Consider the following 72,089-nt stretch of genomic DNA (forward strand, 5'->3'; position numbering starts at 1 on the left):
AGAAAGGGAACGCGAGGGAGAGAAATAGAGAGAGAGAGAGAGAGAGAGAAAGACCGAGCGAGAAGGAGGCCGTCGCGGAAACTCCGGTGGAAACAATAACCGTACCGATCTCAACGGTTACTGCGCTCTCCGCTCCTTACCGGTATTGCTGCTGATGTTGTTGCAGTTGCTGTATATTTCTCCAATTTCGTCAACGGCGAACTTCGACGGAACGGCAAAACGCCGACTAGATCCTTACAATTACTATCGCCCATTCGGGAAACGTCTTTCCTCCTTTTCGCACCGCCAGCTTCTCTACCTTTCCCTCTTTCTCTCTCTCTCTCTCTTTCTTTCGCCCCCAGATTCCCCGAAAACTTCTGGAAGTTAGCGCACTTCCGCGAATTTAAGAATCCCACGTCAAGGAGAGGAGCGGAGGACGGATGGTGAGAGTGAGCGAGAGGGGACACCGAAGGGCTGAGGAGCAGAGAGGGTGGGCGGTGGAAGAAGGGCGAGAGGCGGGACGGTGTAGGATCGTGTAACGTGCTACGAAATCCCTCGTTATCGTAATTTCGTTCTCGAGTATCGAAGGAGAGAGAGAGAGAGAGAGAGAGAACCCGGGAGTCGTGACACTCCTCTGAAAGTTGACTCGTTCTCTCAAAGATCTCCAGACTGGAGATTGGATTGGGGATCGTATAAACAGTAAAGGCAACGGTCGTTGAGCAACTTCCTTTACGTCGTGGCCCGAGCCACGAACGGCTGCTCCGTGCGACCGAGGCTTTATTTCGGTAACTTCGACATCCCGCACGTCCGCCGAGAAAAATACCCCTCTAGAAGTATAAAGCCCTCCGATCTCGAGGGCGACGGGAACGACGACGACGACTCGATCGAGGCATCGACGTCGACCTGGAGATGCGATCGCCCCGCGCGTATCGCGACTTACAATGCCGCGCGAGCTATTGTTAACCTGTGTGCGAATATTCGTGTGCTTCTCTCGTTTTCCTCTCCTCCCTCCCCCTCTTCTTTTTATATTATAATATAATATATATACATTATATACTTTTATAATATATATACATTAAATATATATCGCCGTCTCTCGGGGAATAGAAAAATGTTGAGAAATCAACGAGGATATTTGATATTCGGCGCGCCGAGATATATTCTCTTCTCGATTAAGCCGCTTCCGCGCGCAACGCTAAACGCCGCGCTAAACAGGAGTCCGGATTCGGGGCGCACCGTTCGCTTTTACCGATTCTTTTCAGGGGTTGAATACGTGAGCCGAGGTTGTTAAAGTAGATGTTACTTTAATCAGCCCCATTGGAGCCTGTCGATAGCGAATTAAGTGCTGTTTCTGATTCCCGCCGCTGCAATCGCTGCATCCTCCGCCGAGGAGAAAGAGCTAATCTATTTCTAATAAGAGCGCACCAGCGGCTTAGAGGAAAGGTGCGGATACCCCCCCGCGCTTAGACGAAACGGAGAAGGGAGGAGGAAAGATTAATTGCGTCTCTCGATAAATAATTAAGCGGGTCACACGTACCGCTAAGAATTATTGTACTTGCTCTATCTCTCTCTTCTTTCGCTCTCTCTCTCTCTCTCTCTCTCTCTCCGATCGATAACTTCATTAACCAGCAGTAATTATACGCATGTTATATGATACACCGGCGTCTTCAGAACGAGGACAAGCAATATCACTTTGAGACACACAAATATAACACGTCCAACTGCGATATGTTTAATTAATCACGTAATTTTCTTGCATTACAGTAATAATAACGTCGCAGCGGAGAGCGATACTCCGGTAAACGCGAAACCGCGATAAATATTCCAACAACAGTTACCTGTTCGGATCAACCCTATCAATGTATCCTTTGTACTACGTTTTTCGTTCCGCGGTATAAAAACGTTAGAGAGGACCCGTTTATTCCGAATTATTTCGATAACGCCCGCCGCAAAAATATCCCAATATTCGGAGCGCGTTTATTCTCGAATTATGCGATCAACCAGCTGAAATGAAGGTTTGCGAATAACCGCGTCGATCGTTTCAATCTTAACTTGTCCCATAGCAACAAAGTTTCTAATTTTCGACGACCAGGTTGAGAATATGGCCCCTTTTTGGTCTCATTGCGGGAAGATCGCGCGAGGAGTTCGACGAACCTGTTCCGCTGACTCGCTGAAGCTCGTTGTCGCAATTAACTGAAAAATACGGCGAGCGCGTCGTCTCCCGCGGAAATTTTCGTGGAGATTCTTCCGCGAAGGTTGGAGAGATCGTTCCCGCGAAACTTGTAAAATTTGCGCGTCTCCCATGCTCGCGCGCCGAGAAATGCATCGCGGAGGGAATTCTCGGGCGGCCACCGAGAGACCCTCCGCACAACGCTAACAACAATTGTTTCGTTAACGCGGCTGTAATGCGGAAAGTTGCGGCAGACAACCGCGGGCGAGCAACCGGAAGAAGACGAGGAGCGGGAAGAGGAGGGTCGTGCGCGCAGCGTCACGCAATATCATCGCGAAGAGCGCGGAGGATTCGACTCGTGTTATCACCGCGCGAGAGACGCGGCGACAATAATTGGCTGCCGGAGATGAGACCGCGTAAATAATTCCCGGGCATCCCGGACGCGGCCGAGGAAATGGAAATGAGGCGTGCCTCGCTTCGTACCACTTCAACTCATTATTTCGCCCGAGAGGAGAGGGCTAATGAGGATGGTATCGGAGGTTCGCCCTCGCCTTACCTCATCCGGCTGAAAGTAACAGTGGTGGCGCAACAATACCAAACGCGGGGGTAGTTTCAACCGTTAAAACGCCACAGCGATGGCTGGGACGAAAGGCGGCGGGAGAAAATAGAAACATCTCGTATTTCCATGAGAGCGTTAAGTACATCACGCTAATAACGACTCGCGGGATGTAAATGCGAAACACCAACAAAGAGAAAGAGATGTTCTCTCTAATGATTATAATTGAAAACATCTGTGATGAGATACGCGCGTATGCGAGCATGTAGAATACACACTTCACGAACTTATAAGTAGAAAATGATATTTGAAATAATACGCGTGAAAATCTACAGCACGGCAAAGTTGCTCAATGTTTGCGTACGGGAAGAAATAGTCTTAAATCAAGAATAGATATTTCCTAATTTTTTGCTTTTTCCGTGCAGTGATACGACGTGGCGTGCGTTTGCAGAAGCAAAAGGAGAAAGAGAGTTAGGGCCGACGAAAGCCGATCAGGCCGGATTGACGCAATCGGACGAGCCCCCTTCGATTGTTTCTTATCCGGCGGAAGAGCCGATAAAGTGGAGCGGCGGCGGATTCGCTGATTGATTTCTAAATATTAGCATTCATGAGTCATTTAATTGGATACCGAATGCCACGAGCGAGCGAACGAACGAATGAACGAACGGGCGACGGGGTGCAACGAGCGAGGATTAACTAATTGCATATTTTCAAAGGCGCTTCTTCTCGTCCATCCGTTTTTAAGACGACGGAATTTTACGGAGAAATGCTTTTTACCTTGAGAGCCGTTCCCTCCCGGCTCTTCCTTTTCTTCAGCCGTACTTTCGCCCGCTTTCTTCGCATATCGCTAATACCCGCTGAAATATCGCGTCACAGATTACTTAACTTCGTATTTGTAGGTGCACCGAAAGTTCCAGTTTTTCTCCACGGTGGTTCTCGATGTTCCCCCGTAGCCCGTCCCCGGCCTTTTTCCTCGGTCGACATCGCGGATCGGAACGTTGCGCCGCGTTACGCAAATACGTCGAATACCAACTCGATGATACGCGAAAAATGTAGAAAATCGCAGTTTCAAGACCGCGTACGCGTTCGGGAAAAATGTGCGGTGTGAGGTGCCCCGTTAAAAATGTTCACATGCGCCTACCCGATTAAAGTATTATTTTCAGCTCCGATAATCATGTAACCGCGCACAGTGCAGCAGAAATATTGTGAAATAAAATATTTGAACGGGAAAAAGCACGGCGGAATTAATTCCCCGTCCGATGTTCGCGTTATGTTAAGTAAAATTCATTTTTCTTTTTTTACACAGTATCCGAAGTATGCGAAGCTTTTGCTTATGAAAGACTCCGTCGAACGTCACCTCCTCCTCGATATTCGCTAAATAAATAAAGGGAAAAAATGCATAATTCCTCCCTCGCGCGTGAGAATAGATCGCCGCGAGTTAATAACAATAAATTCCCGCGGCGTGCGACATTAATTTCCACCCCGCCGAGGATCGACCTTTATTATTTCCTCGTCGAAACGGAAACAGAACCACCGCCGCCGCCACCGTCGACTCAACTCTCGACTCGACTCCGGGTATTGAGAAAAGTAGCGAAGGACCTTCGAGGAGAAATTAAAGCTACGAGCAATCTGAAAGGGCGGAAAGAAGGCTGCTTTGGCGAGAAAACAAAAAGACCCCGGCGTGCGGAATGAAAGAGAAGCGAGAAAAAGAAAAGAAGAAGAGAGATACAGAGAAGTGGGAGGAGGAAGACGAGGAGGAAGAGGTGGAGGAAAGACGAGAGTAGCTTTTATCGAAAATTACGGTTTATAAAAATTACAGGCGGTCTCTCTCGTCGCGAACGAATGAGCGAGCGCCTCGCCCGCCGTATAATTAGTTCGAGAGCTCGCAGCTGTGCACGGGCGTAAAGTATCGCTCACATAAGGATTAGTATCGTCGCAGCGCGCTGCCATCGTAATGCATAATCCTTAGCTGACTGCAATCCGTGCCCGCTTTACGCGTCTATTCGACTGGATGTAATACCATTGCCTCGCGGTGTAGAAGCACGCGAATGCGTCCGAGAACTGCGCTGTAATTGCGCGCGCGCGCGCGATGCGGTAAAAATGTATCTCACAAAGGGAGTGGGCGGCTGAGCAAGTGGGCGATTTATTTCTCGATACTTTTTTATTCGCCGAAGCACGCTAATAGATTCCTTTCACGGCGAGGGATAGAGGAGGTCAACTGGATCAACCGTGGGATATCGTATTTGGTAATAAAGGGTGTTTTACGTTCGGAAAGGAACCCTTCTACGCCCTCCTGCGCGGACCGTAATTGCGAACGATGTGTGTAAAAGACAGCCTCGAGTGATACAGGGTGATTCTGGGAACCAGGTTGGCGGGCCGTAACCCTTTTCCGAGCGAAGATAGAAAAAAATGGGACGGAGGAGGAAGCATCTCGCGAGGGCGCGCTTATAGCGAGAGACTTCTTCTGTGCTTTCCTCCCTCCCCGCGACTATATTTTCATCAGGCGAACGCGAGCGGTCAGTTTTCCACGACGTCTTTTATCCTGCGTGTAAAGTATTCACAGTCGGGATCTCACGGTGGAAAGGCGAATGAAATATTAATGCAGAGTGAACGTACGACACGAGTTTATATTAATACTTCCGCATGTGGCATGACGAGACGAATAAATTTACATAGAAAAAAGATAGAGAAATAAAAAGATTCCCCCGTTGAAAGCAAGGAAAAAAGTGTAAACGCGTCTCACTGAGATGTGCATCAATGCATCGCTTGAAAAAAGATACAGCCATAAAAAGATGCATCTCGCTGAGCGATGTATGCAACATTTACCGCTCTGCTACTTTTTTGTCCTCCTTCGCGCGCAGAGGAGTCGCAGTGCGGCCTGATCCTAGAGAACCACCCTGTACGTACAGCAACGCGAGCGTGCTGCAACACACACACACATTGTAACGGTACTAAGCCTCATGTGAACAATACTCAGCAGGCCTTGAACGGATTGATATTTCGGCGCGTTGTTTTGCCTGAGTCTCATTACGCGAAATGGCACTCGTAGCGTTTTGCGCGCGCATTTCAACCGACGAGAACGGTCGAAAGGGAGAGAGAGAGAGGAAAGGGAGAGCGGCCACTCGGCTGAGCACTTGTATTTATGAACGGGAACGTAGTTTACTGTCTTGACTCCGAATTAACTCAATCCCGTTAACACGGCACTAGGCTGCCTAGTGTTGTTTCGCCGTCCGGAAATGGCATGAGCGTCCGGATAGTCGTGAGCGTGCGAATTCGAGAAGAGACGATAACTGCTCTCCCCGTCCGTGTCTCATAATGAAGACCGACATTACGCGATTGAAGCAATTATCTCGAAACGATAATGCGCGAGGGGAATCGGATTTCGCTCGAAAATTCAGGAATTATCCCCCCCTCCCCCCCTTCTCTCACTCGCTCTCTCTCTCTCTCTCTCTCTCTCTATCTTTATCTCTTTTTCTCTGCTGTTCCCTCCTCCGCTCTCCCCCCGGCCCTTTCTCCCGGGCGTTTTAAAAGTTGATTACAACTACAGATACTTTTAACCGACACATTTGCCCCCCTCCCCTCTCAGGTGATGTTTGCAAATACGCATAAATGAAATATGAAGACCGCGTTCGATCAATATCGCTTTTCCCGGATAATATCGCATTTTCGACTCGGTTAACCATCCCGAGGGATGGAATTCTATTTAAAACTAAACGGGAACCTAGTCTTTTGTTCGTACACGCGAGCGAGCGTGCTGCGGTCCGCTTGTAAATATACTGTTCGCTGTTGTAACAAATATATACCGCTGTTAATATGCGAATAACAGAATTAAATAGGAATGACAAAGAGTTAATTCATTATCAGCGATGGAGGAGGGAGAGGGGGGGGGGAGGGGTGCAGCGTCTTCGACCTCGCGGAGACTACGGCGAGACAACGACGTAACAACGGGATTTCATCGCGCGATTTCGACTCACGCAGAGCGAGAGGGGTTGCGAGCCAGTTATCCTGGGGCAGCAAAAAGTAACGGACAAGGATTTATTTTAAGAGTCGCCTCTCTCGCCAACGTCGACCGACGGCGTGACGAAAATACCTCGCGGCAGCATTCCGCGGCGATATCGCGGATCCTAAAACTGTTGACGCGGAATCGAAATATAGTAGAGAAAATTCTGCGTTTGTACGATCGCTAAAGGGGAATTCGGGGTTTGCCTAAATTAAATTAAAAATCAAGTACATTGCAACATTCCTCGCGGACAAATTGATTTCTGCATATGTGCACATGTGTGTGTATGTGTGTGTGTGTGTAAGTATGTGGACATGCACGGACCAATCGCCATACACAGCGTAATATATTGAATAAACTAGCGTCGCGCAACCCGATTTTATGTACAAAAGATTTCATCGTGCCACTATCTGATATCGAAAACGGAAGACGGTTCCGCATCCGCAAAGGGACTCTCCAATTACTGCCACATTTCACTGATCCTCTCAACGGATGAGTACCAATGGAAACATTCAAATTGTCCGTAAGTGGAACAGCCCTGAGTGGTTGTTTCTTGGCCTCGTGCTATAAATTGAGGAAGACAAGACAGAGAGAGAGAGAGAGAGAGAGACGCAACGGAGGAGATCTTAGAAAAGTCGGACTTGAACTCGCTCAGGAAATGAAATGTTACGATTCCGCATCAGTGCGTCTGAGGGACGCATTAGCTTCGCTACTTTGAAAATTCCGGCTCCTTTTCGCGCGCGCGAAAGAGAGAGAAAGAGAGAACGACACGTCGACGAGTTACAGTCATCGTGATTCCACGATCTCTTCGCTCCCTTCTTGACGCTGATTTTTAGCAATCGCGTCTTATCAAGCACGTCGAGATTCGTTGCGCGGCAAAAAGGAAGGAAAAACAGTCGATGAGATTTTCATGATTTCGCCCCGCGGAAATTATCACAATACACGCTCGCGATATTTATGAAACGGTGATGAGCGACGATGCCGTTCTCTCTTTCTCTCTCTCTCTCTCTCTCTCTCTTTCCCTCTCTTTCGGTGTCGTGAATTTTGTATTTTGCTAAGAATCAATTATTTAGTCCGTTATTCTCTGATTTAGAGTACATTAGTGATTCATGTTAATGCAGTGTAATTTATATTAATAGCGTATTTTGAAATATATTTCCGTCAATATTTGCGTGTAAATACGTGATATTTAAATAGCAAACAGTTAACTAGATAACGTAATTGACGTGGCGGTTTTGTTTTCGTATTACGCAGCGGCTAAATCGTAATCCCAAACATTTTCTTAGCCCGCAGGCGCCGTGCCTAGTGTATGAAACTGCGCCGGGCGGACGGAGGCATTAGCTTCGCTACTTCGAAAATTCCAACTTCCACTTGCACGAGAGAGAGAGAGAGAGAGAGAGGATGAGAAGGGATAGGACGAGGCGAGAGCTTACAATGCAACGTGTCTTCTTCGCTCACGAGAGCCCTTCCGGCGTTTTTTGTCAGTACTCGGCGAAATAAAACCGTATATAGTTTTAATGGTCGCAACAGTTTTCACAATAATTCATTGACCTGCTTTGGGGAATGAAGTCGCATTTAAACGCGAGAGGCGAAAAATAATATATCACAGCAAAAAACGTCACGTATGGGCAGATTATAAAAGGATTTCACATCGGTGGGAGGATATATGTCGCGGTACAAAGCGCCGTGAGGATTTGGAAAATTCCGCTGAAAGAGAACTCGAAATGAAAATCAAATCGCCTGTTCCGCATGATTCCGCTAATGTCTATATTATTCGCTGAAAGCGCTCGTGATTAACAGAGATTATTTATCGCGTTAAATTTACTCTAACCCTTTATTCATACATGTGGATCTATATTATAACTAAATAGCATTAAACACACAAGGGTTTACAGCCCCAAACTGTGTCTGTGTGTGTGTGTGTGTGTGTGTGTGTGTGTTTAAGTGTGTGCTCGCGCACGCTAAAGCATTATGCCGTGTAATATATTCCCTACGCGTTAAAAATACACGTAATTTTTTTCCTGCCTCCGTAAGTACGGTGCCCTGGGAAAAAAAAGAGCCGGGCACCCGGGAGATTAATCAACGTCAATTTCGCGTTAAGCGAAATTCACGATTATCGACGTCACGACCGGCCGCGACGTGGCGGTTTTCGTTAATTTCGTCGCCGTCGCCGTTGGATCGGCCAAAGGAGGAAAAAGCGCCGAAAGAAATTGGCGCGCCACAATAACCGTTTCGACCGTAGCCATTACTAGCCCATAATTGTCTCCCGGGGCTATAATAGAATGAGCGTAACGATAGCCATAACAGTTGGCATATACCGTCAATTCCGGCCAATGAGGAATGAAGCGTGAGAGATCGAGATCGAGAGAGAGAGAGAGAGAGGATATCGCACACGGCACGTGCCCCGATCCATTCCGCCAGCCAACCCTTCGTATTTGCACAGGAATAACCTGCGCAGGAAAGAATAACTCCGCTCGGTTATCATCGCGAATCGTGCGATGCTCGATGAATGAACCATCCGCGGCTCTAAGCACTCGTGCGCGCCGCGCGATTCTCGCCGGCGATCGAAGGCGCGAACCGACATCGTCCCCGAGGAGAAGGGAGGCGCCATGTACAGCACATTTTCCGAAAAGTAAATTCCTTTCTAAACGAAAGATCCATACGAAACCGCGCCACTGTGAAAAGGCGTTTTCCGCGGCTGCTTCTCACGGGGAATACATAACAGAGAGAAAGAGAGAGAGAGAGAGAGAAAGCGCCGAAACTGAGTTATTCCGTTATTGTTATATTATTAACAAAAGTTTACGTACGAGTTCTCGCTTGAAATGTTATATTACGTCGGAGTTGCTTTCATTATAATTTATGTACGTGTTCGGAAGGAAGAGAAAGGTAGAGAGAAAGAGAGAGAGAGAGAGAGAGGGGGGAGGGGAGATGCGGGTCAGACGGAATCGCGTAAATCGACGGACGAAATTAGGCGGAAAGGATAGATCCGACGGTCGGAGGCGAGAGACAAGAATGTTTCGGGCGAGGTGTTGTTTGCGATTCCTTTTCAGGCGCGTTTACGGCGGAAAGAGGGAATTCCTAACATCCGTCCATTTACCCGCGCGCGATCTCGCCCGGTATCCGGGAAAGTGCCGAGCCTCTGCCCGGTTGGCGGGCGAGGGACACGAGTGCGCGAGGCTCGAAGTAAAACGTGGAATCACGCGATCTTGTTCACCTTCCCTTTACGCCGGGCAGTAACGTGCGCCGCCATTTCCCGAGGAATCGGTAACCGCGATTGGATCCCCGTAAGATTTGATGTTTGAACATATTATCGAGAGCTGTCCGTGAAGAGAGAGAGAGAGAGAGGACGAGGGAAGGCAAGAACGGGAAAGAAGGAGACGCGGAGGAAGAGCGTACCGGCAAGTTTCTGCGCCATCGTGAGAAAATAACGAGTCTATCTCGCGTTCGCTCCGGAGTTTGCGTACGCTGCACGACGCCGCATATCCCTCGTAATCTCGCCTTATTTCTCGCTCCGAGTCCGCTCGCTCGGAGAGATCTGCAGAATTAAGATACCGAGACGACGAGGACGGGGCGACGACGCTCTTGCGCGCGCGCGCGCGCGTGATCACGATATATAATTAAATCTTCTTACAACCCGCGAGCCAGCGAGCGAAAGCGACGCGAGGCCGGCGCGACGTGCTTCTTCCGCCCGGAGACGCGCTGCAATTTTTTATAAGTCACAGCAAATACACCGGGACACGGGGGCGTCTTCGCGGAAATGGCGACTTTCCTGGGGTGGAGCGCGCAAATTACCGGGCGAGGAGGAGAAATTCCGCCGTCGAAGCGAGAATATCTCGCATCGGCGAAATTCTGAAGGAGAGCCTCCTCCTCTCGTCGGAGGAACCGCGGGTACCGGAATGCAAGTACTTAATGCGTTAGAGCGACCACTCGAACGCGATGCGATTCGTTAACAGGTTAACGGACAATGGCGGGCGTAGAGTCGGAGACCCTTTAATAAGGGATTCTTAACAAGGGCCAGTTGTATCGGCGAGCTTGGTTAACCTGATTCCAACCGGCCACTCTCCGCCGTTATGTTATGGTCCTGTATTATAGTGCAAACAATGGACTTTGATATAGGGTCGAGTCTAGGAGTGGCGGACCACGCGGAGACGGCTTATAGACTCATCTATTAGATAGTCCCTGGAACAAATTTCGGTTTTCGGTGACAGCTGAAGCCGGCGCTGCAGAATACGTCGCCGTACGGAATAACGTGTATCGTCTCTCATTATAAAGTTTAATTTCTGCTCTCCGAGTGGCTCCACCGTGATAAGATCCACCACGGTTAAGTCGATTACGTCCTCTTTCTTCCCGGCCGCCGGGAAGAACGGGAATCGCTACGAGAGTGTTTCAATCAAATCCGCACCGTGCTCTCTCATTCTCTCTCTTTCTACCGAACGCCTGCCGAATATTTCTCCTGGGAGACTTCAAGTGTCACCCCGCGGGAAGAACGAAGAATTTCTTTCCGGGTAATCTAATAATCAACTTCTCGCGGCGCACGGTGTTATCGGTGGATTGATCCTCGAGTGTTTTGTTTGGCCGTTTAACGGGATGTCGCGGGATGCCAGAATTCGTCCGAACTTTTTGGGCAAACTATTCTCGTTCCTGGCTACACAGAGTCATAAATCTCGTTGCATAATGATAACACATACATTAACGTAGCCCGTGTTGGTCGACTTTATATTGAAAATGAAAAGGAGTTTAAGAATTGTAGTTCTTTTTGTTGGTTTTCGCTTCAATCGTCTCGAGTCTGTCGACCGAGGATCATATTTGCCGCATTTTGTTTTAATACGTGCGCACACGCTAATGCATCGCTCATACGGACGTAACAGCAAGAAGCAATAAGTAAAGACTGACTATCAATTGTTTTCATTCTCCGTTCCTCGTGTGTACGCACACATGTCATGTGTCTGGTGACATCGATAACGTCGTAACCAATATAATATTACCAATGATTTTATTACCGACCTCCTGTCCGGAGTGCGGCAGCCATTCCGGCATCTTTTCAATGTCGTTGTAATTTAAAATCGGACCGAGCGATATTGGAACGCGAGCGGAACAACCCTCGGAGATCCGTCGCGTTAAATCGATTAGCGGCCCAACCGGGTTAGAGACAATGCAAAAAGGATCGTACCGTAATCGTCCAACTTTTTCGCCACCGTCTCGGCCCGCCGCCGTTGCCGCCGCCCTCGTTTTTCTCACATTACGTAAGAAGACAGAACCCGGGGCGGACTGGCCGCGGCTGCTCAAAATACGGTAAATTTGTAAGTCGTCCGAGGCAAGCGCGCCGGCAACTTATTTCAGCCGTTTCATTAGCGTTTAAAGGCAAGGACAACTTTAAGAAGGGACGACGTCGCCGCCGCTTTTTAATCGCGTTTCCCGGCGGAAAGCGCGCGCGAGATGAGCGAGCCGTGACGTCGCGGAACAACACGTCGACCCGTTAAGACGCTCCCTTCCGAATGTTCGATATGACGAAACGATAAGAGAAGGGAATTTTCCCTGAAAAAGATATATTTCCCGGTATCCGCAGTATAAAAGTTACCGGGCCAGAACCTCTCGCCCGTCAGACGGCGAGAAGGAATCGGAAGTTTCACCCCCTGAGGTAAGAAGAGAAATTCGCGGACGCGACTTTTTTAAATGGCAAATTGTTCTCGAGTTAATTTCGACTCGATTGGTCGGCCAATTCCCGCGAATAATGGTCCCCCGTTCAATTCTGTTTAGGGGAAGGCGGCCACGGCTGCGGGATCAATTCCGGAGCGTTCTGCGAACGATCAATTTTACGGTGGCACAGTTTTTAGCGAAGTTAGCCCGCGGACGGAGGAGAGAGCGAGTGGACGTACAATGGATCGCGCTGCAGCGACAATCAATTCAAGTTTAAAGTCGGCGAAGCGGCGCCTCGAAACACCGTGAATGTTACATATCGACCTCGTCCACTCGCTCCTGCAAATATCATGCCGGTACGAAAAGGCGGCCGTGCCCCCCGTACACCCCCCTATCCCTACGTACGTACGTACACACACGGACGGACGGACGGAGAGAGGGATGCTTTTTCGCCGGCGAGGTAATAGCGGCGCGTTAGTCTTCGGAGCATTCTGTTCCCGGGGAAACATGCGAGCGAGTTCACTTCCGCCATTATCCGGCTTTTTATTCGGCCGGAATTAAGAACACAGATCATGCTAGACGACCATCATGTAACTTTCGCGTTATCGTCTCCGTTCGCCGCCCTCTTCCTCCTCCTTCGCCAAGCTTCCTCCTCCCGAGCACCGCTCATGAGGAGGAGGCTGTTGCCGCTGCCTCCGCACTTTTACCTCGCATAATTTTTTAAGCAGCGCGCCGTAAGTGCAGCGCCGGCCTGCAGTTTTTATTGATACGTCAACGATAGGGGTCAACCCGCGTAAATTGTCGGCGGCGCCTTAAACTCGCGAGCGATACGTTTCTCCCCCGTAAACGACGACGGGGGAGTCTCTCAAGATACTTTACGGATCTGCATTTTGTCCTCGCCGTTGCAACGGCCAAGGCCTCATGTATAATCGAGCTTATTGTACGTCCCCGTTCTGTGCCGAAAATAACGGGGAAAGTTGGGCGCGCACGCCCGCTGAATATTTTAATCGACGCCTCTCGCGCGAGAAACGAGAGATAAACGCCGTACGAGCGGCGGACAGGGCGCGATTACTTGGGGAGCCGGCGCGCGCAAGTTTAATTGTCTAATAATATTCTCTCTCCCGCGCCGAACGGAACGGTCATCCGAACGGTCACGCGATGTGTATATTCGTCAGTGAGATACGGAGATGCGGCCGCATATGAAAATGAGTTTACGCGGCCGAATGATGTAAGTGCAGTAATTGTTCGTATAATAATTTAAATCGCGGGCCGAATGTAGATCGCGGAATAAATACATTATCGCGGACGCCGGCGCATTCGTTATTGCGTTCATGAATTAAACGCGACGAATGAATTACAATGATCGCCGGCGCGCTTCCTCTCTTGCGTTTGTCGTTCGTTCTGACAGGTTGAGCCGCGACCTCGGGAATCGCGGCATCGGGAAACGCGCATAGACGATAGGGAAGAGCGCGCAAAGCGCTGCCGCCCGGTCATGATTTCTTAAATAGCTTCGCAGTAAGTGCCTGCAATTCGCTTCATTTACATCGTCAACACGTAAACGATGCAGCAGCAGCAGCAGCAGCGGCGGCAGCGAGCGGAATTAATGCGTACCTTTTGCGACAGCGCCCTTCACCTCACCCGTTTTTCCTCTCCTCCCTCTCTCTCTCTCTCTCTATATATATATATATATATATATATATATATATATATATTTATATATATATCTTGCTCTCTGTGAGGAAGGACACTGTCCGATAAAATTATACGCGGAGGAAATAGAGTTTTCGCAAATTAATTAATGGAAAACTAGAAGCCAACGCGCGAGTGAGCGCCGGCTGCCCGGCTCCCTTTCAATTTTTATCGAAAATTCATCGAAAATGGGAGCAGTTTGATTACAGACGATTCACCGCTTTTCCCGCGCGCGTTATTACTTCAAAAAACGATTTAATTCAATATTGATATTGTATACAGAACTTTTCGTGATATTATTTCGTTTGTTTGTTCCATATCAATTAACAAGCGCCGGCTGAAAAAGATGAAAGCGCGGTCGGCGGCAGAGCCCGGAACGGCCGTCAGGACAACGGATAAATTTTCGGATGAAGTAGCCGCGCGCGTGGAAATCCCGAACCACTGCTTTTTTTTCCGTGCTCATCGCCGTTGCGAGTTTCGTGCTCGCGCCTTTGTTTTCATGGGGATGTCGGAGCGGCCGCCGAACTCCGACAGGGGTTTTGGTAATTTTAAGTCATTAGTAACATTACGTTAGGACGTTATCAATGTCAGTTATCAAGGATTTATAATTCTATGTAGCCAGAAACGAGGATGACGCGCCCAAAGAATTCTGGCGAATTTTGGCGCTCCGACGTCACCCTCGTTAAATTGACAAGTGAATAAAAAGTGGTGCGCTACGACGATTGAGTGAACGCGGAGGAAAATGAAAGTTCCCTTGTCGCTTTGCACGTTCGTCCAATTCCGCGAGTGGCAGACATTATGTTCACACCGCGTGTGAGCCGCATACCTGAAAACACGGATTACATCGCCTTTATCCGCCCTTATCCCTGCAATTGGATTAATCGCGCCGCGATGCGGCGCCCGCCTAATGAAAATGTTTCAATTCGGAGACTCGGGGATTCCGCGGAGCGGCTAAAAAATTAATTAACGCCGTTAAATTTATTATCATCGCTGAAACACTCTCCTCCACCGGTACCGCCGCTCGGTTCCGCTCGGGCTGCGGATGTAGCGAACAGCGGCGGGTATCAAAGGGAGAGAAAATGGATGCGGAAACTTTCATCGGACTCGCGTGTTAATTTTGATACGAGCCAACCGCGGACTCCGAACTCGATGCACGTAAAAATCGCCGCAGACGATAACCATCTAACTTTCATGTCGGCCTCGTACCGTCGTACGCGTCTCTCGTATTCTGTTACTTCGCTCTGTGTTCGTGCCCGCGTCGAATGGACATCATGGACATAAAAGTGACGGGGAGAAACTGCGCGGGAAGGAAGAGATGTCGACGTACATATCTTTTGATTACCCGTTACATTTTTTATACTCGCACGCGCGCGCATTCCATGCGAGCTGATTCTGAGAGAATTCACGATTAAATAACACACCCGTCTTCGGTCTGGCCCGCGGAAAGCAGTGGATCGTACAAAGCGATCGTTAAAGCCTCGAGAAATAGAAAGAGAGAGAGAGAGAGAGAGAGAGAGAGAGAAGAGAGAGATCGCGTACTTGGCGAACGTTTGAAAACAATTAAATTCCCGGCGGAGCAAAAACGCGAGTTAAAACCGTCGCGCGAGCGAGCGAGCGGGCGCATCTCTCGTTTCATATCCGACAAAAATTTTGTCTACCTCTTTCTATTCGTCTTTTACATAGATATAGGTATAACGCGCGAAGGAACGACGGTGTCTCGAAATATCTTGATCCGCCTGCGGTCTTCGAGGATTCGCGTCTGAATAACGCATTTCGTCCTCCGCAAGGACGAGCGTTCGGCAGCGGATCGCGCGGTAGGGCCATACCCTACCTCTATCAACCCATCTACCTACCTACCTGCGGGAGTGGAGGAACGGCTGAATTCGGCTAGCCGGCTAAAAATTCAAATCGTCTGAATGCTAAGCATCCGGGCGCTTATCTGCTCGCCAGACTGCGGAATTAAGATCGATATGCGGGATCGTTCCTCCGTCTGGCGGCGAGGCCCGCCGCGTTTCTTGCAGCCTCCACGGTAATGTCGGTCGAAGAGTTACAACGCCGCCTGGCGCCGTCGAGAGCAGCGGCGGCGACGGCGGCGCGCAGCGGTAGCGTCTCGGAACGTGAAGGAAATTCCTCAACGCGCCGCCCCTGCATCTTTCACGTCTCATATTTATGCAATATTTATCAGCGCGAAAATTTTCTGCCCACAACCGGGACGACATTGTATCGATCCGCCGGCACCGCGCCCGTCTCCGCCGCGAGCGCGCCGTAACTCCTTCGTCGGATTGAGCGCTGATATAAATTCTATCAAACGTTAATGATAACGGATTAGAGTTAACTATTTGGAACGATGCACAAATTCGATTATACCGGCCGAAGTTATCGCGGACATAGCGCGATGCGGTAAATGCAAAATGTAGAGTCACTATCGAATAATTACCGAGACCGAGAGCGACGTTCGGAATGAATTTAAATGATTCTGCGATTTAATACATCTGCAAATCCTCGTGGCTTTAATTATATTCCGGTTACCGTGACTATAAAAAATTACCTTTTAAAAAGAAAATGGGTAAAAAAACAGCCAAGTGCACGGGCCAATCATTTTTTAAAATATTAAAGTAAAATTGTTTTTAAGAGAAGGTTATCAAACATTATTGAGGCGTCTTTAGGACGTCTTAATTTGGTTTGGGACATCGTGATATCCCTCGAATATCCTTTTAATTTGCTCCCTTCCTCGCTTTCTCTCGCTACGAGGATTAGCTTTTTGCGCGCCTTTAATCAGCTTGGGCGCGCTCACCGATCATAGAATTGCCTTGCTCGCGCATTATGCTTGCTGTACAGAGATGCACTCTCTCCCTTTTCCTTCCCTTTATCCCCTTTCTCCCCCTACCACTCATTTCACGGGAGCATCCCAAACGCAACCGCCGCGCCGGCACTATCAGAAATTTGAGAACGTTACAGAGTTACCCATCCATGAATGGAGACCTAAATGCGAGCGATCTATTGTAATTACTAGTGCCTACGCGCCGAACTTCCGGTTAATCCACCCGCGGTAGTCATTTCGTCAAACGCTCTGGGGTAGTATCGATATCGATACGCTCATTTTACGTACATATAAAACCGTATTTGCCCGCGCGTGGCTTGTATATTCTCGATTAATGTATAATAGACTTCGCCTCTAACACGTCGCCCATACGTCGCCCCCTGCATTTTAATGCGCATAATTAAATGCAAAAAACCGATCCACCGTGGCTGACCCACAGGCGCGGCGGGAAAAACTGCGGAATTGCCTCAACAGGTCGTCATACTCTACCGGTCGGTGTGTTCGCCGGCTCGAATTCATTAAGTCGCGTTTAATCAATTACGCGTTCGACATTTTCTTCCGCTACCTTCGCTCGGAGGGGGTGCGGATAGGTAGCCTTCTCGATCGATTCGCGAACTCGTCGGGGGTAAAACGGCGAATATCCGTCCGCAGACGAGGGTGAATCGCGGGCCGGCCGGCCGGGTTGGCCATCTGCGGCAAATACGCGACGCATTTAATCGGCGAGCGCGAGCTATCCTTCCAAAAAGTTTCACCCCCGGTTGATCCTGTTACCGAGCCAGAGGATTAAGCACGATACACGGACGATTGCCTTACACCGATCACCAAGTAACTTTCGCGTTATCGTCTCATCCACTGGCCGTTTATCCTGCAGCCCGGCGTCGGCCGGGGAAGAAGCGCGCCAAGGCGGAGAAAGCTATCGAGTTGCCGGAAACTCCCGAGTGTGAAGGAAACTCTTTAATGTTTTCGCCCCGCTTCCGGCCGGTGGAGGTCGGTTGGTTACTGGCCGTCTCGATTGGCGTCCGCTCGGTCTAGCCCGGAAATTTATTTAATCGACGCGGCGGCGTCCCGAACAACCGACGAATTTCGTGAACCGCGCTGACACGTGAAAGTCGGCGACATTCCCCGACGCGACTTCGTTAATCACATATCGCAGTTTAGTCTAGTCGACGTTCCCTCGCTCCCAATTTCCTCCCTTAATATTGCGTTGCGAGCCGAGAGAGTGGAAATCTTTGTTTGTTGAAGTATTAGAAACACCGCGGGTTTGACAATCAAATATTGAGGGAACACGCGACGACTCACGTCGGAAGTGTCTCCGGCCGCTTCTCTATTTGCGAATTAACCATTCAGACTCGTTGCTCCAGTTTCCGGACATCGAGACTCGTCTTCCGCGCGCGCTCGTTGAATTTTCGAATAGTTTTCGCGAAATCGAGCGAAATTCGCGCGACATTGAACGCGCGACGGAGGAAAAAAGGGAGGGGAGGAAGTCAATGAAATTCCGATCGTCTGAGAACTCGACGCGGCTGATCCTGTTATCAGATTACGGGATTCAACCCGATACACGGGGAAATCATCTCCGCGCCGACCTTCGCCTTCGCTCCTTCTTCTCCCCACCTCCCTCTCTCTCCTTCTATCTCTCTCTCTCTCTTTCTCTCTTTTGCACGCTTTTCTGCATCTACCTTTTCACGTCCGCTTTTCCGGCTGAATTGCGAGCGGTATAGAAAAGAGGAGTAACGAATTAATGTGTGTAGGGGGGAAGCGTTACACACATATGTGTATATATAATGTGTGTGTGTTTGTGTACATGATGTGTACGGAAGCGCGTTACTTGCGCAGCGAGGAGAAAGCCGCGGAGCGCGATAACTTCAAATGCGAAAGAGATTCTATGATATCACGGCCCGTATCTCGCGGCAACGAGAAACTATGCGAAACACTCTTCTACCCGCTTTATGTAACTATGCGAAGAGCGCGGCGAAGACGCGACTCCGATTCGATCCACGAATAACATTTAACACTGGGCGACCACTGGGTTGCGTCAATATTATGCTTTTCGGTGGTCGACCGAATCTCCCTTTTTTTTTCTTGCCGCACTTCAGTCGGAATTGGGAAATCGCTCGTCGGAATTAGTTGGCGAAGGGTTGCGCTCTTCGCCGACCCTTCGCCGAGAAGACCTCTCCCGGGAAGATTAGGGAATTTTCATATCTGTGCAGCGGCGATTTTTCTTTTTTCCTTCCTTCTTTTTCCCTTTTCTTTCAGGTAGGGCTGTTTACGCGGGAGCTTGGCCCGTTATGGCCGAAGATTGAAGAGCGCGCGAAAGCGCGATGGACAGCCTGAAAAATGTAGGAATCCCTCAAGTAGCGCGCGAGCGGGATTACTCGCGTTTAAAATTCCCCAACCGGGCAGAATCGCCGCTTCGACCTTTTCAGTATTAAAGGGTCGGCCGCGTTATTTGGACAAGCGGAGGAGAGATCCGCGAAAAACAGAGGAGTAGTAAGAGCCGGCTGGATAGAAAGTCGAAAACCGCAAAAATCTATCAAGTAACCAAGCGGGATTACCCATTTGGAATTCGCCGGCGGTCGGGACGACCGTTTCTGGATCCTTTCGGTGTTAAAGGACTGGCCGCACTATTTGAACAACCGCGAAAGCTATCGCCGCTGAAAACTGAATAATATAAGAGCGGATGAGAAAGGAGATGCAAAAAAGCGCAAAAGTCTATCGGGAGTAAAGAGACAGAAATTCAACTGTTTGAAGCTCGCCGACGGTGACACACAAACGATCCTCTCAGTCTTTCCGGTGTTAAAAGCACCAGCCGTGATATTCGGATAAGCATGAGAGAGAGAGAGAGAGAGAGAGAGGTGTAACAGCGAAAAGTCGAATGACGTAAGCGCGGGGATAAGCTAGAAATGAAATAACATATGAAAATCAAGCGGAGACTTTACGCGGTAGTGAGCGGTGTTCGAAATTTCGCCAACTTTCGAAATGACCAAGCTTGCCTCCTTTCCGGCGTTAAATTACTGCCCTTATTTGGACAAGTACGAAAGATCCTCCGCGGATGCGACCGAGGGATTTAACGGCGGGATCCCGTTACCGGGACAAAGGATTAAAGCTCGATGCACGGACGATCACCAACTAACTTTCGCCTTATCCTCCCATTTCCCGTTTCTCGCCGCAAGCTCACGGCACTCGCCGAAGTAACGCGGCCGGAGTGAGTGCAGGGGCGAGAAACCTGTCAAGTGCAATAACTCGAAATGCGAGAGAAATTCTTTCGCTAAGGCCGGGCGTCCCTTGCCGCGAGTAGCTGCACGAAATGCCCTTCTCCCGTTCCTTTTTTACGCGTTTTTGACATCACGCGTAGGAAACCCATTACGGAGCCGCGAGGCTCGATAGCGCGAGATTACGGCTCTCGAATAAGGAGCAGCATCCTGAGATTTTCTCGACTATTCATCCCTGCTTGACAACTTTGAGAGAGACAGAGATAGAGGTAGATAAACAGAAAGAGAGAGAGAGAGAGAGAGAGAGAGAGAGAGAGATAGAAAGCCGAGGGCTAAAGTATAAATTAATTAAATTCGTTAACATTAAATCTCGCGTTTCCCACTCATTTGTGCGCGCGATGTATCTCGAAAATTATATTATATTCATCGGCGGCGCAATCGTCGCTATTTTCGGCGCGGTCGGTCTCCAAATCTCGAGCCGTATCGATCCTCCAGTATATAGCCCACGTGCAATAATGTAAATTGTAATTATACAAAAAATACTACATGTACGCCACAACACGGTGTAATGACGGGAAACATCATCCGCGCGGAGCATCAAGCTCGCCCGCAAATTTGATTTCAATTCAATCGGGGAGTACGCGCGCGCGCGCGATAAATTAGATTTCTAAATAAAATATATATCCCGGAGATTCCCCGGCAAGTGTCACTGGGCGGTCTCGCAGGACAATCGCTCGGGGACGATTCCTTACAGCAAGGGCCCACAATAGCGACGTCGTTCGGGCCACTCGGAATTTCGGATTTATAGCGGGCAGCATATTCCATACGGCGGCGTCCAAGAAGCGTACGCCGCAATTCCCCATAAATTCGAAAATCTCGAGAGTCGCCGCGCCGGATACTCCCAGAGGGATCGCCGGCCGATCCTATTACCGGGCCACAGGATTAAGCCCGATGTACGGAAGATCGCCCCGGACGATCGCCAACTAACTTCCGCGTTATCCTCTCCGTCCGTCGACCGTTTTTCCCGCAGCCCCCGACGTCGCGGTGGTGGTCGGTCGAAGAAGGACGGCGCGATACGCCAGCGGGTTCGAGAGGGACGCGGCGGCTGCCGCCTCCGTCCGCGCTCCTCCGAGCGGAGCGTATTTCGCCAATTTCGTTAGCGCCCGCACGAACGCGCTCCCACTTTCCTGCGCGCACACACGTATACACGAGCGTGCGAGTGAGAAACCCGCGCGTACGTAGGGAACGCACCAAAAGAGAGGCGCCCTCGCTAGAAAGAGAGAGACGGAAGATTTTGCAGCGATCATCGACTTGGAGAACGGCGCAGTCGCCCAGGAACCAACTCGAACTCACTCACCCAGTCCTCCCCCCCCCTCCCTCAACAACCTTCGCCATCTCGTTTCATCCTCATCGCGCGCTTTCCTTCCATCCCGCGCAGCCAGGTGGTCTTCCACCCTTCTCGAACGCCGCCACCATCGGCACAACCACCCACCACCGCCACAACCACTGCCATCACCTCCACCACCACCACCGCCGCTACCACCACCACCGTCACCATCGCCACCACCACCACCATCGCTGGCGCCGCCACCACCACCACAGTCCGGCAGCCGGTACCAGCAACAGCGGCAGTAGCAGCAGCACTGCCGTCGCTGCCACCTCCTCGACTCCAACGTGTCTCTTTCTCTCTCTCCTCCCCTCCCTCCCCGTATATCACTCTCTCTCTCTTTCCCTCCCACGCCGCTACAATCCCCGTCGCGTCGCTGCCGCACGTCCCTCTCGCGCGCGCCTCGGCACCTCCACCGTGCCGGTGCCGCAGTACCGACTGCTTTCCGCGGAAGGTGGAAACCCGTGTAACGCGGCCGTATATAGATTTTCAATTAGTCAGCGGGGTGGCAGCGTAGGTAGGAAATTATGTGCCGCGAGTAGTAGCCGCGAGTACTTGAACACCCGCCGCCGGTCGCGTCTCGGCGCGCGCGTAAGTCGTCAACGCCGCCGTGTTCTCTCTCTCGCGCGCGCGCGTTCGCGCCTCTCCGTCGCCGCGCGCGTTCCGCCGCGTGTGCGGCGATACAACGCTCTCTCTCTCCTGAACGCGCGTCCTGCCGCCGCGCCGCATCGCGCTGTGCCGCGTCGTGCCGCGCGTGTTCCGCCTCGAACTGCCAGCGTGGAAAGATCGATTTCCTAGCGGCGTGTACGGAGAGAGAGAGAGAGAGGGAGCGAGCGTTCGCGGCCGAGTGTTTACCGGGATCACGTTGTGGACTCGGTCCCCCCCTGTGTGAGCGATGACTCGCCAGTGACGACGGTACGCCGGAGATAGATCTCCTCGCCGAGAGCACGTCCCCACCGGGATCACCCGCGGGAGCGAGGATGCTGCGTGCGGTCTTCGCCGTCCTGCTGCCACGGTTCCTCGCACTGTCGCCGTTGCTGCTCCATTCAGGTACGCGACACCCCGCATGAGCCTCGGCGGACCACCCGGAGGCTCAATCGCGGTCGAGTGACGGCGAGGTCCGGCGGCGGGTGAAGTAGCGAAAACGCGAGAAGTGAGGGAGGGAGAGAAAGCGGGGGAGACACGTCGAGATACGTTTATGTAGATCTGAGGGTAATTTATAGGGGTATACGCGAATAGAATTGCGATAAGATTTTATTGCGAGAGCGGAATATATCCTCCGGAGGCACGTAGAGGCGTGGTTTCCGCCGCGGATCGGTGTCGATACGGCAAACAACGAATCCGCGCGAGTCCACATGAAAGCCTTTATAAGAGATATCAAAACCCATTTTTCGGCATGCGTGCGCGTTCGACGTGCCGGGCATTTCGACTGCTCGGCCCAAGTTCGATAAAAGTGTGCATGAATCGCCGCTGATTCGCCGGGTTAAAGCGGCACCGCTTGCGAAAAATCGGCGAAATCTCTCGCGTCGCGCGCGGCATGATTCAGCGATTCATCGGCGCTCTCATTATGTTATAAGCGAATTAGTAGATTAACGAGCCGCGCTAATACGGGCGACGCAAATTTCGCAATTATCTTGAAATCAGCCGATTAAATCGCCGACAAAGAGGCATCGGGTGTACGTGGTGTTGCGCGCACACACACACATCGACAGATGCATATCTTGCGCACGGCCCGTCTAACTCGCTCGCGCGCGGCAAAATGCAACGTGACATGGAGGAATAAAAACCAGAAGAATAAAAGCTAGACGAATAAAAGCTAGTACACAAAGCGCCATGCATTTATGTATATCCATGCAAAGCGCCGGGAATAACAATATCTAGTCGCGCACGAAAATAGCAGGGAGCCTCGGCCGCGATAAACAACATTCGCGGTCGAAATAATTCAATTACGTACAGAGTTATCGGCGAAAGAGCGATCTTGGGAGAGGGAAGGGGAGAGGAACCGAACTTCGGAATTCAGTCGGATACGCAATCGGCGGTTTACGTAACCGGCGGAAGCTCGAGAGCCTGTCTCCTTCGGCTCGAATAAATTGGAATAACAGCGCTGAGAAAAATCACCGAATCACCCCCCACCCCTCTCTCTCTCTCTCTCTCGCCACTCGACTTTTCCGCCCGCATTATATCGCGCGCCAGTCGAAGCCGGTGTTACGCCTCGAAATTAGTTCGCTGATTTAACTCCGCGCCGCCACGCTATCGAGCGCATTTTTAGTATCCTCGACGAAACTTTGTTTTAAGTTCGTACTTAATTAAAACATTCGCCGATCGCAAGCGCGCGCACGAGGCCGCACGGCGGCGATCTTTACCCGTGAAATAGCGTGGAGGCGGAGGGGAGGGAGGGGGAGAGAGCGAGCGTAACTACTGTTTGTGAATCGGTCGAGATAATGGAATGGTCGGCAGCTTCAAACAACCATTGTCGCGCGGAAATTGCTCCTTCACCCGACAGCCGCGCATTGATCGCTATAAGCAAAATTCCGCGAGTCCACGCCTCGAGAAATTGCGAGAGCTCCCTTCGCCGTTTCTCGCGGCTCTCCCGTGCGTCATCGTCATCCACCGTCGTCGAAATCGAATCCGCGGGTTAAAACCACTCGAACGTTTTTAACCTCGTTGCTCCGTGCGTATTTTTAACGGGAAATCACCGCGCACTTTTATCGCTCGGCAAAGCGCAATTCAAAGCCGCTCGCTCGCCCCGCGCCGCGCCGCTGAATTCGCCACACGGCGGGGGGGAGGGGGGGTAACCCGGTGTTTGTAAATCGGCCGCCGGAGGCGGAGATAATGGGACGATCGACAGCTTCAAACAGCGATTATCGTTCGGGAATTATCCCTCCGCGGGCTGGCAACTATGCCGTACGACTATCGCCATCGGGGCCGGAATGAACCCACGCGATTTAGAGCATCTTACCGCGGCCGGTCTCCGCCCGCTAAATGCGCATTGTCACGTGACGTTCGTATAAAGGTAATTAAGATTTCTGAGAACGTCACCTCGTCTACCGGCGGTTATTTATAGCCCGGCCAATTACCGTGCACCCGTGCCTTGTTTGTCTCGCCACGATATACGCGCGCCCGGGCTTTTATTTTCAAGTCCGCCGACCTGTGCTCGGCCGCCCTCCGCGCGCTCGCGTTTGCAAATTATCACTATCGCGTGTTTGCGAGAATTAACATATCGCGACGGCGCACCACCAGCCGATGATGCGTGGCCCGGTTATCGGATGACCGGGGCTATTTGTACGAATGCTTTTGTTCCATTATGTATTCCGGGGGAGAGGAGGGGGAGGGGGGGGGAATCTACATACCNCTGAGGTTTGCACGTCGGAAAAATCGGCCTGTCTAGTCGATATTTTTTCCCTACATTAAACCCTTAATTCTACAGCATAGTAGAAGCTAAGATAGGAAGATAGATTTTATATTTCAATTTTGATAATATAACTTCTACCTTTTTGACTCTGATGATGTCTTAAACTTCCGTTTTCGCTGTATTACCGTCAAAATAGATTGTTGTAGGTAGTACTAAAATTCAACTTGTACATGGAAGAAAAAGTTTGATTGTATTAACCAGAAAGGGAATAACCAGATGCCTTTTGGTTAAAAGGAAACAGAATTTCTGGTTATAACAACCACATTTCGGTCATAAGAAGCAAAAATGCTGTTTCCTTCAACCAGAACGCATCTGGTCCCCTTTCTGGTTAATGCAACCAGATTTTACTTCCGTGTGGAGTCGTACTGTTTTACTATAAATTTTTTTAATACTATACTCGTTACTGGCTGCACAGAATTAAAAATCCTTTTGCACAATTATAATACACACGTTAATTTAGGCGACAATGGTTGGCTTTGTCCAAAAAACGAGAAAAAGTTAACGAATTACAAAACGTTTTATTTGTATTCTTGCAAAAGGATTTTTAATTCTGCACAGCCAATGACGAATAAGAGTACTAAAAAATTGTGATAAAACAGGAACGATTCCAAATAGCATCCAAATTTCGACTCGGGCTGACCTTCCGTCTTCCTATTATCGATATCGGAAACGAAAACGGAGTGTGGAAGGGGGGGTGGGGGAGGAGAGGCACGACGAAGACTAATTCGGGTAATTTGATTCTGCGAAATCTAGAGGAAGTCATAAATATATATAGAACCGCATGATACAAAATCTGATGCTCCATCTCCGGAATAACAAGGCCATCAGTTATTCATCACGACCGCCTGAAGTTCTTAATTTTGGACGTTGTCATGGGGCGGAAACGGCGAATCGAATATTTATAGACACATTTAACCTTCTTAACCCACCATTCGAGTCACCGTCGTCGCGGTGGCGACGTTTCCGCCGGGACCGACTGTACGCATCGATTCTCTAACCCCGCGATCCGCGCGGCGTTGACCGAATCCTCGAAATAACACAGCCTCCGGAATATTCGCGGCAAAAAGCAAAAACAAAGGCAGGACGGAATAACGCGCATTTGCATCCTGGCCAACAAGCGTCACGAATTATTCAAAGTATTTCATACCGCGGCGAATCGCGGAAATTTCATCCGCGCGCCACGGAGAAGGAGAAAAAAAAAGACACAGGCCGCGGTCGCCGCTTCCACCACCATCGCCAACCCGCACGCGCGTTTAACCACCCGCGTGCTCCTCGTTAAATGCATAAACTCGCCTCGCATTAGCACGTGACGCGACGTCGCGCAACAAAACCGGAATGAAAAAGACGCGAGAGTACGTCGAGGGTGTCGAAGGAGAACCCGTGGACGGGGAAGGAAAGGGGGGGGNGGGGGGGAGCAGATGATCAGTCCGCGCTTTCGACGATTAGGGCTCGAATCTCGGGAGCAACATTCGGAAGCGCGTCGCGGCACTTGGCCACTGACTGACCGGTCGACGCGGACGCCCGATTTCAAAGTTAAATCGAGTTTGAACTTTGAACCGCGATCGCGGCACTGGAACCGAAACCTCAGCGAAGTGGGGCCGAGTTAACACTCGCCATCGCGGGCCCGCTCGAAACCGAAAGAACACGACTTCTCGCTTATCGTCGTCACTTCGCGGCGGCGGACTCCTCTTCCTCACTCTTCTCTCGATCCCCCTCCCGATCCCCATCGAACATGATGGGGAGGAGAACGACGACTCGATCCCTTTCGAGGACATTTTCCAATCAGAGAACTGACGACGACGACGACGACGTGGAAGAGGAGAGGACGCGGTCGTGTAAAGCAATCTGCGCGACGTCTCGCACGAAATCGCGTTCGGGATCGCTGGCGCTGCCGCGAAACTGTATTACGATGGATCGTTAACTCAAGTACCATAATTGGCTCAATTTCCAATAAAGCCCGGCGAACGGTGCGCGGAGCTCCACGGCCGTTTAAATAAAACAATAGCACGCGCGCACCGCACTGCCACTTTATTCCCCGCGCTCCTTCCGCTTCATCCACCTCCTGCTTCCGTAACTTTCTCCCTCTCACCCTTTTTCTCTCTTTCTCTTTCGTTCGACGGAGTCTCCATGCAAAACAGCGTAATCGAAGATTCTACATTTTTTTCTATCGCGCGTATCGCGTATATAATTTAATATATATAAAGCTGCCGGCGCGGGTTCTCTTAATTACGGCCGTGCGAGATTTATTAGCTTGTCACGAGAATCTCTCGTCGGTCAATTCGCGCGCGGGGATCCCACCGGTTCCCCCGGACACGCGAGAACACACTCGCGCGGCGGCGAAAATAACGGGGCGCGCTGATTTATTTTTGCAGCTTCTCCCGCTGAATTTGATACCCGTTCTCGCGTAAACCGCAATCTTAAAAGCGTCAGGGCGAAAATTCGTTTTGAAAAATTGCGAAAGGTAAACTCATTTACTCATACATTTGATTGCGCTCGATTCCTGCTTTTTGAACGGAGCGGCCGCGCGCGCAAAGCCCGATAAGATGGGAAATGCACGAAATTCCGACGTCTTCGACGGGTCTTTGTTTCCCTTTAATTCTAAATGAATTTTTCCACCCGCCCGTTCCTCCCATCCGCTCCCTCTATCCGAAGACGGCGGTCGCGTAAATCGATAGCTAGCACATCGTAGACAAGCAAAAGAGAATGAGAAAAAGAGAGAGAGAAAAAGAGAGAGAGAGAGAGAGAGAGAGAGAGAGAGAAAGAGAGAGAGAGAGAGAGAGAATGAGAAGGTGGGGAAAAGGGCAGGGTTTTGTTTAATAATTGTCTCGTAATCTCGAATCTCCGCAGTACGTGATCACGCACGTTGCAGCCTTCGTTGTTGTCAGAAGATAACAAAGAGCGCGCGGCGGGTGCGTGTATTTTTTATTCGCACAAGCGAGAGAACGAGCGAGCGTTGTTTCGCATGCGACGCGTTCTTCGGAGCCAACGTCGTTAAAATAAACAGAATCACTTGTCGAGGGTAATTCTGCTTATCACTCTACGCATGCACCGTGCAGATTTATGATATGACAGGCGTAAAAAAAAGAGAGAGAGATAGAGAGCGCGAGAGTGTGGAGAAATACGGCATCGATACGTAGCCGTTTCCGGTCCGGTCGCCGGCAATCCGGCACGGATGATATGCGCTTAACACTCGCGGCCGCGCGTTTTTCGGACGACGCGTATATTTTTCCAGTTTCGGACTTATTTTACGGCCCGGCAATTTGCCTCCAGAAGGCAGTAAATCCTTTTATCTGACCAGCCCGCTCTCCACCCCCTCCCCTCTCTCTCTCTCTCTCTCTCACCCTTCCACCCTGTGACCCCGCGTTTCCACTAATTTCATATTATTCGAGCGCGGAAAACGCGAAAAAATATTGTGATGCTCCGGATAAGGGCCGCATGTACCGTTTAACGCGCCCATTTGCCCGAATGATTAACTCTCGGATGGCCGCGTGCCCTCGCGGACATACCTCTTTCCTACTTTCTCTGATATGCAAACATACAATTTTGCGGAGCCGTTCGTCGGTGCGCGCCGCCTGTCCCAGTTCGCGCCCGTATGCCGAGCTACGAGTCGTGATTATTTAACACCGCGTGTCGGCAATGTTTAAGCGCCACGTCAAACGGATAAACGAAGCACTAACGAAAATGAGATAGATGATGTTCCTCTTTTTTCCCCTCTGTTTTTTTTTTTTCGAATCATTGCAAAAATCACGACGGTTCGCGGAAAAAATCTTGCCGCGCTGGAAGCGAGAACGCTTCGCTAACGCGATTCGCTCCTTGACAATTAAAGAACGCTGTAAGCTTCAACTACCGCGCGACCATCGCTATTGTTGTTGCGTGAGCGCTTTGTTTGTTCTCGTCACGGGCGAGAATTCGTTTGCAGCAAGGACGAGAAGCGAGGGAGCGGCGCAGCCCGTTCCTTTTAGCGAGCCATTAATTACACACGCGAGCAAATCTATCGGAAAGCATTATCATCGCGGCACGTCAAAATTATGTACTTACCAACAGCGCTCCTGCTGTTCGCGTTGCGCGCCGTGATTAATTACGGCAACTCGATCGTTTTATCACTTTTTCCGCTCGTCGAGGAAGCATTGTATCGTGTAACGTTATACGAGAAGCGTCCGGACTCGGTGTCCGTGCGATGAAACGCGTAATTAGGCCGTCCTTTTGTTCGCGTTGCTTTGCGAACACCACCGATTCGTCTTTCCTCTTTCGTCGCCGTACACGTAGTAGCCGTCGTCGTAGTGGTAGTAATTGTCGTCGACGACGACGTTCGATTTAACGTTTTAGCGCGACTTACCGCCACTCGCGAGATATCGCGCGCCGTCATGTAACGCGAGTATTCCCTCGTCCACGCTTGACTGACTCCGGCGGATTCTTTCCCTTAGCGGGCTCTTATTATACGGCAAATTCCAATATTTGTATGCTCGAGCGGGAAGAACAGCGTGCGCATAGTCGGGCATACTATGAAAGCGAGCGCGCGAACCAGCGAACGAACGGACGAGCGGGAGTAAGCAGATAAAATAATAAGCCAGCATCAACGATCGCGCGCCCTGTGTGAGATCCGACTGATACGTCGGATTTTCTCCGGCTCCTATGTACACTTGTGTATATACCAGTTATATAATATACACACACACGTATATGTGTGTGTGTGTGTGTGTGTGTGTGTGTGTCGTGAGATCACAGCGAATTCAATTTGTAAATAGCTCGCCCAGTCGTACGCACTACGGATATTAAAATAATCATGCGCTCGAATAGACCAATAACATATAATACGGGTAATAATGGAACTAATGCAGCATATGCATTTCAATTACAAATGCTCGCACGCGCGCGCGCAAACATCGCCGCGAACCGAATCGGACACGTTCGGCAATTTTAGCGAGATCGACTCGTTTAAATAATTCCCTCTCTTTCTCCGATGACCTGTTTTTTCGCGAACGAGCGCGCGAAGCACGGCCAGAGAGAGAGAGAGAGAGAGAGAGAGGTGACTATATACACACCCGAGATTCGAAATAGTTCCGAAATGACTATTTGATAAACGCGATCAATTACCGGGACAGACGCTCGGCGCTGTAGCGCGCTCGCAGCGCCACCGAAATTAATTTAAATAAACACATAAATCTGACTGGTGTACATCTCGCCGTCTGTTCGCGAGGATCACGCAACAACGCGGGATCTCCTGAAATCTGGAAGTCTCCGGAGGTGTAGTCGCGGATTAACACGCCCCCGCACTGCCACGGGAATAAATTTATAATCTCGTCGGCGATACATTCAGCGGGATTAATCCTCGCATTACGGCCTGATTTACAGCGCTAAATCACGCGCGAGTGTTCCACGGTTTTTGGATTCATTTGAACGGATCAGCGCCGCGTCGTCGACGCGGATAAATATAAATATCTCACTCACCGGCGTCTTCCTCCTCGTTCTCATCGTCGTTCCCATCCTCGTTGTCGACGTCGTCGTTACCGCCGTCGTCGCCGTCGGCTGCGGCCTTGTCTGTTCCTTGTCGTGCTCATCGCCATCCTCATCCCTCGTCTTCCGCACTGCACCTCCCCAATTGCGTTTAATTAAATCGACCGTGTCCCGCGTCCGTCACGAGCACGTGCTAGATGCGCGTCGCGCCGCGTCACGTCGTCGCTCGCGCGAAAGCGTCGCGTCTCTCGATGGGCTAAAAAGATACAAGCGGTAATGGTAAATGTTTCATTAGCGCGGACGCAGGCAAATTTGCAGAATGCAGGAATAATATCGGGGCCGGAGATCGCGACAACGCGTCGTACACACGCACGCAGGAACGAACGCATGCGTGAAAGTCCGCGGTCGGAGCAGACTGGCGCGACAATCGTCGCCCGTTTTTATACAATTTATTTCCCGCGCGTGCACGGCCGGCTTAACGCGTACGCGGCTTTGCATTTACATGCGAGAGGAAGCTCCGAGGATTTGTTCGCGTCTTAGGGACGGCGCCGGGCGGCGGAGGCCCTTTCGCGCCCTCGTCGCCCTTATGGGGCCGTGTATCTCGCGTAGGAGACCGCTAAATAAAATCGCGCCCCGCGATTTCCCGCGCCCTACGTGGGAATATGTATCACGCATTCTCAGACGGCGCGGATCTTCTCTCGCTCATGAGCACAGACAGCGAGAAGCCAAAAAAAAGAAAGAAGCAAGGAGGAAGGAAGGGGAGTGGAAGAGAGAGGGAAAGTGAGGAGAGAGAGAGAGAGAGAGAGAAAAGAACGCAGTTTGTTTCAATGTCGCGGCGTTTAAGAGATCCTCCGAATTACGGACGATCGAATATGAAGCGGTAACGAGACGAGGAGTCGTTTTTCCTCGAGCGCGCGGCCGTCGTCTCGAGATATCGAAAACGGAATTATGTCCGATGAGAAGGTTAACGTCTATATAAAACGTTATCCCGCCGTCAAAGAGGTTCGTTAGTTCCACGATTCAATAGCGGCGAAAAATAAACGAGACGCGGTGCTTAAGGTCCACATAGACGGAAATCGATTTTGGAACTCCGAGAGATTAACAATTCAATCGACTTCGCGATTGCTACCGGCTCGCAATCGTTTCCCTCCGAAGGAGCAGGGTAATTTCGAAAATTGTTTACTCTTTCGGTTTGCGCGGGGAATTAGGTATCGACGGTTACATAAGTAAGCCTAAGCTCTCGACGTTATAAACACAGGGCAAATTGGAGAAACGGAATTATATTTCTCGCAAGAGAGAGGGAGAGGGAGGGCGCGTGCGTTTTGAACGAATGCGGAAATAAATGTCTGTTATCCGGACAAAAGCTGTGAAAAATCGTACGAAAAGTTACGATGGAATCGTACAATGGCGAGTAGTCAGCGGAGGGATGTAAACAATTCGCAACAATCAGCTATTTGTAACACAAAAGATGAACAATCATCTATTCACTTCATTGTATACCATTTCGCCCGCGTGTGTATTTCCACGCAGGGAAATGCCATCGCGCATTTTCCGCCTGTTTTTTTTTTCCAGCTACATTTTATGTGAATTTAATCACTTTGTTGCCGATCAAAATATGTGACTTCAATGAAGACCATCGACGGGCAATCAACGGGACGTAGGCACAGCGTTCCTTCATCGTCCGTTGTTGAGACGTAAAGGTTCTCGGGAGCGACGCTGCGATCGGGAAAATCGACGCACGCGCTATTTCGACGTCCCGCTACATATCTCCGCGAGGCATATCTCCACGGATAATTAGCACATCGCGTATCTCGTTCCTGTCACAACATTGTGATACGTGTATCGCACTGATATTGCGGAAACGATTCGCCGCGTCACCGTCGCGATAACGAACTCCTCTACGCTATCACGTGGCGCGCGAGCTCGTCGAGAGAGAGAGAGAGAGAGAGAGGACTTAAATTCAGGGGCGCAAATATTAACTGGTAAAAGCGGAGGTCGCGCATCGCGTATTTCACCCGCGCCATTGGCCGTCCGGTAGCTTCGAAAAATAACAAGGCAACATATGGCGAGGATCAATTATCGAGTTCAAGGAGCAGCATCGGGAATGGTGCTGCGCGCGTTGCCGGTATTGAATTTATCGCAGCAGCTTATTTCCGCCGGCTGAAAGGAATATTTATACGGGCACGGGCTAATTTATCTCGCAAGGCACTTTATCGAGTATGCTCGGTCGGACGTTCGTGAGCGGTTTTTATTTTCCTTCGCCGGCTGGCAACCTCGCAGGCAGCCGCCGCCGGGGCGCGATACCTATGAAGTGACTCTCAAATGCGGCCGAACATGATCCCGACAAGATCGCGTAAAGCGTACGGGAAAGTGAAACACGATCGGACACGAAACGATCGCACACGCGACGACGACACAATCAGATAGCGCCCCGGACTGTTTATACGCCTAATGAGAGGGTATTATTTATAAAGGGTGCGTCGGGAGTAACGTGCTTTTTCTCGCGCGATCGCAGGATGGAAAGGGAGAGCGAATCGAGTTTCGGGTAAAAACATGCGTGTGCGTGCGAACGTAGATAATAAATAGGTCTGTCCGGTTGCATCTGTCCGGTTTCTGAACCGGACTGTCGGGGTTTGCAAGAGTTTCGTCCGATGTCCGGTCGACAAGTCAAACCGGACGTCATATGTCCGGTTTGTAAGTATATTTAATTAATCTTCTAATGACAAGGTTGATTCTCAACGTATCCAGGAAGCCGATCCGGCCACATGCTCTGTTTTTTTTTTTTCATTTTTCACGTAATCCACGTACAAAATGAGTAAAAGGAGTAAATGATAATATGAAAAATTCCTTTGAAGAATTCTCAGGTTATGTGGAAAATATAGCAAAAAGTAAACGAAGTCGTGGAATCGATTTAAGCCCGCCTTACCATTAAAAGGTTAAAATGAAATTTACATTGTGAAAACAAATTTATAAACAGAGTTCGAATTTCAACAACGTTTCCTCATTTAAAGCGTTTATTAGCAGTCAAACGCCGCGAGCAGCAGTGCTATTTAGCAGAACGCTCGACGATTCTCATGGCACTTCCCTAATACGCGCTTGGAATGAGAAAAACATTGCCAAGATCCGAATTCTAATAATCGGCTTTGGAAAAATAAACCGGCAGGTAAAAACGTTTTAACAAAATATTTACAGCGAATGTTAAATGTCGTATTTGTAAAACATGATTTAATTTTGCGTTCAATAATAAAGTGTATTTTATATTAAATAATAATATTAAACAATAGTGTAGTTATATTATTTTATTTATTCAATCGAACTCTCTGTTTCCAAACTGTTATATTATTATATTATTTATTTTATTTATTCAATTCACTATTATATTATTTTATTTATTCAATCGAACTCTCTGTTTCCAAACTGTTTGGGAAATAATGTTTCAAGTAATTTTTGATTAAATTTTATATTGAATCTCGTTTTACGATTATTATTTCTGTCTGGTGGTTTGGTCCAGTTAGGTTTTATCATTAAAGAGAAAATGTCCGGTAAAATTTAGACTTTTGGATTCGGTAACCCTAATAGCAAAGCCTCGTTTGTCGATTAATTTCGCGCGCTGGCGCTCCCCGCGCCCTAATGGAATTTTAATTCGGGGCTTAGTATCTCTCGAGATCGCGGCGAGTTACGCTGCGGGATAGGAAATCGCGCGGGCGAGTTCCCGAAGTGTAATGACGACCGCATGAAAAATCCACGCAAACTTCAGCCTTTATTGTGAAATAAGGACCGGTAAGTTGCCGCGCGCGAGCGGTAGTTCCCCATAATATTTCTTCGCGGGCGCGGATACGCCGGTGCTTTAACTTGAGCCATTTCTCGAGAGGGTAACGCTCCGTTGAGTAACGTTTTTTCCACACCCCGGCGAAAAATACACGACCGCGGATGGCCGAGCCGATAAATCTCCTTCCGCCGCTGACGGTCCTACGAACGTATCTTAACTTGGCCGCGATTCACATCCGTATCAATTTGCGGACGACGGGGCATAACAAATACGACGATTTCCCAGACGGAGAAAGAAAGAGAGGCACACATACACACACACACACACATAGAGAAAAGAGGAACGAGAAAGAAGCCCCAGCTATACAGGGTGGCGCGAGTTACAGCCGCGTGAATCTTAACTGAATCACTTAAAAAATCGTACCGTCTCTTCGGCCATCTCTCTTCCTCTCTCTTGTCCCATTCGCAGCAGGCCCACGACCAACCTGCCGCCATGAATTTCACGCGGAAGTAACGAAGAACAATGTTAACTACGTACGCGTGCGAGCCATAAATATTCAGCTCGTCGTGCCGCGCGAACGTTTTAACCCTCTGCCGATCACGCTACACGACGCGATTTTGACGTCCGGAATTATACGGTGAGCTGCATTGAGCACAACCGGTCGGTCCGATTAAATATTCATACGCTCGGTAATTGTTCGATCTTCGATTCGAAATTGTCTGGACGACGGAGTGGAAAAAAAAACACAGGCGCTGATTCCACACGGATGGATCGAGTCGCCGGCAAAACGATGATTCGACAACGGTGATCCCTTCGCGACTCTCGTACACAGTCAGGTCTGATTAAATGTTGCGCCGAACTTTTCCCCGATGAGTTTCGCGATGCATCTCGTATCCAATAGGAGAATTTTTTTTTGTAATAACTTAGGACACAGTAAAAAACATTTTATACTTGTGTTAAAATCGGTCCTTGTTAAAATTTTTGTGTTAAATCTTTAATACACGCGATTGTCAAATTTAACATATTTTGTTTATATTATTTCAATATATATGTATATATATATATATATATGTGTATAAATATATGTAAAAAAATATATACATACATATATTTTATGGAGTCGATATTCAGCATGTGTAAGTGTTAAAATAATACATTTTATATTTCAGTGTCAATTAACATATTATGGATGTTAAATTTGTAATTATTTTTGACATAATATTTTACTTTTCAACATATTCACTTTGAGTTAAATTAACACAAAAATTTGTGTAGGCCGTTTTAGACATGTGAAATACGTTAAATTTAACATAAAGTTTGACACTATGGGGAGATGCATTTTCCTTTTGGTTACGAGATACATTGCAAGACTTATTGTAGAAAAATATTATATAGAGAAAAAAGATTGGTTGAATTAACGTGCGCGCATATGTGTGTGTGTGTGTGTGTGTGTATGTGCAAGTCGATGATTACTTGACGTTTATTATTGTGACGTTCGACAAACAAATCGCGTCGTGATAATATGATAATATATATGATAATAACGTACATGATAACGTGTCGTTGCTTTTCTGCAAAAATCGTCCATTACGACGCGTGCTATAGATTTTAATGCGATATGAAAATGCAGGTTCCCGTTTAATGTTTCACAACGACACGTTGTTTTCGCGCAAATTTTTTCGTCTTTGCAAACAACGCACAAAGCAATATAAACGTTGACGAACGGATACGGCTTTCCTTAGAAAAGTTTCGAACGATTGTCAAACGGCGCTCCATTACTATTAACGGATAATCAAATTGATTAATTCGTTACAGAAACAGGATATTTTAATTATACAATCTGATTACTAATTCATTTTCGATTTCGTCATTCTTAAATTGGAGTGTGTCTTAAATAATAAAAGCCAGAAAACGAGGTGACGCATTAATAATGCATATTTCTCATGCTGAGCACGAGATCGAATTAGTAAGGAAAAGTGAACGAATAATAGGACCGAATTCACGCGGACGCGAGTTATTTTTATTCATGTATATTTTAACGCGATTCGACACGATACGAGAGAAAATTCAGCCGAGATTTTCCGAAGACGTCGCGGCGAAAAATCGTCGATATTGTATTTCTCGAAATTTAACGCGCTATACACCCTCTAAAGATTCGATGTGTCTGCGATACGGTTTGTTCGCGGAGTATAATACGGTCGCATTCTATTCCACCAACCCGACACCATCATTTCACTCGCGATAAACGAGAAACGGCGGGAAATAAAACGCCTTTTCAGATCCCTTTATCTCGTTAATCTTGTCGCGCTTTACGCGTTCAAGATACAAAGCATAACAGAAAGAGTGGGAGAGAGAGAGAGAGAGAGAGAGAGAGAGAGAGAGAGGGGNAAGCGAGGAGAGGTGCTTATTGCACATTGAACCTTCCTTAGCTGCACGAACGTACCGTTCAAACTCAGCAATGTCACGACCGATAAATAAGACTCGCAATCTTTTCCGCCAGGCAAGACACAATGGAGCAAAAAGTCGTATGGCGTATCAGGTGCGAGACAAGATTGCAACAGGGAAACTTACACCTGGTGCGCTTGGGAAATTCGACTCGGTTTACCCTTCCCTCCGCGGTCAGACGGATATTTTGCCGATATTTTCCGGATTTTCTCGCGCGACGCCACCGACGCCGATAAGCACACGTTCGAGACGAAACAAACGTCGCGCATGACGTATGTATCCAGATGATCTGCGTCTACGCGCGACCTCTCAGCCGTCAATAGGAAAATCTAAACCGAAGGGAATGGCAATACCTTTTCCGGCAATTTTCACAATGATAGAAAATAGATTTTTATGTGATTATTCAATATATAATTCGGATATATCCTTAATATAATTTGATGGCAATTTAATTTGCCCGGGGGAGAAATGTCTCCAAAATTCGCCAGAACATCGACATGATTCCCGTCAACGTCACGATTTACCACTTGTTTTCGCTTATATTTCTCGGAGATAAAGGGATGCAAAAGAGTCTCAGGCGGCAGCAACTTTTAATTTTCAAGTTGGACTATTACGTTAGGAAGCTTCGCAAAACTCGTCGTAGCGGGCAGCTACACCGAACTAAACTAAAATAAGTTAAAGCAAAACGTGATCTAAACTAAACCGAACCAGGCTGAAATCACATTAAAAACATGCTTATTTCCAACAGGTCTGTAACCGATTTCGTTAAGTCGGAAAGTATCGTCGAGCTATTCCGTGGCAGTTGAAATGTCAACACGTTAAATATCGTGATCACCGGTGGCCTGTGATACGACCACGTTTCATTAAATTACGTGTAAGATGGAATTAATTGCATCTAAAAAATTGCTTGTACGGCCGATAGAAAGCAAATGAAAAACGGGGCGAGAGATAAATATAAATGATAAATGTAGTGGCGGGAGGAAAAAGATATATCTCTATTATATATTTCAAAGAGTATTATTATGACACGTATATTTCAAAATTAAATTTCTTTACCGTATATCTTCAATAATTCTATCATCAGTTTAGCTTTTGTATATCCAATGGAAATCAGCGCGGCGGTAATTGCAGATATTAATACGAGCAATGTCAATAACACTGTGTGTGTGTGCGTGATGCTGCTACTGACTGTTATAAATATTAAATAATTCTGTTTACTAACACAGAAATTTTTAACAAGTAAACATGCGTACCTTCGTGAGCCCAGTTAACTCCCTGACAAGCGGCGACCGACTGTTGGCCTCTAGCGATCATGCGCGCGCGCACGACGATAACGCAAAAACATGTATACACAGTTCGATTTACAAGTTTGTGTATACAAACGTTCTATGTTTCGTATAATATATCTCGATCGTTGTGCAAATATTACGTTAATAATACACAGGGTATCTGAAAATTTTTTAAATATCCGTGGTGTGCAGAGAGAACGGGTGAAACTGAATAGGAAAGTCATGTATTATTTTGTAAAATTCGCAATAATTAACGAGAAATTAATTTGTATAAGTTAATGAGCATGCGGAAAATGGTAGACTGGTCTCTGTATAAAGAAAAATAGTATACTTTTGAAAATCTCCTAACAACGATGGGTGCATAGAAAAATTTAATCTTAGATTAAGAATAGTTGTTCTCATATATAAAAAAGAATATTAAAATCTTCTTACAAAATTTTTAATCTTGACTTGAACAAATTGGAATTGATGCAAATATTACTTTTGAACTCAATTCAAGACTAAAAATCTTCTATAAGAATATCTATCTTGATTTAAGATTAATTTTTTTTTCTGCATGGCCTACCGCTTCTCATGCGTTTATTAGTTCATACAAATTAATTAATTCTCCATCAACTATTGCGAATTTTGCAAAATGGTACATGACTTTTCTATTCAGTTTCACCTGTTCTACGAGCACATCACGGATAACAAGAAAGGTTTCAGACACTCTATATGTAATGGCATTAACTCAAGAGCGGCATCTCTAATTCGACCACGTTGAGATACATTGACTCACCGTCGATTTTCCCAGTCTTTCCGGCAACTCGACACAGATTGACGATCGTCTCGTCTTCATTCCTCGCTACTGATTTTTTTATCGGAAATCTTGGGGCAAGCGTTCCCCGTATCATACGGCGTCGGGGTAACCGGAATCTCGCCGTTACGAACGAACATACGCGGCGTTATTAACGGAATCACGAACTCGCGCGGTGGTACGATCGCGCAGTGGATTGATTCCGCTTCGCGCGATCGCGATAATTCGCCTCGCTCGTTTAACCTACTCTTTCTCTTCTCCCTCTCTCTCTCTCTCTCTCTCTCTCTCTCTCTTATTCTCTTTCCCGTTCTCTCGCACATCGAGCGCATTACGGGGCCCTAACAAACTCCATCGTACGACACGTGAGAGAAAAAATTAATTACCCCTAATAACACGGAGCATTTCGGTTCGGGCGATTTCACCGGCGTAGCCGCGGAGGGCGATAATATTGCGTGACCCCTGATGCTTATCGAATCAATGACAATGCGTGCGTGCGTGCCTGCCTCACTGCCTGTCTGCGTGCACGCGCAACGCGCGCGCGAACAGCTCCGATAAGGGCGCAATATAAACGGCAATCTCATCCTGGCCGGCCACTCATTAGCGGACTTAATTTAAGACACCGCCGGCGGAATTTTAAACACAATAAACATTGACACGATTAGCGTAATCACCGCGTTTCAGCTCGCGCGGCCAGAAGGAAAGACTAATTAATGACGCGGCCGGTGCGTTGTTTATGAAGCGGCACCGCCGGCGCGTTTCGCGTATCGTTCCGCAGCCGAAAGTGCTGGGCGTGATTAGAGGACACCCTTCCGTGCTGCGAAAAGAATTTTGATAAACGTATGTTGTATATCGCGCGCGTCCCGTGCCGCGTTCATTACATCGCTGGCGCGCTCGGCCACAATTACGGACGCGGAACGCTCGGATATGTGTAATGCGGTTAAAACGGCGCGCGTGTGCCACGGATTGTGCGCGGGATAATCCGGGGACTTCCCGGCCGGCTTGCTGAACTCGGCGGTCGGCTCGTCTCCGGCCGAAAATCCGAAAAAGCCGAGATGTACCGCCGAGTTTTCGCGATCTGCGACGCAAGGCTCCTCGATAGACTTTTGATTGTCATGACGTGAAGGGCAATCGATGATGACACTTCGTAATTTTTTTCGACTACGTTTGTGAAGCAAACGTACTATATTAGTCATTAAATGAAATTATGCGAATAGAAATGTATTTGTCGGTGACCTGAGTCGAAAGCTAATAGCTAGCTAATAGCTAGCTAATACAGACTAGATTAAATTTTCTAGCTTGTCATTAGTTTGTTGCTGACTGATTATTTACTAAAATGTGGAATCGATTTTGTAATCTAGCCGAAAAATGAGCGTTACATTACAGGCAAGTAGCGATGTTAGACAAAAATTTACTATCTCATGGCTAGACATCCACGAAGTTCAATTTCTACTAGGATGCATCCTGCAATAATATACATGTTTGTCATATTAATCTAGCAAAAATGTACGAAAAGCTACACTCAAATTTTCATATCACATGACATGTTATTTTGAATAAAATTTGGTAATTTTTTTTGTATTTCTATTTCATTAATCTGTGGTAAATACGAATACTATATGAACCACTCATGAAGAATACAAACTTTATAAATCAATCAATTTCACGTACAGCTGCCTATCGAGATTATATCTCGGTGTTTTATAATATCTCGAAACTATATCTCTCATAATCTATTCCATACCTCTCAGATTCTATTCTGCGAATGGAAAACTCACCTACCGCGAAATTAATATCGGCAACGGTGAAGATGCGTCCATCTTCAATCGGAAATGCTTCGAGTCGAAGAGATTCCCGCGGTTGAATTCTGCTTATTTATATTTATGTCTGAAAGATCGCACGTATTCTAGGTCACGTTGTGTACATCATAACATCGTGCACTTGTGTGATGGCGTTCGCGCGCTTAAAGCTTCGTACACGTCTTAAAGGAGGAAACACGAGCGCAGAAAAATGCATTGTTGAGAAAATTTCAACATCTCAAAGCCCGTTGCAATTTTAAGGCGACGCACGTGAGCTCGCCTTGCGGTTCTTCGGTTATCAATTATTCCTCCGAGTCGATATCGAAGTCAGGAGCTTTTCAGCTCTTCGACATGCAATCGCGGATCTGGCGAGAACTCCCGGCGATATTAGATCAATCCCTTCTGGCTACACTTGCTACGTATTTTCTTAGAAATGCATAAACTATGCTCTCCTCCTTTTAAGTACGCAAAATGTTGGAAAAATAGACCGACAAACTTTGAAGAAATACAGAGAACGTCAAAAGAGATATTTTTCGTCATAACGTTCTTTTCAGTGATGTTTTGACGCTACATGACGCTGCAAGAACAGTGAACATTTAAATCGTATCTTTATTCCGAGCAAAGAAAGCTAATAAAAATTACAAAAGTGATCCACTTTTTTACGATGAACATTTTCGCTAGGAAACGCTAAATCGAGATTTAGTACGTGATACAACGTGATAGTGCGTTGAAAACAAGACATCGTCGCGAAAACTGTTATAAAAAAAAAAAGATATTTCGTTGTCCTCTATATCTCCGCAAAGTTTGTCGATCTAACTTTTTAACATTGCCCGTAGAAAGAAACGTGCGCGAGAAATTGCAGGGAACGTTGAACGACGACAGTCAGTTGCGTATATTTCTAACTCCGAACTAGAATAATCAACGCGTCACCTCACAATTTCGAAGGTGCAGGAACGAATTTTCGACAGTTGAACATACGACATCTGTTTCTCTCCCTCTAAACTGCCAAATGACACGAATGGTTCCAGTCCGATGGATATAACAGGAGTTATTTTATATATATATATATAGAAGAAAGAAGGTACTATTATATAATTTGTAGATATTATAATCCCTTCTAATATTTCTCTCTCTCTCTCTCCATCATCTCTCCATCATTAAATAACAAATCTCAATTTAAAATATCGATTGTTGATAAAATTGTTGTAAAAAATGTCAATGAGAGCCATAATATCTTTCACTAATTCATCTTTTTCTCTCTCTCCCTCCCTCTCTCTCTCTCTATATATATAAGCATATACGCGCCTGAAACATATGAATCATAGACGTGTGATTCAAAAAGCGTTCGTTACAATGAATCACACGTGACTCACTGGCAAGATAACTTGCAGTACGCGCCTCATTATCATTAAACTAATTACCTAACCGTGACGTCTGTCGCGTGTGTAGCTGAGGATCGAAATTGCAACTCGGAGTACGCGATTAGAGCGAGAAACTCATGACGGTTCTTCTCCGAGTGTCGCGCGTATTCGACGAAGTTTCGCCCTCCCCCGTGCCGTGCCTCGTGTAGCTGTAACTACAGCCGCGTTGTGTAGGAGGCTAAATTCCGCAGGGCCCATTTTCCGCAGCGACTCGCAGCGTCTAACACCGCGATCCGGAATCTTTTGCAGGCATCGTCGCCCTACGCATGACGTCCCTGCAGATACCGGAGCACGTCGTGCTGAATGAGACGGTGCGCATGCAGTGCAACTTCAACCTGGACAAAGAGCTATTGTACTCGGTGAAGTGGTACAAGGACGGCCACGAATTTTATCGCTATGTGCCGAGAGACGCGCCCACGGTGCTGACATTCCCGGTGCCCGGTGCGAACGTGAACGTGAGTTGCCAGGACTTGCCGGGGGTAAGCTCGGAACGACGCGGAAATATCGTGACCTTTCGCCGCCGTGACAGCGAGGGGAATCGGTTATCCTTCCTTCCGCAAGGCGGACGGCGCACACCAAATTCGAGCGTTTATCTTAATTATCTGACAAATTACCCTCACCCTCGGAGGCCCCATTTCTCTTAGTTTCTTTCAGAAAAACGATTTTCTAAAAAAAGACAATAAGAGAGGATGAAGGAGAGAAAATGATACAGAGATTAGTTGTTGGAATATTAACGTTATCGGAGAACGGATGAAGAAAATATCTCTTGTTTGAGATTGCAACGTTCCGCCTCGTAAATCTTTAGGAATTAACAACGAGTGGAGTCGCGCGATACTCGAAAGGCGAGAGGTTGAAGACGCGCGCTCTCCTCTCACGGCAAAGAGGTTTCGGTTCGAATCTGATAGAAATCGGAGAATTGGTACGCCACCGAGCACCGCGCAGACTCTACTTCGCGCTCGATCGGGCAGCGGCTTGTAATCACGAATTTGCATTCAGACGCACGATTCCACCGAGAGTTCGGTCGTCCTGAACAACGTGAATCTCACGAGCTCGGGGAGATATCGATGCGAGGTATCGGCCGAGGCTCCCGCCTTTCAGACCGTCTCTGATCACGCGGACATGATTGTGGTCGGTGAGTATTATTCCGAAAAATAAAAGAGAGCGAACGTAACTCGTTACGGCTATCGCCTGTCGCATCGTAAAGTTACGCCGGAAATAGCCTTTTTATATAAATTTATTTATTTATTTATTTATTTATTTATTTATGCATGTCTATTTGAATATCGTAATAGAGCGTTTAGATGAGCGTTACCGATAAGCGCGGAAATCGAAATTCAGACGAGAGGAAAAGAGGATGCAATACGAAGTGTAAATAAACAGGGAGAGCATTCACTTTTTCTAACGCGGACGGTCAGTGCACGGCGACGGTTATTTCAGTAAAATTCGCGCGAGGAGGTAAAACCGGATAAATGAATACGTGCAGTAAATGCGCGCGGTAAGATAAGGGGGATCTAATCCGAGAGAACGACAATAGCACTAGAAAGGGTCATGGCAACGTTTCAGTTCTACCTAACGAAGGACCGCAGATAACCGGTGGCCGTTCCAAGTATCAGGTGGGCGATGTCGTTCGCATGGACTGCACGTCGGCACCTTCTAAACCAGCTGCGCTGTTGTCCTGGTTCATCAACGACGAGCCGGTAAGTGAGACACTTAAACCGTCGGCGAAATAATTGCAACCTTTGTTTCACGCTTCGCTAAACTTTTCGCCGGCGCGGTAGCGCGATGAAATGTGTAGTATTTTGTCGAGACGCGAGAGAAAAAGAGAGAAAGACAGAGGGGGGGGGGAGGGGGAGGCGAAAGAGAAAGCGCAACCGGAGTGTTGCGGTATATGCAATTTGCTAAATAAATCAGAGCTTCGTTCCGCTCTGTTTTCATTATAAAGACGCAAGCGCGTCGGCGTGTGTGTCCATCCGCGTTAATTTCGAAAAATACGTCAGCGTAATGCTCTAATTTAAAATTTGTTTTGCTAAAATATATAACCCGATGATATACGAGTATATTCCCGAGCGCACCAATTATAGGTGAAAGGTCGGTCGTCTCGTATCAATATCGGGTGTCGATTTTAAATCGGCTTGACGTTTATGTATTTTCCATTTATTCCCATTTGTATAGAGTTAATGTTCACGACGGAGTTTTCCCTTCGTTCCTTCTCTCTTTCTCTCTCTCTCTCTCTCTTTCTCCTTCGAAAAATTCGTTACCGCGTTACATCCCGGCGAAATTTTCCGCAGCGGCGCAAAGTTTAACCGAATTACAGATTAACTTTAGAATAATTTTATCTCTTCTCACAGCGTCGCTGATGAATGTTATTATCGTTATCGCGCAATAATTAGAATCTTGCTCCGGTGCTTATAACGCAATCTCGCGTAATTGGCTTGGCGAAAAATTTGCATTGGGGATCGGGCAGCGGCGCGATCCGTCGTCCTTAATTATTTTCAAATCGCGTTCTACGAGGAATCGCGCGCATCCGCTCTTTTCGTCTCTCTCTCTCTCTCTCTGTGTCTCGCGCGCGCGCGCTCGCCAAATTGGAATCGTCGATGCGTAATCCGTGTCGCGCACGGATCTGCATCCCGAATAAAATCTACCTAATTGCTCGCACCCCTTTCACCTATTCACCACCCACCTACCCAGCCATTCATCCGCCCACTCAACCATTCATCCATTCTAGCTCTCTCGCCGTTCCTCTCCGCCCCTCATTATCGCCACGCGGATTGTCCCGGTTCCGTTAACAACGCTTTTTACGAGGCTCGCCGTCGCCGACGCTTTCAGGCCGACACGGACTACCTGATAGGACCCAACGTTATCGCAGTCGACGAGAACTGTTTGGAGACCGCGGTGCTCGGTCTGGAGTTCCGCGTTGCGAACAAGCACTTCAGGCGGGGCGACATGAAACTAAAGTGCTTGGCCACAATAGCCACGGTCTATCTGCAGAGCAACGAGGAGAGCGTGGAGGGCGACGAGAGCGTTCTGAAGACGCCCGTGATGGAGAGCCGCGAGACCCGGGCGCAGAGTCACACTCGCGAGGACCTGGCGAACGGTAAGCTACGATCAGCTCCCCCCCACGTTACTTTCTTGCCCCGAGTCCGCCTGAGTGCTCGTCTCTACTTGCCTGCATACCTGCCCTACCGCCCCTAATCGATGAACCCTCCGATGCGGAATTGAACTTTTACCTCGTTCCCGACCGAGTTACGCGTGATGCGAGTTCGAACGGTCGAGGCGCACTCGCAGCTCGACGCTCGTTATTGATAAGTTAACGGAATTCTCTTCCCGGTCCGCACGTAAGTCTCTCCCAAGTGTATCGGCTGGTTAATTCTCGCAGGCGAGTCGAGAGCGCCACGTTCAGGTGGAAAGTTATCTTCTTCTCTCTCCCCGCTGCGGTAACTCCATATATCTTGCCAAGTTTTCATAACACGATCGCGCGCGCGCGATTTAGATTCTCCTCTACTGGCGCAGCCTCCGCGACGTACGTATCGGGGAATACGCGGCCCCGTAATCGCGGCGTATCACCGATTTCAAGCGGGGCCGCGGTCGATGAAAAATTCACTTAGGTCAGCCGCGCTCGCGCACACACCGAGTTATGAATTCCGATTATAATACTTCGCGCTCGCTAGATTAATCCGCTGTCGGATTTGATACACCGAAGGGCGGGAGCAATCGCGCCGCGAGAGCGCCGAGATTATAAAATATTACGATATGTGTTTCGTTTATTCCTTTTTCCTCCCGCGCGCGCGACCCACAATTTTTTGCGAGCTTACACCGACCGGAAGTTATCGGCGGGTAATTTCGCCGCGTGTATTAGCCTGTGCATACGTGGCGCGCGTGTGTGCGCGACCGTATTAAAGTAATTTTCGCTTCGCACCGGGAATACATTTCGCCGATCTAAACCGATTGTAAATACACATATTTTCAGTATGTTTTTCGACGGCGAATATTCAAACACGAATCGCCGTTCGCGCGAATATTCGCGTTTGTTTCGGGCGCGGTATTCCGAAAATCGCCGTTACTCGTCGCGTTATGACCGGCGAAAATTCGCGCCCCGCGCGCTTCGGAAAGCTCTCGGCCGCCGGCGAGTAATGAGGAATGTTGCCTACCCCGTGCTCTCCTCTGCTCTCCCGAGTATGAGGATTAAAGCCCCCTAAGTATTAAAACGAATCCCCGTGAGCGTACATTCGGCATTAATCACAACGGGAACTAATTACTCGATGCTTTAATCCGCGATAGTGCTATCGCCCCGGGTCCCGCAATAAAAACTGATTAATTACAGCCACACTGTATTCAAATCCCGGCTAAATTACGGCAAGAACGAGGCTCGAGGCAGCGAAATGAATACGTGGGATATAGTTCGGCGTCCGAATTAGCCGTTTAAAGGGATGCACATCGCAAATTCGCTACAATCCTCTGCGAGTCTCTTTAGCCTATCCGGCTCGGGTGGCTATAATGGCGCGAGCGCGCCGTCGACCGGCTTTCTGTATCCTGCAACTACGAAACTCGCAAACATGCCCGATGTGCATGCATAATGTATACGTTGCCGAAGAAAATGAAAAGGAGTAAAATTTTCCCCGATGTTCGATATTCTTGGAATATTAAGCGAGCGAGCGGGATTTAATTTTTCAGTATCGACGGAGAAAGTACGCGGGCCGCGAGTTTCATCTGAATCCGGACACTTGAGTTTCGGCGAACGAAGGCGAACTCGCGTATCAAAGTGCCCGACGGGAAAGAGGAAGGAACTAAGTGTATCCGTTATGAATGTTTCAGGATCCGCAGAAGCCGCAGTCCAACGGACGACCCGCCTCGTCGTCGTCGCCGCCGTCGTCCTGATCACAACGATCGCGCGATAATAACGACGAGCGAACCTTAGGTTTTTTTCACATTGCTTCCCAATTATAACTAAACGTTAGGATCGGTTTCACCCTATATCTATTACTAAACACCTAATCCGCGTAACCGTAAATAACACCATACCGATACGACATATAATAAGTGTACGTCCATTTACGCGTCGTCGGCGTACGGTCGAACACGTGCGCTCCAGGCACTAAATGTATCCTCGTGCACGCGCGGAGCAGACGATCGACCGATCGACGGCCGATCGGTCGAAATCGACGGATCGCGCACAATCACGCAGGAAAGCCGACCCGACTTCCCGCGCGTCGTTCGTTTAGATCGTCCAAACCTTCCCTAGCGAGGAACGTCGTGGAAGACGGCCGGTGCCGTCTTTTGTAAACGCTTTCGAGATACGTCGATGTTATTCTTACTACGATTTTTACAAAAAGGTTTTCTATTCGACATATCATTTACTTATCCTGCGGTCGCACCCCCGTGGCCACCGGATGACGATCTCTTCGCGGGTGGACGATGATCTCTCTCTCTCTCCCGTAAACGTGCTTTCATCCGCATCGCTGTATCACGTCCACCCCCTGTATCCATTTTCCCGCCTCCCCCGCTCCGCGTTTCCCCCTTTTTTTCGTACAAAGCGGAGTTTCAACGTTAGTCGAAAGCGGTGTCGCGAGCGATTTCTTTATATATATATATATATAGACAATGAACGAGTTGTGCGAGCAATGGCGAGTAATTGGGACAAGTCCAGAGAGTTTCGTGAGAATCTTTTTCGCGAAATTATGAATTTCTAATCCCCGACACTCGGAGGATTTGACGGTAATCGATTCGTTCTGATTCACTTCGGTTTGTCTATTTCTTGCGGGAGGTATTAATAGCGTTTGATCCTCTTCGTTTCTGCTTTTATCGTCTTTTTGGATGTTGCGTTTGCCCGTGTTATCCTGCGGGTATTTCTTCCTGTCTTTAATTTCTAGCGTATCGCAGTCGGTAAAGATAACTTTGTGTCGAATGCCGCTAAGGAAGCAGCATGCATTGCTTACTTTTGTCGTCATACAGAAAGAGAGATCAATATAATATTTAATATGAGATATAATGATATTCTCTTTGAAGATTCAGCGACATGTCTATTCAGGAGACGAAGAATGTCTGAGAAAAGTATTTGCATGCCGATTCTTCGTCGAACGTTATTATTATGCCTCCCTGTATATTCGGAATCACCGATAGCTTCCAGTACCGACTTCTGGCATATCAAGTGGTTATCGAGTGAAAAATCGAAAATTACCTTTTTATCAGCTAATTCAATACAACCCGTAGGGGAAAATGTGGTATTATGGCTCATCCCTTAATATTCTCACTATTAGGCAATTATTCTAGCGATTACTTATGGAATCATTTCTTTAAGAACCAGCCGTTATGCAGTGACGCTAATATGCCAATACGCAATAGTCGGCGTTTATTATAACACATTTTTATTTTCGAGCATTTCGAAACGTTTTCAACATTATATTTTAGCATTTAATTACTTTATTCTTTATACTTGAGCGTATTATCATTCTAATGTGTATACACTTGAGTGTTTTGTTTGTTATTTAATATCTCACTCTACTATACATTTCGAGTTATGTAAAGTTAAACAATAGTATAACAATTTGCTAATTTGACCCTCCACTAAAATAGACTTAATACAACCTGTTTTCCGAGGTTTTCATGTAGAAGTACACGGAAAAAAATTCTGGTTGCATTAACCAGAGAGGGAAAACGACTACCTGTGTTCTGAAGGAAACAGAATTTTTAATTCTTATGACCCAAATGTGGTTCTTATAACCAGAAATTCTGTTTCCTTCAACAAAAATACATCTGGTTGTTTTTATTTTTGGTTAATACAACCAAACTTTTTTTCGTAATAAATATTTCATAACTTTGAGCCTAGAATCGATTAAACAACACTTTGACGAACGTAATTGCCGAATTTAAAATATTGATTATTGTACAAAATTTAAATGGGGGAGAGGGGAGGCACAATACCACATTCTCCTTCATTATTTATTCATCCCTTGATCTTACGTGTAAACACTTTTACAGTCGTCGAATCGCCAGATTTCCGTTTCAAGTCACGACGCGCGAACGTTTAAACGCGCGATGCGCTCGGAAATGCTGAAATCGGAACAGGAAGGCGTCGATGGGACGCCGTATGTACGCGACATCGCGCGACACAACAACCGGCTCGCTACTCGTGCGTCTTTTATACAACGACCCTTTCGTTGTGACAAAATGATCGCGCGGTAGGTCACAGGTTGGTTCGCGCATTGCAACGCGGTTGAGTTGTCCCACTCGATACCATCATGAAACGCTTAATCGGGTCGCTGTCGTCCCTCTTCTGACTAATTGTAAGGCATATAGCGTAATCTCATATCGGATATATGTCACGCGTGTGGAATTACTATCGTATTTTCGATCAATATCGAAATCGTCGCGCGCGCCTACGAGCCTACGAGGAACACGGACTACCACTTAGGCTCGTCCACGGCGCATCACCGTAATTAACAATAACGCACGTAATTCCGTGCCACATCGGGCAACATCGATAACCGCCGCTTCAATCGGTGTTTTTCCTCAGACGCAGTCACAAGGGAACTACATCAGATATTAGCGCAGTAGCGCGCGTCGAACAACGCGATATCGATACTCTAACGAATTCGCGTTGGGTGTAACAGATGGACCGCGATTCGCAGGCTCAATTTCAACGGTGAATTCCTGAGACTTATCCCAAGTGTCTCTTCTTCGACGAAAATATTGAGGAATCTATGCGGTTTCCCAGTTATGATGTAATAAATTTAGAGAGAGACTTTGCGCAAATTGGGTTTCAAAGGGACAAGCGATTAGCAAAATTGCGTTTTTCGGTTAATTTTACATAAATTTTATTTTTACAGAGTAAACAATTTTGCGTAAGTAACGGTCCACTGAAATTTTTATGTTACTTTACCAAAATAATGAATATTAAAAAAATAATGTATTAATAAAGTGAATATGTTAATTTAACAGATATTTGTGTACTTTTCAATATATTTCCATGTTAAAGTAACAATTTCAACAAGGATTTCAGTGGACCGTTATTTACGCAAAAATGTTTACGATGCATAGAATTCTAATTTTTATTTTAATTATTAGTTACAAAAATACGTAATACTGAACACTGTAAAGTTTCAGTTATTCGCGATATTTTCATTGAGGGGGGATCTTTCGATTGTCTATAGAATCTGTACGTTAAAATTGGAGTTACGAATCGCGAGACATTCTAAATGTAAAATTTGTAGAATTAAATTATCGTCGTGAATCAAGGAACTTTGAAAGAGAAGTCCAGAGCTCTTTAAAACAATAATACTACTTTCTGTTATACAGTATACAAAGCGTCCTGTAAATAAGACCTTAGATAGATTCTTGGACGAATTTGGGCTCGGTGTTTCTTTACGGAGAGAGGAACATCGTTGAAATTTTATCTAACGGCCGATGAGTCACCCTGTATAGCCGATAACGTGCTCCTCGCTAACTTTATTGGATAATAACTCGGGATAGAGTTTTACCCGCTTAGTGCATTGCGGCATAAGGCTATCCGTCGAGCACTATTAAGGTCATTTTATCCGTCGCCACATCGATTCGAGATAGTTTTATCGTACCTCTTCCGCCTAACAAGCTAAGCCCTAATCGCGAAAAAAAGAGATCTGCACGTGCATGAAAGTATGTGAAAGTAGCACAAAGACCGGAAAATCACCATCGGCAATTCGCGCGTTATCAAACATAGGCGCGATCGATACGCAATTACACGCCGATGTATTTCGGCGCCGTAGCATATTTTGAACTAAAAACTGAGCGCCGTTGTGACCGTATCCCATATTCGAATGGTGCGCTATGACGCATGTGTTATGTGTGTGTGTGTGTGTTATTGCCTTACATGAAAAAGGATAAAAAAGCGTAACAAAAAAATTGTTATTGTGTGATTGAAACTCGTATTACACGGATCGAAGCTCGTAGGACGCGATAGTATCTCGATGCAAAAATTGCGCGACGTGAAAGGAACAATAGAAAGAATGGCGTACGCACTTTTTCTATTTCGCGATATTAGCGTGCCACTGCTCGATACAATATCCCGAGCCTCTCTCGGACGTGACGAAAGGCGCGACGTGTGCTCTCGGCGTGGCGTTTTACCGGCGTGGAAAACACACGGCCGTGAACACCGGGCGGAATTTTCGTTCGTGGCGATGCGACAAATGGTGTACTTCCCTTGTGAGGTAGGAAGGATCCGTCGTTCGCTCGCTTGCTCGCTCGCTCGCAGGAAAATCGACACATATCTGAAAGGATGATTTTTTGGCGCTCGATGACGCGCAGGTTACCCTGGAAAGAGCGGAGCTCTAAAAATACGTCCGAAATCGAGCGACCTCGATGCGAGAGAAGCGCGAGCAACCCGGCATCCTGCTTCTCCGTGTGCGCACGTTTAAACGGGCAGATTTTCCAACGAACCTCTCTGCCTCTCTCTCTCTCTTTTTCTCTCTGTTTCTGTCTCGCCGGAGATAAATCCGACGGAACTTATTTGTCAGTTGAATAACAGAAGCGAGAGAGATAAGAGATTGTTGATGGCCCGTCGATAAAGATACTTTTATAACTTCCCCGTCGTAAAGTATAAAGCAGAGATATGTTCCACCGTAGGTATAAGGAGAAGGGGAAAGAACATTGGTTTCTCTAAAGTATATCTTCCTCTTTTTAGTGAATTTGTTTTTCATGGATTTTCGCACGAGTTCCCGAACGATGTAAGACGAGCGTAAAAACGTAATCTCCGTTTCCGGTCTGAGGACATCGCGGGAAACTTTCCGTTGTAATCTCATTTCGCGAAATATATATTTCGCAGTGGGGAAAGAGAGGGGTAAAAGTCAGAACCCTGCGAGCTCTTTCCGGGGTTGTGAAACGCGGGTCCACGGCGCACCGGCGTTTATTATGTTTCTCGGAGCAAGCATGTAAGCACACAGGCATCTCGGTACGCTCAAGAATAGATCCTTCCGATATATTTTTCGTATGTAGACGCTCAGACGAAGTATTTTGCATGACGATTCCGAGCGTTAGTAAGACACGAATTCGAGGGTCGCGCAACAACGTTGACGCGTCGCGTCGTATCCGTTAACGTGTTATAAACGAGATGGGGATTCATACGAAGTATTACGATAAGGCCCTTAATTAGCGACGCGCGGCTGTCCGAAAATCTCGAGCCGAGTGCCGTCGAGTGGACATTCTTCCCCCGGGATCGAGTTTCGAAATTTCGGATATGAGCACGTACCTGTGTCACGAGCTGAACTTTCGAAATATTCACTCTCGACCTGATCCGCGAGGTACTCGATATCAAGTTAAGTAGTTCTGAAGCAAACGGACAGCCTTGAGATCATTTCCCGAATCAGTCTCATATTCGAGGCTACGCCAAACGAATCGTGCATACTTTTAAATATTGTAATGGCACTGCAAACAGTAACGTCTTAGGTAGCATGTATTAGCTTCATATTAAACTTAATATTAATTTATTTCATATTAAATATATTATATACATTTAAAGAACGCATATGAAACTAATTATTACCTAGAGTAATATCAATGTTATAATTTCCTATTCAACAATGTAAAAGTAATATAACGCGTGTGTTATATAACAATTACATCGTTGAGTGAGAAATTATAACATTGATGTTATGTTACTGTTAATTTTACTGGAACATATACATCAACAATGAATTGCCAACTAAATGAGGAAGAGGGGGGGGGGGAGGGAAGCGAAAGAGGTTAGACGAGCTTACTGTTTGCCTCCTAGGTCCGTTTGCCTCAGAGTTACTCGATTCGCACACATCTATCATTAATATGTGTCATATTACAAATAAGTGTTTACATACCTGTAAATATGTATATAATTTTCATCGTTATTAAAATTATTCACTATTATAATGCCCGGTAGGGGAAGTTGTTGTCTCACCTCTTTGTGAATCCGCTCATACCTTGCGACTATTATGAAAACGTGCATTCTTCTCTCGGGACTTTCCGTGCCACTCTCCCGTTATTTCCTGTACGATAACGCGCGCACTTTCCGAAATCTTTCGCGAAACTATCACCGCTCCGTAAGAACCTGCACGTACGCGTCCAGAACCGTTATACAACTGACTCGTATCGAAACGATTGAGAATCTCGAAGTAACCGCGCAACTTCACTCGGTACTTTCGAGTTGACCCAGAATCCAGTATTAACTTTACAAAATACTATTTTTCACATTCGGATGATAAAACTGCAAAATCGTCAATCTTTGATAACATTTCGCCAATATAATAGGTAATTATCTTTTTATCATCTTTTAATGAAAATAATAAGAGGAACGTTAAACATTTTAAATATAATCACGTGACACTCTTTCGATTCGGCTTGCTCGCAGAGCGGTCCACGTTATCCCGAGAGTGACCATCAGAGCCATCTTGCGTTTAAACTTTGTTCGAATATTGGCAAATGGTGTGATATTTGCTTGGTGATCACTATTATTTACCGTAGCGTTTAGAAAGTTGTTCCGAGAGCAAAAAATTTTTGGATAAAAATCAAGCGAAAAACGTAAGTAATTCGAATATGTCACATCTCAGATAATTTAATTGCATCCACCGTAGTCTTTTAAAACGCCACCGATAACCTAAAAAGTTCATGTCAGGTCATCTTTCATTCTATTCTTTGTTAGTTAACCGTTGCTCACTCGATGATTTTCCACACTAAGCAAGAATCTTATTCATGTCATTATGTCAAAATGTTTCATTTTTTGCAATCTTTTCATCAGATGGAGCCCATGTCTTTGGGATCACCGATAGGCAGTCCTATACAAATCCCTGGTAGTCCAGGAAGCTCCTCGGCGTATTTGCCAAGTTTCCTCTTGGGTGATACTAATACCGTAAGAATATATAATTTTGCGTTCAAATTTTTAGATGTACAGTGCATATTTTGCTAATTCCTGTTTGTGACATTACAGCCTACGAAGATCATGACACCTCAGGATAATCCTCGACACTTGAATATCACCAGTGCTAGTCTAATATCGCCGATTTCATATGGAACTCCAGATTACCGGTCCAATCGTCAGAAGGCAGTATTTGGAAACACTACATCTCCCAGTACACCACAGATGAATACAAAGAATCATACTGGAGGACCCCCAACTCGTGGACTGTTCGATGTTCTCGAAACTTCTCAACTGTCTTCTTCGTATACATCAACTATGAATTCCAACGTCACGTCCACGCAAGCCAATCAATCAAAGCTCATGATGAACACTATATGCAGTCCTATACTTTTCCCAGACAGTCCAGTAACTTCAAACACAAGTGAATCCCAGGGTCTGCTGCAGTGGGTGACTGTCTTTGGTTTTCTGCCAACCGATATTAACGCTGTGCTGTCTCACATCTCCAGCAGAGTTCGGATAGTGGATAAACACCCACCTCCACAACCACAGAGTAATTGGGTGCATCTGAAGTGCGCGTCGGAGCAAGAAGCACAAAGAGCTCTCACGTGCAACGGCAGCATCGTTTCGGGCTCGATCATGATTGGTGTGATACCGTGCACGGACGAAGGTGTTGTTATGAGCTCGGACAAAGAGAATCGCGCTAAGCTGAACGGCAGCATAAGGTCGTTCTCGTCGGTTGCGAAGGGTAGTCAGTCTCCGAATTTCAACGTGTCGCCCGGCAGACGACGAAAGCTGAGGTCTTTGGCAGCGGGTTACAATCAACATTTTAGCCCGCAAACAGCGCAATCGCCAGAGAACGTGCCACAAAAGTCGGCCGGTTTAGTATCGAAAGCAATGGAATATATGTTCGGCTGGTAATCTGATTATACCGAATCTTACATCTTTCGCAAAACTTAAAAAATTGTATAAGAAAAGAAAATACGAAAAATGATCAATGTGATTTTTAACTAGAGTAAGCATACAATTTTTCTGCCGCCCTGTGTGTCAACAAGGAGATAAATGTCTTAAATACTTCAAGTATTTGATGTACAATATGAATACGGAATGTCTTTAGAGTTAATCCTTTCGAAATATATTATTATCACATGTTGTAACACAGTTTATATATTTTCATGATTGTATGGGACAAAGTCAAAGACATCTCGACTGAATATATCTTCTATTCTACATTATACATATATATATATATATTATTACTAGCATACTTTATGTTAATCGTGTAAAAACTTGAAGATATTTTATAAACTTTTCCTACTTTGCTACCGTTGAACCTCGCAAAAATGGATGAGAAATATTGCAATAATAACTTGGACTTTTCTTAGAGTAATAACGATAACGTGTCCATTGTAACCATAACATTGCGGTTACATTATTATTGTAATAATTAGTGTATTAGTAATAGTTATATCCTCTAAAGTCATGATATAAGATGAAAATTTAAACAATTCTACGAACACCTATTTATGCAAAATTACTTTTCAGAGTTGATCTCAGATTCTCTCTCTACTGCTCTCGCATGCGAAACACTGATAATACAATCACATGTTCGCTTTATCTTATAAAGAAGTTCAACATAATGCCAGCTCCAATCACCAATTATCGGAAAATTATTTCGTATTCTCAATTGTAGCACTACCTAAATCAGTCATCTTAGGATATTTTACTTTCTTCTTATCTAATTCATCTTGAGCCCACAGTATCATCTTCAGTAGATTATTGAGTCGAGGGCTGGTTGATTCTCTGTGCTCCATTTTCAATATAGCAGCATTCAACTCACTTGCTATCTGCAATTACACGGTAAGTAAAAGTTAAAGAGAAAGAAATAAGAGAAATTGGAGAAATTGACATTAAAAAAGTAACATTGAACGTTCACTCACTTTTTGTCTATGTGTAGGATGTAAAAGATCGCTAAACGGACTTTTGTGTGGTTCATCAAAAGCCAATAGTGCCAAAGTACGTTCTAGCTCACACAATATATTATCATCCGACTCTCCAGCTTCGCTCAGCTTATCCTGAGCGAACTGAAGAGCCTCTTCAATTCTACCTGTACGAATCAATTCAATCAGATGCAGTTGTTGCAGGTGGAAATAAAGATATCTGTCGTTATCCAACAGTTCAGGATGCAACTGATTCACCAAATCTGTAGCTTCCTGAATACGACCATTTTGTATAGCATCTCTGATGCGAATTCTATCGTCCAGAGAACTCAATTCTACAGTAGGACCCACTCCAGATTCTTGTTGGAATTTCTCAGCAGCTTCCTTGAATCCTTCTGTATGATGTAACGTCCACTCATTATACTTGAGCGATATGATTCTTAAGACTTAGATTAAGCGATAGAAGTTAGGGTTTACCTGTCACAAGATAATTCATGATTAAATTATTCATTGATACTCGTTGCATATGAAATCCCTCTTCCAGTCTCGCCACCCACTCATCCTTGGATATGCTGTCTTGTTTCTCAGGGAAGCTCATTGTTCTCTGAGAATTTGTGTTGTCCTGCGCCGTAATTTTGATTATTAACAGTATCCCGACCAGATATTAATTTTCCAAACAGCTTCGGCACGTGATGGTTAGCCCGAAACCACCCGAAACACGGACGTCTGATCAAAACAAAAAAAAAAACCAATAACTTAACACCAAAAACGATCCTCAATAATCGTGAATTGCCGAATCCGTATGCTGAAAAGTGTAGACAGAATACACTCGGAGTAAAAGTACCTTTACGACTGGAAAATATTCTAAACAACGCGACCTGTGTTTACCATCCAAATCAAGGTAAGATTACAAATATTCAACACATACATATGTACATTCAACGACATATATACTTACATACCTGAAGTTAGACACTTTGGGGTCGACGCGCCTAACGAGATATTCAACAAAATCCACAAATGTCTTTTAACTGGTCCGTTCAATGTTGTACAATTTTTTATTAACTTTTGACGTTTTTTGTGCCGTGCAGCTGTTAACTGTCAGATGCGCATCATGACATGCGAATATGTCAATCAGTACAACTCACTTGAAAGCACTTAATTCAGTCAGATCGATAAAGAAAGGTTAGGAAATTTCTCAGTCGGTACATACTTCCCCCTCGGTATTCACTTTTCAGAAGGTATTTGAAATTCAACGGATACTCGAGATTACACCCAGGCAGAACAAATTATTAAAAGATGTCTTAAAGACATTCAAAAGATATTTTATTATTTTTAGATATTTCCCAAAACGTCTTTAAACAGTCTTTTAGAAATTCGTTTTGTCTGGAGGTATCTGAATATCTTCAGAAAGCACGCGATCAACAACATAACGGATTAATTGTGGTATGACTTGGTTATTACCACGAACAATAACTTCTTGCGAACGAATAAAAATAATGTGTGCTAATTGCATTAATTTCCTAAAATAAGTGTGATCATTATATACGTTGCATAAAGATAACAAGAATTTCTGTGTCTTTGAATGCTATTTAGTACATCATATAAATAAGACGTTAGATATATACGAAAGGAATTTTGTTACCGTCTGCATAAAAAACATAAAAAGCAACATAGCTCATTATACGAAGCAATGCATATACAAAGAGAGATTTTTGTTTATTCTTTTGTTATGGTCTGCACAAAAAATACAAAAAGCAACATTGCTCATTATACAAACCACTCATGCATATACAGAGAGAAATTTTTGCTTTATTCTTTTATCGTCCGCACAAAAAATATAAAAAAGTAGCATAGCTCATTATACGAACCAATCATGCGTATACAGAAGGAAGTTTTTACTTATTCTTTCTTTCTCTCTTTCTGTTCTACTTTATTACGCGAAATGCTAAATCAGCTAACGAGATTGTGCACATTCCAGAAGTTGGGGCAGGATATGAAGGCTTTTTCCATCCGGGAAATGCAAGACGTCGTTGCGAGTGCTGCATGCGAATGCGCAGGAATTTGCATTCCGGCGAGGCCAATAAAAATACATTTGCATCGAAATAACGTCGCAGACGTCCACACGCGTGTTGCAGAGCGCCGCGACGAGAAGCCACGTTTCGCCGTTTTCATGAATGAAACTGCTCCTGTTTCATATCAACAGGCGTCCTTTACTACGCAGTGGGAACATCGATCCGTTCCTTCGGGACGCCCCCTTCCACGAACTCATTACATTTCACGTTGTACAGGATTGTAACAAGACCCTGGCGACTCAATGCCACGTCAGGGCCATTAAAACGCTCGATCGCGCTATTAATTCGCAAATGCATAAACTAATTTCACCCAGACGACGTAATACGCGCAACACCATTATCGATTTGTGTGTCTCCTTTAATGACTGTAACTTATACTTGCCACTTGAGCGTTCACTTGAAGAACGTATAATCTTTCATTCATAAACGTGTCCGATAAATTGCATGACACCGGTTATACGATCTTCCTTGTAACGTAATAATTAGATCTTTTTGAAAAAAAGAAGGATCAGTCAGTACTGAAACGTAAATGTAAACGCGCAAAGAACACCACTCGAACGGTGGTAGAAACGTTTGACGTTCTCCGATTATTGTTGACCTCGATCTTTGCGCACTTACATCTACGTTCTAGTTCCAACTTACCCTTTCCATTGATGGCCCGGTATTAATTCGCGACATTATTCCACATTCACTTTATGAGAAGGATGCTCTTTGTAATTTGTATTTATATTAGCCGATTTGTAGAAAATTACTTTATCCTTCAGGTATATTCAGTCCGACCTACCTACTTACAATAACGAAGAGCCTGTTTACTTTCGGTACTCGTCGAAGCCACTGGACAGCGTACACGTGTCGTCTGGCTTGACACTCGATCGAGATCAACGAGCGCTCTCTAATCTGCTTGTGGATATAATACGAGCAAACAGATCTTCCAGAAGACAGGAGACACGAGTAGCATGACGTCACTGAATTCTCGCCCTGTCACAGGACGGCCGCCCCTTCATCGTCCCCCTCTACTGGTTCGCGGGGTGCCACGGGGATTCGCCACTTCGCGGACTCGCAGACTGACGTCAATGGGAGTCGGCCTACGACGAGCTTACGCGATTTTACGAAACCCTCGCGATCTCCCTCGACCAGCCGGATCGACCGTCGCGCAGCAGAGGAGGCGAAAAGCACCAGCTTTCCCTCTTCGTAGAAAAGGCGTGGGTGTGACGTAAGCCGGAAATTTCGCCGGTATCGCGTGCTATCTGTTTTCTTTTTTCGTCGGACTTTATCATCCGGCGCCAGCCGTGCGAGCCTGACAAGAATGAAGAGCGGCGCGAGTAATAAAAAGAAAATAACAGACATTCCTCCGCGCTGGAAATACTTGACTCGCTCTTACCCGTAGCTGTACCAAGGAAATGAATATCGCCGAGGGGAAACATTCTCTCTTTCGTCAAAATTCACAGAAAAGGAATCCAAGTTGCAGAGTACCATCTGCGATCTTTTTTGATATTTTTGTAGCTTTCGACTTGTGCCAGAGAATAAAATGTAATTGCGTGTCGCGGTTTAATTAGTATTTATAATTTAATTTTGATCTTTATAAGGAGCGAGTTTACATTAAACACATGTTTCTCATTCATGACATTTTTTTGCTCTTTGAGCTTCAATTTATGAACGGTAGCGTATCGCGAACGATCTGCGGCTGGTATTTCCAGCAGGAGGAAGGGAAAACCAACCGACATGAATGCGAAAGTAACGTGCCTCGTAAATCATCGCGAGCAAGTGGCGGTAGCGATAAGATTCTCCGAGCGCATCATTTATTTACGCGGGAGCAAAAAAGGGAGAAAGTTTATTATACTGTAGGATTAAGGTCGTTACGAGAATACGTCTTGTAATGATACAGCGTTAATGAGAGAAAAAGAGAGAGAGAGAGAGAGAGAGAGAGCGAGTGAGTCGCAGAGGACACGCGTTGCATTAATATGTCGCAAATTTAATTAAAATTTAATTAAAACGTATTCGCAAATAACAAATAGTAAGTGCTTATGCGGATATATTTGCAAATGCATACTCGAGACGATTCGTACGTTATTTTCGAATACATTTGATTAACACTTTAAAACTTCATTAAAATGTCGCCGATCAATAGCTTATTACAATTCTCGTTTCCAGCACTCTTTCCTGTCGATTTCACGAGCTTTCACGAGCTTTACCTGACGGACACACCAGACCGATTGGGATCGTTTAGGCATTAAATTTCATCGCGTCCTACGAGAAATGACACGGCATTAATGAAAAGGTATGAACGTACGCGGAGTCGTTTAACTCTTTACGAAAGCGTTTCCGCACTTGTGTTTGTCGAACCTTCCCTACCAGGAGTTGGATTTCCCGTTTGGTACGTCCTTTTGTTTGATCGCAACCTGTAAAGGAAGACACAGTCGTGGTAAACACGTGTCCCTATTTCTCCGCGATTGAAACAGCCCGTCTGGACTCCTATAATTTATCGGAAGCACCGGCTGCACCTGTCCCTGTAGTTGGATACGCGCGCCAATTTGCGCAAGCGTGTTGCAGCAGCGACGACGACAACGACGACGACGACGAAAATAGGTCAATTAGGGTGCGAAGATAGGTATTGCGGAGCACCGAGAGACGCGCCGTAGTTCTTAACTGTGCGGCGAAGTAAACGACTTGGCCTGGAAGAGTAGAGCCGCCCTGATAACGGTGCGATGACTACTCGTTATAGCGCAGATACCGTATCGCCGGAACGGTTCTTTTCCGATCGTCGCTCGAGATTCCGCCGGGGGAATCGCGTGGGCATGATCGCGCCGCGCTTTAGGCAGATACGAACGAGATAACCGGCCTCGGCCATTAGTATTCATTGCGTCCGTCATTTGCGTCGATGACGATCGATAGCCCGCGATAAATTGCGGCTGTTGAATCCGGCGGGGGCGATTTTAGTTCGCGAGGGCGGACCGCCGCGGCTGATCAATTCGACGTGCAGTTCCTTCGCTCGATTTATCTCCCCCCCTCCACCCCCCTTCTGAAATTGTGCCGTTTGCTATTATATCCAACGAACGAACATCACGACAGAAATAAGATCGCCAAACGGGCGAGTTTACTTCGCCCTCCGCGCGCCGAGGTATTTGAATTACCCATAGATCGAGCCGCACTGAATAATACGACGTGTATCGTCCAGATGAATATCGCCTCGAGGTAGACATTATTTACAACATGCGCGAAAATAGCCCACCAGGCTATAGCCTCTCCACGTCGGTTTTCGTTTCGCCCGTCAAGGAGCTGCTACACGAGTGCTCATCCGTTGATGTTATCGAACGTGATATTACTTAAGTGCGACGACGTCACCCACGGGAACGTTAGACGTATTCCGAGAATCGCTTTTATCGCAAGATGTCCTTTTATAAGGCAACGATTTCCGGGCTATTGCCTCTTCTTGTACCGGGTTCTCCTTTTCTTCTTGATTTTTTGCACACATAACATAGACATTCTTATAGTTCCGTTCAAGCGTCCGATCGAAGATGATATCGTAGTCAGGGGAAGGAGGAGGTTCGAGATTGTTAAGAATAAGAATTCCAAGAGCTTTCCGCAGCACCGCGCGGAAAAGAGGGAAATAATAGCCGGGCTATTTTGCCCAACCGCGGCTTCATTTGTGTAAAAGCGATACGAGGCGTGCTCGTAATAGCGCACGGTCTGAAATATTTGTCACTCTTATTATTCTCGTATTTCTCCGTTGGTAAAAATAACTCTGAGAAAGTGCCGTTCGATCTGCTCGAAGCATAGGAAACCGCCCTGTGATGTGGAGGAGAAGGACACGAGCCCCTTGGTCTGATGACGTAGAAAAAAAATATCCCCTCCTCTCGAGCCCCTCCGCCGATCTCGCCGCGATTCTGGGCACGGAGGGAAAGCGCGCGCGCGTGGGCGTAACGTCCTCACGTGGGCGTACGGCCTGTTGCGGGGGCTGAAGTTAGGTGATTGGGGATGAATAGCGAACGAAGGCTCCGGAGGCCACGGAATCTCTTCTCCTTGTGCCCTCTGCGAAACGTATATGCGTCGTTGAGCGGCGCTGACTTCGCGAGGAAGTCGCTTCACTGGATTTTCCCCACGTAACTGATCGCTCGTATCCTGCGAGATATAAATCGTGGGGAAACTGTGGATGTAAATCACGTGAAACGCCGGAAAATTTCTAAACAGGGCTGAAGGATGTGTAGATTAAGAAATCGAGCGGTCGAACGTCCTCGTCGGACTTGGTCACGTGAAACCTTAGACTTGTCCAGCATCCGCGCGCGAATCACATTCCACACGGAGAAACCTATTTAGTGGACCTAAATGGAATTCTTGTTTAGACACGGGCGAACAAGTGTTTTGGTTGTGAGGACCAAAATTTGATTTGGTTCTCCGAACCAAACCTTTTTCATTTTTGTTTCAGGGAATGAATGAAACCTTTGATTCGGAGAACCAAATTTTTGTTCTCACAATCAAAACATCTGTTGCCGATATCCACAAACAAGAATTTTGTTCGAGTCAATTAAATCGATTTCTCAGTACAGTAAACACACTGAGAAAAAGAAATTGAAATTTTGCGAAATAAATGTTTCTCACGACATTTTCTTCGATATTTATTGATTAGAAAAAAATTTGACCGTGACGATAGAATATGCATTTTTGTGCAAATATATCTGAGTTGTCTTATTAATTGGTTCATTTGCTAGGAATAAAATTATATTTTATTTACATTTATATTTTTATTTAAATAAACCGTATATTTCACAAATAATTTTTAAGTCTTTTTCTCAGTGTACCGACCATCGATGTTATAATGTTTCCATCCAACAATATAACTATTACATAATACATTATTAACGCGTTATATCGCATTTTGTGCTGTTGAGTGGGAAATTATAACATTGATCCTATGTTACTGTTAGCTAAGTATCTACTAGGATTGATCGATTCTGCAATTTCGCCACGTTAGCACGAGCGGAGAAATTTCGGCAAGTCGGAGCGGTGACTGTTGAGGCGTTCGTATCGAGCAGGCGAACACATGAGAAGGGAAGATAGAGGCTGAGAAGTCAGTCAGGTAGTGTGTTCCGGCTGCGAAAATACACGCGCCTTTATACTCTTCAAGTATACGCTGCTATGCGCTCTTGCCATGGACTGAAACGAACGTTTGTAACGTCACCGTTTCAAATGCCAAAGAAAACTATCCGTATGACGTTTGCATAGCGGCCGCATTAAAATTAAAAACAGAGCCGAGCAACGTCGTCATAGTCGTCATAGTCGGCCGTCATATGACGCAGTGAGGTTGCTATGCCGTAAAGGTGCTTTAACTTTCTATTAATGCTTTCAGAGGTAGGGAGATAGATAGATAGATAGATAGATAGATAGATAGAGAGAGAGAGAGAAAGAGAGAGAGAGAGAGAGAGTCCGGGCATATGTTTCTGCTACGTTTCATGCAACCGAGCTGCGTTAACAATAGCGAGACAGGTTTTTTGCGCTTCATCCCTCTCGCCACTTGAATTGAATTTAACGCCGGATCGCGAAGGCGTTCGAACACGCCGATTCGATTCTCCTGTTATTTTCGCGCGTAAAATCGAGCTCTGTAAATCCGCGCGAAGGAAATTACTAACGAGAAACGCCGGAGCGAGTGGCTTCCGATGACGTTGACGCAAATAGTTGCGCCCGGTAACTACCTCGCTTACAACTCCTTTGTAACTCCTTCTCGATCCCGTTGAAGCGTAGCTCCGCGCGCCGTTCTGCGAAACAACGGACTGTGTAACGTAGATCGCCGTGTTCGATTTCAATCACGGGTCAGACGAGAGATCGTAAACGGACCTGTGGCCTTTATCGAAGAAAAGTGCCGTTCGGATTACAGAAATATCGGATTGTAAAACTGCGAGGGGGTCTTATCCGCCTCGTGCGAACATCCCGTCCTCGTGTTACCCTGTACTACAGAGAAAGCAAAAGAGAGGAAAAAACTAGCCCGTACATTCCTCACACGAGACGGTGTGCGATATCGCGTGAAATTTATTAGAAGGCCTGACACCACTCGCGAGCGGCGGGACTTAAATCTCTCCGAGATCGTTTCATCGTTCTGAGTCATTGCAGATGCCGGACGCGTCCCGTCAAGAATCCGAAACCGATGACACCCGATAACGGCTACGAGATGTAACACAAACTCCGTGCCAGCTCCGATAACGCCGGCTGACAGGCTGTCGACAGCGAAATAACAACATCGTCCCTTACCGCACACCTACCGCTCTCACGCTACTACTTTAGGAAGTCAGGATACGTCGGCAAGATGTAGTTAGGTCATCGCGTGGGCAGGCATCCCTTATACCACGACGAGAGAGACGGAGGGAGAAAGAGAGAGACCATGTGTATGTACACGCGTGTGTGTGTGCGTACGCTCGCTCGCGCCCACCATACACACAGACGCACGCACGTACTTACACAGACGTCGCAGCATCGTGTGCGAGGAAACGCAGCGCGCGCGCAGCCAACAGCGTCGTCGTAGGGTGCTCACCGAGCCAGTCGAGATGGGGAATGTTCGTTCACAAGGTGGGGGTGGTTGATCGACCGTACCCGCCGTCGCTTTTCTACTCGTCCTGCCGAGCCCCGACATTCATTCCACCCCGAGCCGGCGGATCCGCTAGGACGTGCCCGTTCTCCAGCTCGTAGCCAGCCGAGAAGGACCACCGAGGGACCGTTGAAGGGAAAACGAAGGGACGAATAGCGGCACATCGAGCGAAGGGCGAACCGGCGGTCGCTGCGACTGGAAAGGTGATGATACATTCGCGTCGTGTACATATATTTGCTCCTGCGCTTCATTTTGCCCGACGGTCCGATGAAATCGAACGTCGACACTCTCGAGTCTCTCGCGGACGGACGGACGGACTCACACCGCCCGTTATATGTACCGCCGGCCACTTTTGGCGCATTCATACAGGTAGTCGCGCGGTTTCGAATTAAACATCGTCATGTTAAGCGCGTCTCGGTACTTCGGCGATATTTCTCGTTTTCGCTCGGAGCGCTCGGCACCGCTCACGCCGTTCTCACCGGAATCGACGTGACTTATTTATGTCGTTTCCCGAGTTCTCTCGGAAACAACGGTATTCGAACGTTGATTTTTATCCAGTTGAGATTAATTGCACGACAAGAGGGCGTGGCGTTTCACACGTCGGACACGCAGTTGACTTCTCAATGAAGACGTGTTCAATGAAATGCATTTTTAATTGCGACTCGCTCAGCCGTGTTGTAGCTCGTACACAACACGCCGATAAATGACTATAGTATTTATAGACGCAACAAGTGCACGTTTTCTAGGTCTACTATATCCGGTTTGACGTATGTGCACTGCTCGCTTTAATTGTCAAAACTTTGCCTTTCATTTCGGACATAAACGGATGTCAATATCGAATATAATTCCCGAGCATTCGCAAGCACCGACCGTTTAATCGAATGCCTGTCACTTCGACGACAATGAAATTATCGCCGAATCAATTAATTTTGGCGGTGGTTTCAGAGAACGACCCGCAAATATGCACAACGGCATTTACGATTATAAAACAAACAGGCGTATAATAATATTTATATGGATGTGTTTATATATACACAGTACTGTAAAACGGAGTGTCTAAATTCGGTATTAAATCGGGGAAATATCGCGAATATTTTCGATGCTCGACGAATGAAACTTCGATAACGCAATATGATAGTAAATTGAATTTCCGCATGCTTCGTAAAAACGCTACTGCCAAGTTTGAATAGTCCGCGTTAAGATATTTACCCGTGCCGTCTGAAAATACAATTAAGTGGTCCGTGCTGCGTAACACGAACCATTCGTTACGAGGAATTGCGAGGAACACAATAACCGAGTGTATGTCGCAGTACTGTAAATACGCGGTAGCGCAAATATATCTCGTTCTGTGCACAATTTTGAACCCTGACATTTCGGGGCGGCACAGCTCGCGCTCTCGTTACCCTCTGCAGCCCCGTTTCCAGCATCACCGTTCGAGTTCACATAATTACTCTTGCGAATTTTCAAGCGGCCCCCGTAATTCGTTAACAAGTAACCAATTGAGAACGATTTAGGCGTAAACTCGATGATCCGTCATGCGAAAACTTGTCGCTTGGAGAGAAGATGATGCTTCCACAATATATGTCCGCTAGTTTCTCCAATGAAAAAGAAAATTAAATATCGCAGCACGAAACAACTTTAACGGAGAAAATTTCACGTAGCGCTGAAACTCGTCGGCTAAACTTTCCAAAAACCCCTTACGAATTATCTCACTTATCTCGGAACACCCTCCGTCCGCCACGGCATATTTTTACTTACAACTCTGCGCTACATTACGTACGAAAATTACGTACGAATGTCACATTACGCGCTGCGTGATCAATGGCCGATAAAACTCTCTTTTCCAAGTTATAACGTTGTGACGTAGCAACTGTGAACTCTTATGTCTACGTCATGTAGTTGTGTAGCGTCATAGTCAGAGAAAGTAAACCACACATCGATTATAATGCCGTGACGTCGTCAGCTGCGGTAGCGTCATAGTTAGAGAAATTGTATTGTCGATTATACAACCTTCTTTCTCGCGCCGACAACCTCTATCTCTCTCTCTCTCTCTCTCTCTCTTTTTCTTTTTTTCTTTCTCTCTTTCTTTCGACGTAACATTTTATGCAACCGCAAAACAACATGAGTCCTCATTGAACGATTTACCCTCGTCAATCTTTCACACAGCGTGGAAATAGACTCATGACATTTCACATCATGTGACATTTAAGCTCTTCTTCCTCTCTCTCTCCCTCTCTCTCTCTCCCAGTGAGTGACCCGTTAGCTTCAATTGTTACGTGAAACAAGCACGAAATTTGTGCGCGCGCACGAAAAGAATATCTCTCACGAGCCTTTGATCCTTAAAACCGGCGTCGAATCCGGGCACGCATCGGGAATGAAAATACCGCAATTTTGTCGCAGATGACGCACAACTGGGCGTGGTTGTTGTTGCTGTTCTCGTTGCTCTCGATAGGCATGTCCTTGCCTACGAGTCTGATGGAGGACGTGAAGAAAGCGGATCAAGCCATGAAGCCGAAATGTAAGACCCCGCGGATAATTGCATTCTTCCCTCATGCCACGTTAAAAAGCTCTCTGATTATTCTTTCCTCATATACAACGCTTGTCTTCAACGCATCGCATTGTGTTATATCTTCATAGCGAAACGAGCGCAGGAGATGCTGATGTTCGGCAATCAACAGAACCGGCAGGCCAACGCCGTTGGCGAGTCCTTCACGTCGAACGCGGAGAAACGTGAGTATATTACCGCAGATAAAGCTAGCCTGCGACTAATGTATTACACAAAGACCACTCCGGAACGCACATTTGTATGCATATGCGCAGGGACCCTCGCTTCCTCGGGGCTGGGAGGCTTAAAAGCGGCTCTCGCCGAGGACGATAAACCATCTCAGTCCAAACAGCCCAGCAATTCCATGTACGAGCACGAGACTTACTCGCCATACGACAGGAATTATGAGTAAGCTCGGTTCTCACAACGTGACGATACGATTTTTCGAGTAGCATTATGACCTCGATGCAACCGGAGATCAATTTCTTCGCACTACAATAATTTATATATAATGCCGGACTGCTCGGATTCACCTCATTTTAATTATATTAAATGTTAACTGTAACGCCCGATTCCTTATGATCCTTAAAAGACAACGAAAGTGGGAGTTTCCGACATACTTCAGAAATCTATCCTATCAAATAGTAAATTAAATAGTTGACGGGCCAGAGTCTTAAGGTGGTATTCACAGTCGGATTTTATACTTAAGATCATCTTAAGTATCTTCAGACTTCGTTCCTTTTCCTTTCAACGCTAAGCCACACACTTGTCTCGTTCTGAAGGCAAAAAGTGAAATCTAGTTCGGCTAAAACGAGCAAACTTATCGGCTACAATCCGAAGACGAACTTAAGACAGTCTTAAATATGAGATCTGGTTATGAATACTGACCTTAATCTGTCTCCGTGCTATTTTCACTGACTTCGCTTTGTTATATTTTAATATCTTTTCTTTCTTTTTTTTTTTTTTATACGAGTTGAATTGGTAAAATCGACGAACTGCTTGCGGTAAAATCCGGCGGAATGAACGAGTGAAGTGTTTACTGTTCCAGTTACGGTAAGATTCTCGTGAACGAGGTCGAGGAGGATGGACCGCGCGTATGGGACGTGCTACCGCCGTACTCTCGATACTACACAAGCGAGGATCGGCGCAAGAGATCGGACAAGTCCACGGTGACGGTGCGGCCGAGCAGCACCACCACGCTACAGCCTCCGAGCAGCTCGTTCCAAGTACCAACGCCTACCCAGCAACCGGTGCAAGCTCAAGTTAAGAGGAGGTAAGATAGCGGCGTCCCATTTCCCCTAATTCCGAAATCGATAGCTGGCGGCGGTCGATAGCCGGCGGGGGCAACCGCTATTGAATTGCCATCTCGGTAATGAGATATCAGGACGAAATATCGAGGACAGCGCGGATTAATTTTATAACAATTCCATTTACGTAGCATAGATGGTGGAAACGACGGCGCGACGCCGACGATTTGGCGCGATGTCCTTCCACGGAGTCGGCCCGTAGCGCCTCGGAAATTGAACTCGCCGAAATCCCACCGATCCCAATCCGTCCGCGCTCGTAGATAATGCAATGTCAGGAATCGAGGGCGCGGAATGAATTTTGCACGGGCCTCATTTACCTCCCCTCTCGCGACAGTGCACTCGGAGAATCGCGACACGCGCCTCGGTACGTCCGTCTTTAATATGCACGATTCAATTCATCGGTGCAGTCGAGAGACCCTCCACGTAAAGTGGATCGACTAGGTGTACCTCGCCGGCTATATATCACCCTGCGCCCTTTCCATCCTTACCACCCCACACCCGCCTCCAAGCAACCCTCTTTTCCTCGGGCGTTTCTTCTGAATGGGGATGAGAGGGTTGGTGAGGGCGTTGCCCTCGGTGCAGGAACGGCGGTCGACTTGACGACCAAGTCGTATCGAACCGCTTGCAGAGAGAGAGAGAGAGAGAGAGAAGTTGTCGTCATCGAAGACTATCAGTAGCGTATGCTCGACTGGTGCCGTTCTCTCGAAGCAGCAGGATAACATTTCAAGCCTTCGTCGTCCTCGCAAGCCGATCGCGAGCCGACACAGGTCGGTGTTCGTTTTCTGAAAAGATTTGAATCGATTGTAAGGCACACTAGTTGATTAATGATCCTGAGCGTTCATATCGCCACGACACGCGTGAACAGAATTTTCACGTCACTTAATAACGTGACGCTTTTCCGCTTCAGTAGTCGTGGGCGGCGCGCGCGAGATGAAAAATTACGCTTTCACGGAAAGTGCAGCGGATTTATCGAGGGCCGAATCTAATTTCAGGAAATCGCGTGAACACGAACGCTCGATACCGAAGCCGTAAAAGTGCGCTCGCTTCGCACGGAATTGCCTGAGGCCGGTGTAAAATTAAACACACACGGGACTTTCATCGAGCGGACATTATTAGCGCTTTAAAGTTAGCCGTCGCCGATCGGTTATTTTTACGCGAAAAATGTACGAGAATGTACAATCGCCCGACCCGCAAATGTCACAGGTCGCCTCCGAGACGACCGAGGCGGGAGAGAGAGAGAGAAAGAGAGAGAGAGGCGACGGTCAATTTTTCCACGTTAAAATTCTTAATAACGTACCACCGCTTCCATTATGCTAAACGCGATTACATAATGCTTTATCTTTGTATCGGCCGGCACTATAATAGCGAAAAGCGCTCTGCGCGAGCTCGATAAAAGCTCCCTGAATATATTTTCACAAAGAATCACGTGTTGCGCAATGTCGAGGAAATCGCGCTGAAATTTCTCACCGGTTATCTTTCCCGTCTCGTCTCATGTAAGTTTGGCGTGTTCAACAGTTAATGATCGTCTCATTATAACTCGCTCGAGTATCTCATTATTTCATTTAACTCTCGCGGCAAGTTCTTCGCCAGCGTTCCTCGACACAGGCTTCACAGTTAAAGGGAAAGACTCGCTCCGAGTCGGATAGAGAGAGAGAGAGAGAGAGAGAGAGAGAAGTTAACATATCAGAGTCGGAAGGATTCCGGCTTCCGTTTCGCTGCGACGAGAATCTCCGGCTTTGATAATTAGAAAAAAGGAAAAAAAGGATCGCTATTGTTCCCGCGAATTAACAACCTGCGTCGCACCGCCTCCTGCACCCTCCGGCACCCTCGCATCCTCGATATCTCGTAGAAAGATCGTATTAGCGTGCGGAGTGAAGTGAGCGTAGGAGAGAGAAAGAGAGGCGGGAGGAGGGGGGAGAAGGAGAACGGCCCTCCACAGACACCTGTGCATACACACATTGTGGCACATGAACGTGGCCGCACACTTGCACACAGGCACAGAGAATTTGGTGCAGTGCACGAGTCGCTCGATACGCGTGACGCAGGTGGTGGCTGGAGATGGCGGGGGTGACGGCGGGGATGGTGGAGAAGGTGGCGAGCGGTGGCGGCGATGGTGGAGAGTATCCGTGGGCCCACGAAAAGCTGAATGGAGTTCTGGGAGGCGGGAACTAGGTCAGAGCTTGATTGTTTGGCATATCTCCAACCAATCAGCTGACAGACCGCCGGAGCTCGGGCACTTTATCGACGATACTTCCGGCCGCGACGATACGCGAACTGCCATTCTACCTCCCCCTCTCCCTCCCTCCTTCTTCCCCACCTCGCGATATAACAATCCACTGACGCATTAAACAAATACCACTCGTCAGCGATTGAGGGTCTGAATGGGGACGGCTCGTCGAGTCGCAAATTAACGTACAGGTCTCGCCGATACGCAGCAATTAGATAATCTAATTGGAGGGATTTTTCGCAAATGACATTACACACCCCGCCATATAACAATATTAAATATCAGATAACAATGATATCACCACAATTATATAGTAATTATGATTTCCTAGTTAATAATGTAACTGTTATATACACCTAAATTAAATTTATAACGGTCCGCTTAATTTTAATATCGCTTTAATATAGGGGATATGTTGAAAAGTATACAAATATATTAAATTGATATGTTCACGTTGCGAATGTGTCGCTTTTTAACATATTGTTAAAGTAACGCAAGAATTTGGATGAACCGCTTGTAAGAAAAAAAATTTTTCACTGTGTGCAACGCGTGTTATATTGTACTTACATTGTCGAGCGGGAAATTATAACACCCGATGTAGTGTTACTATCGGTTGCTGTTTACTGGTTCGTAAATTCTCTTCCTCCGTTGCGACGTATCATACCTTCCTTGTTATACCGCAATGTGACATTTCGTCCATTCGTTCTTCCGGCTTCGCCTTCGGTGCCAAGTCAGGCGTCAAGTCAGTTTTCATCGTTCAACGTAAAAGCGTTGCGCGGGCAAAGAATGTCAAAGCGAACTATTCGTGTCTCGTCTGATCGAGAAGAGAGAGAGAGAGAGAGAGAGATCGAACCGAGTCGCAGCTTCTGCGATGGGCGAGGGCGAGGCCGAGGCGATCGTCCCGAAAGAAACGCGCGTAGGGCGGGAGCGCCTTTACTACGCGCTGATAAACACATCGGGGCAGCTGAATGAAAGTACCCTGCGAGGTTTGGGCGCATCGGTCGCCAATCAGCTGATAGCTCGGTCACCGCTCGTGCGTCATATCGATCATCCTACGGTTCGCCGCGCTCGAGCACGGTATATTTATCGGACAGGCTGGAAGATGCCGCTCCGCCGGCGATCGCGGCGGGGGGTGACAATCGCCGCGATTCAAGGACCGCGTCGTATTGTTCGCGTGCCCGCTATTGTGTCGACGGGGGCGGCCGCTGAATGCGCAGCTATCGCGGGGCTCGCGCTCACAAAGGGTGGTTCTCGCGACAGCGAGATAAAGTGTCCGGTTCGTTAGCGTCAAGGAAGAAGAAGGACACTCGACGGACAATGTAGAGAACTCGATACACCGGGTTATTGTTATATGGTACATAATATACTGTAAAAATTTCAGGAGCGTGTCCCGGATGTAAATTGAAGTAGAAAATGTCCTGTAAACATGAGTCCAATTCGGAACGGTTATTTATCTACGAGTATTCAAAGTTTATAAGTGACAGCACAATTTTTGGTATATTTCTTTTTTTATTTAAAATGGAATATATAAGGAAGAACGCATAAAGATGAAATGTTTTTAGTATACGAGAGGGAAGTTAATATTTGAGCTGAATTAATACAGCGTGTTGATGATGCGTGTGAACAAATGAGGAATAATCATGATGTCCTTCGTGCGGCTATTCAATAGATTTAAAATCGCATCGCGCTAAGTATGCCCTTAATATGCCCAAGGACATCGATTTGAACAATTTAGATAAT

The 72,089-nt window shown here is 46.9% G+C and overlaps 3 protein-coding genes across 7 annotated transcripts in view; 2 read left to right on the top strand and 1 right to left on the bottom strand.

Moving 5' to 3' along the window:
* Nucleotides 1-22,208: 22,208 nt before the first annotated feature.
* LOC106743602 lies at nucleotides 22,209-54,691 on the top strand. Its single transcript, XM_014617600.1, has 9 exons — nucleotides 22,209-22,498; nucleotides 42,080-42,285; nucleotides 42,827-42,962; nucleotides 43,394-43,527; nucleotides 44,657-44,924; nucleotides 46,643-46,722; nucleotides 53,291-53,347; nucleotides 53,565-53,675; nucleotides 53,754-54,691. The coding sequence occupies exons 1-9, from the start codon at nucleotides 22,429-22,431 to the stop codon at nucleotides 54,600-54,602; spliced, it is 1,911 nt and encodes a 636-aa protein (XP_014473086.1). The 5' UTR covers nucleotides 22,209-22,428; the 3' UTR covers nucleotides 54,603-54,691.
* Nucleotides 54,692-54,888: 197 nt separating this feature from the next.
* On the bottom strand, nucleotides 54,889-56,792 carry LOC106743636 (glucose-induced degradation protein 8 homolog). Of its 5 annotated transcripts, none has more exons than XM_014617668.1 (4): nucleotides 56,584-56,792; nucleotides 56,099-56,347; nucleotides 55,622-56,016; nucleotides 54,889-55,528 (listed from the first exon to the last, which is right to left on the bottom strand). In XM_014617668.1, the coding sequence occupies exons 2-4, from the start codon at nucleotides 56,217-56,219 to the stop codon at nucleotides 55,352-55,354; spliced, it is 693 nt and encodes a 230-aa protein (XP_014473154.1). In that variant the 5' UTR covers nucleotides 56,220-56,347; nucleotides 56,584-56,792; the 3' UTR covers nucleotides 54,889-55,351. The 5 variants fall into 5 exon arrangements, with proteins under 5 accessions (XP_014473154.1, XP_014473153.1, XP_014473151.1 ...); XM_014617667.1 differs by having other exon boundaries at nucleotides 55,352-55,528; nucleotides 56,099-56,243; XM_014617665.1 differs by having other exon boundaries at nucleotides 55,352-55,528; nucleotides 56,580-56,792.
* Nucleotides 56,793-64,252: 7,460 nt separating this feature from the next.
* The window catches only part of LOC106743666 (prohormone-2-like), a 12,728-nt gene continuing 4,891 nt past the window's right edge, over nucleotides 64,253-72,089 (top strand). The window contains exons 1-5 of the mRNA XM_014617729.1: nucleotides 64,253-64,473; nucleotides 66,671-66,788; nucleotides 66,908-67,000; nucleotides 67,091-67,223; nucleotides 67,864-68,088. Coding sequence (XP_014473215.1) covers nucleotides 66,671-66,788; nucleotides 66,908-67,000; nucleotides 67,091-67,223; nucleotides 67,864-68,088 — 569 coding nt within the window. The 5' untranslated portion in view covers nucleotides 64,253-64,473. The remainder of the gene's footprint in view (nucleotides 64,474-66,670; nucleotides 66,789-66,907; nucleotides 67,001-67,090; nucleotides 67,224-67,863; nucleotides 68,089-72,089) is intronic.

Source organism: Dinoponera quadriceps, unplaced genomic scaffold (genome assembly GCF_001313825.1).
Source record: "Dinoponera quadriceps isolate SergipeBrazil2010 unplaced genomic scaffold, ASM131382v1 scaffold1115, whole genome shotgun sequence".
NCBI classification, from domain to species: domain Eukaryota; kingdom Metazoa; phylum Arthropoda; class Insecta; order Hymenoptera; family Formicidae; genus Dinoponera; species Dinoponera quadriceps.

Excerpts from the sequence above, each read along its gene's own strand:
- LOC106743602 (XM_014617600.1), top strand. The coding sequence starts at position 22,429 with ATGCTGCGTGCGGTCTTCGCCGTCCTGCTGCCACGGTTCCTCGCACTG. Across the intron at positions 44,925-46,642 it reads TCGCGAGGACCTGGCGAACG|GATCCGCAGAAGCCGCAGTC; the intron begins GTAAGCTACGAT and ends TGAATGTTTCAG. Across the intron at positions 53,676-53,753 it reads TCTTGGGTGATACTAATACC|CCTACGAAGATCATGACACC; the intron begins GTAAGAATATAT and ends GTGACATTACAG.
- LOC106743636 (XM_014617668.1), bottom strand. The coding sequence starts at position 56,219 with ATGAGCTTCCCTGAGAAACAAGACAGCATATCCAAGGATGAGTGGGTG. Across the intron at positions 56,017-56,098 it reads CATGAATTATCTTGTGACAG|AAGGATTCAAGGAAGCTGCT; the intron begins GTAAACCCTAAC and ends TACATCATACAG. Across the intron at positions 55,529-55,621 it reads ATCCTACACATAGACAAAAA|ATAGCAAGTGAGTTGAATGC; the intron begins GTGAGTGAACGT and ends GTGTAATTGCAG.